At 47.3% G+C, this 65,657-nt stretch overlaps 2 protein-coding genes across 6 annotated transcripts; one reads left to right on the top strand and one right to left on the bottom strand.

Annotated features, from left to right (window-relative positions):
* The first annotated feature begins 17,658 nt into the window (after positions 1–17,658).
* On the top strand, positions 17,659–40,913 carry ALDH3A2 (aldehyde dehydrogenase 3 family member A2). 2 transcript variants are annotated; one of them, XM_041770139.1, is made up of 12 exons: positions 17,659–17,750; positions 17,854–18,015; positions 21,658–21,889; positions 23,117–23,202; positions 24,778–24,986; positions 26,590–26,707; positions 28,633–28,774; positions 31,010–31,176; positions 32,617–32,716; positions 35,646–35,881; positions 36,984–37,104; positions 39,333–40,913. In XM_041770139.1, exons 2-11 carry the CDS (start codon positions 17,863–17,865, stop codon positions 37,059–37,061), a joined length of 1,521 nt encoding a protein of 506 aa, XP_041626073.1. In that variant the 5' UTR covers positions 17,659–17,750; positions 17,854–17,862; the 3' UTR covers positions 37,062–37,104; positions 39,333–40,913. The 2 variants fall into 2 exon arrangements, with proteins under 2 accessions (XP_041626073.1, XP_041626074.1); XM_041770140.1 differs by lacking the exon at positions 36,984–37,104 and having other exon boundaries at positions 17,722–18,015.
* SLC47A2 (solute carrier family 47 member 2) lies at positions 33,142–64,038 on the bottom strand. 4 transcript variants are annotated; one of them, XM_041770136.1, is made up of 17 exons: positions 63,207–64,036; positions 62,382–62,483; positions 62,037–62,105; positions 60,964–61,112; positions 60,326–60,368; positions 57,260–57,304; positions 56,922–57,019; positions 56,380–56,477; positions 55,241–55,354; positions 54,382–54,449; positions 52,704–52,812; positions 51,839–51,914; positions 51,338–51,407; positions 45,555–45,687; positions 45,383–45,477; positions 44,458–44,560; positions 33,142–33,592 (listed from the first exon to the last, which is right to left on the bottom strand). In XM_041770136.1, exons 1-17 carry the CDS (start codon positions 63,357–63,359, stop codon positions 33,558–33,560), a joined length of 1,560 nt encoding a protein of 519 aa, XP_041626070.1. In that variant the 5' UTR covers positions 63,360–64,036; the 3' UTR covers positions 33,142–33,557. The 4 variants fall into 4 exon arrangements, with proteins under 4 accessions (XP_041626070.1, XP_041626069.1, XP_041626072.1 ...); XM_041770135.1 differs by lacking the exon at positions 33,142–33,592 and adding an exon at positions 41,466–43,026 and having other exon boundaries at positions 63,207–64,030; XM_041770138.1 differs by lacking the exons at positions 33,142–33,592; positions 63,207–64,036 and adding an exon at positions 41,466–43,026 and having other exon boundaries at positions 62,378–62,483.
* Positions 64,039–65,657: the final 1,619 nt, after the last annotated feature.

Below are 65,657 nucleotides of genomic sequence, written 5' to 3'. Positions count from 1 at the left end.
TTTTATTAATTTGCATCTTTTCTCTTTTTTTGTCAGTCTACCTAAAGGTTTGTCAATTTTATTGATCTTTTCAAAGAACCAACTTTGGGTGTGGTTGACTCTCTACTGTTGTTTCTATTCATTGTTTGTCTGTGTTGGCTTCAGGCTTTATTATTTCCTTCCTGCTACTGGCTTTGGATTCAGTTTGCTTTTCATTTCTGATTCCTTAAAATGTAAAGTTAGATTGTTGATTTGAGGTCTTGCGTACTTTATTTATTTACTTATTTGTTTGTTTGTTTGTTTATTTATTTATTTATCTATTTATTTTAAGAGGAGGAGTGACAGGTGGGGGTAGGGGCAGGGGCAGGGACAGAGGGAGAGAGACTCATAAGCAGGCTCCACCCCCAGTGCAGAGCCCAAAGTGAAGGCTGATCTCACAGCCTTGAGATCATGACCTGACCCGAATTCAAGAGTTGGGTGATTAACTGACAGAACTACGCAGGTGCCCCACGTTCTTGCATATTTCTAATATAAATATTTACAGCTACAAAGTTCCTTCTGAGAACTGCTTCCACTGCATACCAGAAGTTTCGGTATGTTGTTTAATCTGTCTTAAGCTAGTTTCTGATTTCCCTTGTGACTCACCTTTTTAAGAGAGTTTTAATTTCTGCATATTGGTGAATTTTCAAATTTTCCTTCTGCTATTGTTTTTCTAGGTTCATTTCATTGAGGTCACAGAATACACATTCTACAATTTCAAATTTATTTATATTTATTAAGGATGGCTTTCTGTCTACGTAGGAGAATAGTTTACCTTAACTTGAAAATATATATTCAGGTGGCATGTTCAGTATGTCTGTCAATATATAAGGCTTATAGCATTTTCAAATTCTCGATTTCCTTATTGATCTTCCATTTAGTTGTGGAGGTAGGGTATTGCAGTCTATCCATTATAGCAAGTGGGGTTTTGCAGTCTCCACCTATTATTGGAGAAATAATTCTGTCTCCGATTTTTTCTATTTTGATTAGTGCATATTGGGTTTTTGTTATTAGATGAGTATATGTTCATAATCACTATATCTTCCTGATTGGCCCTTTTATCAATATATATAATGTCTTTCATTGACTCGTGTAGCAATTTGACTATTTGTCTATTTTGTAGTATATTGTAATATACGGATATCAGTATAGCCACTCCAGTCTCTTTTGTTATAATTTGTATGAAATATCTTTTTTTAAAGATCTATTTATTTATTCATGAGAGACATAGAGACATAGGCAGAAGGAGAAGCAGGCTCCTTGTGGGGGAGCCCAATGCAGGACTGGATCCTGGGACTCTGGGATCATGACCTGAGCCAAAGGCAGATACTCAACCACTGAGCCACCCAAGCATTCCTAGAATACAAGTTTCTAATGATTTTAAGATTATGGCACTGAACTGAATAGGAATTTCTAAAACTCAAATGGAGAAACTGATTGATTTATAAGGCTGCCAACCCAAAATATAGTAAAGCAAAAATTAATACCTGTGACCGAATGAACTAATGAAGATGATTATAATTTGTATACTTTTTGTTTGAAGCATTATTGGTTCTTTAAGTTTTGTTTCCCAGATTTGAGGAAACTTTTCTCTCTTTTTTTTAAAGCTGTCTATAATTTATAGCAATTTAATAAATTATACCTTTTTATTTTTTTAAAATATTTTTTAAATTTTATTCATGAGAGACACAGAGAGAGAAACAGGCAGAGACACAGGCAGAGGGTGAAGCAGGCTCCATGCAGGGAGCCTGATGTGGGACTCGAACCTAGATCCCGGGTCTCCAGGATCACACCTGGAGATCCTGGGCTGGGCTGAAGGCGGTGCTAAACCACTGGGCCACCCGGGCTGCCTATAAATTACACTTTTTTAAACAAAATTTAAAATATATATCTCTACCTAATCCCTCCAGAATTCAGAAGCTCTTAGTGAATATTTTTATTCTTATTTTCATACAATATGGTTATTATGTAGCTTCAATAAGAGTCTATCATTCTTGTAACAGGACACAATTGGAGATGGTTTATTACCAAGGCTTTGACTGGAATGTCCTATTTGACACTGATGGACATCGAATCAGATATGATCAGACAGATTTAAGGAGCTAATGTTGACTTTATGGAACCAATGTTTATAAAGTCCTTGAAATACTGGCCTGATACCTTGCTTACAGAATTCACAGCCTTACAGATGAGTAAGGATGATCACTTCCTGGCAGGCCCAGGAACCTAACGTTATATTGGAGACCTCAAGGAGAGGGGAATCCACCCTCAATGAAACACTATTTCACACCCAGTAGGATGGCTGTAACAAAATATAGTAAACTAATAAATAAATTAAAATTATTAAATAAGCATATAATAAAACAAATTAATGAAACCAAAACTTGGTTTTTTTGAAACTATCAACAAAATTGACAAACTTTTAGTTAGATGTACTAAGAAAAAACAAGACTAAAATAACTAAAATCGGAAATGAAAATGGGGACATTACTACTTATTCTACAGAAATAAAAAAGATCAGGGGTGTATGGGTGGCTCAGCCTATTAAATGCCTGACTCTTGGTCTCAGCTTGGGTTTGTTTTTGTTTTTAAGATCTTATTTATGGGGCACCAGGGTGGCTCAGTGGTTGAGTGTCTGCCTTTGGCTCAGGTCGTGATCCCGGGGTCCTGGGATTGAGTCCTGCATCAGGCTCCTACATAGCCTGCTTCTCCCTCTGCCTATGTTTCTGCCTCTCTCTGTGTCTCTCATGAATAAATAAATAATAATAATAATCTTCTTAAAAAAGATTTTATTTATTTATTTGAAAGAGAGAACATGAGTGGGGGGGAGGGGTAGAGGGAGAGGGCGAAGCAGACTCTCACTGATCAGTGAGCCTGATGCGGGCCTCAATCCCAGACCCTCAGATCGTAACCTGAACCAAAGGCACTTAACCAACTGAGTTTCCCAGGTGCTCCATCAGCTCCGGTGTTGATCTCAGGGTCATGAATTTAAGCCCTACATTGGGCTCTACACTGGTCATGGTTTACTTAAAAAACAAACAAACAAACAAATAAGATCATAAGAGAATATTATAACAGCTGTATGGTAATAAATGGGATAATGTTCATGAAGTGGACAAATTCCTAGAAACACAAAACCTACCAAGACTAAATTATGAGGAAATAGAAATTCTGAATAAATCTACTAGTAAGGAGATTTAATCAGTAATCAAAAGTTGCCTGATAAAATCCCGGACCAAATGTCTTCACTGATGAATTCTACCAAAATATAAGGAACCAATCCTTCACAAATCTTTCTCAAAAACTGAACAGAAAGGAAGACGTCCTATCTCATTCTATGAGACCAGCATTTCCCTAATACCAAAGCTAGACAAGACACCACAAGAAAAGGAAACTATTGGCCAATATCCCCTGTGAACATTGATGCAAAAATCTCCAACAAAATACTAGCAAATCAAATTCAGCAGCATATTGAAAAGATTACACACCATAACCAAGTGGGACTTATTCCTGGAATGGAAGAATGGTTCGACAAATTAAATTTGATCAATGTAATATATCACATTAACAGAATAAAAGGAAAACAATATATGATCATGATCATCTCAATTGATGCAGAAAAGCATTCAACAAAATTCAACACCATTTCATGATAAAAAAAATACAAAAAAAATAGGATAGAAGGAGATTATATCAACATAATAAGAGCCACATAAGAAAAATTCACAGTAAACATCATACTCAATGGTGAAAGATGGAAAGCTTTTCCTCTAAGATCAGGAACAATGTAAGGATGCCTGTTTTGCCACTTCTACTTGACATAGTAATGAAAGTTTTAGCCAGAGTAATTAGGGAATAAAAAGCTATGTGTCATCTAAATTAGAAAGGAAGAGGTATAATTACATCTGTTCAAAGATGATATGATCTTTTATATGCAGAAAACCATAAAGATAAAAAAATCTGTTAGAGCTAATAAATGAATTTAGTACTGTAATAGGATACAAAGTACACACACACAATCAGTTGTACATCTATAGATTAGCAATGAATAATCTGAAAAGAAAATTATGAAAACATTTCCACTTACAATAGCATCAAAAAGAATAAAATACTTAGGAGTTAACTTAGTTAGTTACTTAGTTAGTTACTTAGTTAACTTAGTCAAGGAGGCAAGGAGACTAAGTCAAGGACTAAGTACAAGTCAAGGAGACTTGTACAATGAAAATTACAAAATATTGCTGAAAGAAATTAAAGAAGACATAAAGAAATGGAAGTACATCCCCTTTTGTGGACTGAATGACTTTTTTAAAAAAAGATCTTATTTATTTATTGAGAAAGCACAAGCAGGGGAAAGGGCAGAGGAAGAAGGAAAAGCAGGGAGCCTGATGCAGGTGACCTGAGCCAAAAGCACATGCTTAACTGACTGAGCCACCCAGGCATCCCTACTGAATGACTTTTAATTGTTAAGATGTCAATATTACCCAAAGGGATCTGAGAATTCAATGCAATCTCTATAAAAATCTCAGTGAGGGAATCCCTGGGTGGCTCAGTGGTTTAGCACCTGCCTTTGGCCCACGGCGTGATCCTGGAGTCCCACGATCGAGTCCCACGTCGGGCTCCCTGCATGGAGCCTGCTTCTGCCTTTCTCTCTCTCTCTCTCTCTCTTTCTCTCTCTCTCTCTCTCTTTGTGTCTATCATGAATAAATAAGTTTTTTAAAAATCTCAATGATACTCTTCATAGAAATAGAAACATCCATCTTAAAATTCAAATGGAATCTCCAGGAACCCCAAATGACCAAAACAATCTTGAAAATAGAACACAGCTGCAGAATCATACTTCCTGATTTTAAAACTTACTGCAAAGCTACAGTAAATCAAAACAATGTGGTACTGGCACGAGGACAGACATATAAGACCATTGGAATAGAAGGCCCCAAAATAAGCCCTTGCATCCATGGTCATGTGATCTTTCACAAGAATGCCCAAATTATTCAGTGGGGAAAATGGCAGTCTTCTCAACAAATGGTTCTGGAGAAATTGGATACCTATATGCAAAACAATGAAGTTGGATCCTTACCTCACACAGTATGCAAAAATTAACTCAAAGTGAATCAAAGACCTAAACCTATGAAATGCTTAGAAGAAAATATAAGGTAAAATCTTCATCACATTGGATTTGGCAGTGATTTCTTGGGTATGACACTAAGGCACAAGCAATAAAAGAAAAAGAATAGACAAATTGGACTTCATGAAAATCAAAAACTTTTTGTGTCAAAAGACAGTATCTACAGAGTAAAAAGGCAATTTACAGAATGAAAGAAAATGTTTGCAAATGACATATTTTAGAAAGAACTAATGTGCAGAATATGTACAGAACTCTTAAACTCTACAACAAACCAATCTGATTTTTAAATGGGCAAAGAACTTGAATAGATATATCTCCAAAAATATATACAAATGGCTAATAAGCACCTGAAAAGATGTTTACATCATTGATAATTAAGGAAATGCAATTCAAAACTATATTGAGATGCCACCTCACACCCATTAGAATGGCTACTATTGGGGGGGAAAAAACCTAGAAAATATCAAATATTGGCAAGGATGAGGGAAAAATTGAAACCCATGTGCATTGTTGGTTGGAATGTAAAATGGTACAGCCACTATGGAAAACAAGGTGGTGGCTCCTTGAAAAAATTAAAAATAGATTAGCATATGACCTACAATTGCACTTATGGGTATATGCCAAAAAAATTGAAAGCAGGGACTCAGACAGATATTTGTACACCCATGTTCATAGCAGCATTATTCACAATAGTTAAAATATGGAAGCAACCCAAGTTTCTATCTATGAATAAATAGTTAAGCAAAATGTGGTCTACACAAACAATAGAACATTATTCAGTCTTAAGAGGAAGGATATTCTGACATATGCTACAACATGGATGAAACTTGAGGACATTATGCTGAGTGAAACAATGCAGGAACAAAAAGAAGAGTACTATATGATTGATTCTAATACATGAAGGGCTTAGAGTAGTCAAAATCATAAAGACAGAAAGTGGAATGGTGGTGTCCAGGGGCTGGGAGGAGGGAGGAATGAAGAGTTATTGTTAAGTGGATACAGATTTTCAGATTTACAAGATGGAAAGAATTATGGAGATGGATGGTGGTGATACAACATTATGAACATATTTAATACCACTGAACTAATTATATGCTTAAAAATGACTCAAGTTGGGGTGCCTGGGTGGCTCAGTCAGTTAAGTATCTGCCTTCAGTTCAAGTCATGATCCCAGGTCATGATCAAGTGCCACATCAGGCTCCCTGCTCAGCGGGGAGCCTGCTTCTCCTGCCTCCACAACCCCCACCCCCGGGCTAATGCCCTATCTCTATCTCTCTGTCTCAAATAAATAAATAACATCTTAAAAAAAAAAGAAAGCCCTTTATGTTACGTGTATTTAACCACAAAAAAAAAAAATTGAGAAAAAAAAAGTTGATATGACACTGAGCTAGAGCTTAAAAAGGCACTTAATACACACTCACAGACAAGATTAAGTATATTAACAGAGAAATACAAATAAAACTAGACCAGCAATTGATATTTTATAGGAAAATGAACTGCTTGTATGGAGGAGAATAATATAAGGGTAAGAATACTTATAAAAAGGAAAATCGAATTTATAAATTTTTGCTCCCTGCAGGGAGCCCGATGCGGGACTCGATCCCAAGACCTGGGTTCACGCCCTGAACCAAAGGCAGACTCTCAATAGCTGAGCTACCCAGGCATCCCAAATTTATAGATTTAAAATGCATGATAGAATTAATGTTTGGGAGAAAACTTTACTTAAAATTGTAGCTTCCTTCTTGATCTGCAATAGAATAACCCAGATCCTCTAGATAATCAAAACATCACTGATATCCTGTCCACCCAGAGTGAGAGAAAACCGTAACAAGGTCAGTTCCCATTTTTTTATATAGCACACATTTAAAATATCCAGTTTGTGGGCTGGTGATAATTCTTCTGTTTTAGTTATGGTCCTTGAAAACTCTTCTTAGAATTTCTGCTAGGGGCACCTGAGTGGCCCAGTTGGCTGAGTATACCACTCTTGGTTTCGGCTCGGGTCATGATCTCAGGGTCATGGGATCGAGCCCCGCAAGGGGGTGGAGTATGCCTGGGACTCTCTCTCCCTCTCCCTCTGCACTTTCCCCCTTCCCGTGCTCTCTCTTATATAAATAAATAAATAAATCTTTTAAAAATAATTTATGCTAAAAGAACAGCAAAAACTAAGGAAGACTAGTAGTTGCTATAGTGCAAATTTAACTTTTTTTTAATGCACCGTGCACTTTAGTGTTCCAAAGCACTGATAAAAGGAATAAAGTCTAAGGACAAATGGTGTTATCACATACAGGATGGTTTATGGCTCAGCTGTGTGTCCCATACAATTTACTCCCTCCATCGATCACATGAAGATACAAAGACCTCATACATCACAGTTAAGAAAACCAAGGGCATGTGAAACCTGGTAGTGCAGGGGAGAGGGGGGACAACACTGAAACAGTGAGGCTTTGTGCCCTAAACTCCTCCCCGTCTCTTTATCAGTAACACACCCCCCATCCTCAGTAATGCCAAACTCCCATCCACCTCATCTCCACAGAAAAACAGGGCTCGCCATTCACACAGAAATGCCCACATAGTCAAGATCCCGTTCCCCTCCCTGGAGGTTATGATTCTGCCTCCAAATATTTCCCTTTGATCATAGATACTTGGGATACTGCTTTTTTTTTTTTTATAGATTTTATTTATTTATTGAGAGAGAGAGAGACAGAGAGAGAGAGAGAGAGAGCATGAACAGGGAGGAGAGGGAGAAGCAGGCTCCCTGCTGAGCTAGGAGCTGACCCAGGACTTGATCCCAGGACCCTGAGATGATGACCTGAGCTGAAAGCAGCCACTTAACCGACTGAGCCACCCAGGTGCCCCTAGTATCCTGCTTCTTAGGAAAACATGGACCAAAAATGTTTTTATTTTACTTTATTTTTTTAAAGATTTTATTTATTTATTTATGAGAGACACACAGAGAGAGGCAGAGACATAGACAGAGGGAGAAGCAGGCTCCCTCTGGGGAGCCGGATGCAGGACTTGATCGCAGGACCCCAGGATCACACAACCTGAGTCAAAGGCAGATGCTCAACCAGTGAGCCACCCCAGGTGCCCCCCCAAAATGTTTTTTAAAAAGAGGCCTAAAAACAGATAAATCAATAGAATAAGGAACCCCCCCCCCATTTTTATACTAAAACAGCAAAATATTTTCTAAGCTCACGCCTGCTGTGATTGAGCTCAAGTGCATAGACTCTGAACAAACTCTGTGCTAAGTAAATGTGCTGACATATGATGTCCTTCTGCCCCTAGCTCTCAAATCAGACACTTTGCATGAACCCAAGCAGGTCATGCTGCCAATGGCATCCTTAGCATTTCGACCCTCGCAGATTCCTTCCAGTGTCATGGGACCAAGGAAGAGCCAGGCTTCCAGAGGGACACGTGGTTACCTGCTCGGCAACTCTCTCCCAGTTTGTCCTCCAGATGAGCACCAAATAGAAAAGGGCTTGAGGGACATTTGGGTGGCTCAGAGGTTGAGTGGCTGTCTTCGGCTCAGGGTGTGATCCCGGAGTCCTGGGATCGAGTCCCGCATTGGGCTGCCTTGTGAGGGGTCTTCTTCTCCCTCTGCCTGTGTCTCTGCCTCTCTCTACATCTTTCATGAATAAATAAATAAATAATCTTAAAAAAGAAAGAAAGAAAGAAAGAAAAGGGCTTGAAAGAACACAGAGTATCAATCCAGACCAGAGACCTAGGGATGCAGAACGAGAATCACGGCTTAGATGTTCTTCAATGCTGTTCCTCTCATGGTTAATATTCTTCCAAAATTACTGTATCCATATAGTTAAATTAACTTCAGTTAAAATAAAATAACTTCAGTTAAAAATGTACATAGTAAAAAAAAAAAAAATGTACATAGTTATGGATCAGAATTAGACCCCAGTTTACCATTGATCGATCAGCAACAATTAACCTGCCAGTGAACAGTAAAAACACCATTAAACTCTCTGCTGCTTATATGTTGATTTCACAATTATGTATCGGCTTTGTTTGCACTAGGCATTGCTGTAAGTGCTAGAACACAGAACCGGACAGGCGGCAAAATCAGTCCCATCATGGAGCTTACATGCTCCTAGGGGAACAGACACCAAACAAGGCAGCCAACGTTTTAGCTGGAAGGGCGCCAAGGGTCACGAAAGTCACTGAACACTGTGATGGTGACCTACAGCCCAGAGTCAGCAAGAAGGGCAGGTGGCTCTCCCTAGTGGAGGAGGGGAGGAACCAGCTGTGACCGCTCCAGGACAGGGGCTGGAGGAGAGGGAAGGGTGGGTCCCTGCCAACGGGAAACAACCGCTGTGTGGGAAAGGTTACTGAGATTATAAAGGGATCTGTCAAAAAAAAAAAAAAAAAAATATATATATATATATATATATATATATATAAACAATGCCTATCTACTGAGAAGAAACTATTTTTTTTTAAGATTTTATTTATTTATTGAGAGAGAGAGAGAGACAGAGACAGAGAGAGAGAGAGAGAGAGAGCATGAACAGGGAGGAGAGGGAGAAGCAGGCTCCCTGCTGAGCTAGGAGCTGACCCAGGACTTGATCCCAGGACCCTGAGATCATGACCTGAGCTGAAAGCAGCCACTTTCATTAAATATCCATTATAGGCCAAAGTGGATATAAAATATCCACTGGCATATCAACAATTTCACCACAAAGCAGGCTGCTTTGGTTAGAGATGGAATGTGGCATAAAGTGAGAATTAGTCCATCCATTCATTCATCCCATGTGTGGGGCCCCCCACTGACAAGGTACCTGAGGCTGGTCCTCTGTGGACTCCAGGTAATGAAACAAAACTCACGATATTTAAACAAAGCTTCTTTTCAGTTGGGAAGTAGGTAGACTGACTGTTTACACCCTTTGATGGGGTGACTCTATGCCTAGGAATCCATCCTGGGGAAAGATTCAGGGATGTTAGTAATTCATACACCTAGGATGCTCATCAAATCTGATTTATAAAGAGAAGCAATTTAAATGTCCCAGTTTGGTGGAATTCTTTTATGAAACTATTATGAACAGGGGTCCCTGGGTGGCTCAGTCGATTAAGCATCTGCCTTCGGCTGTTGAAATGATCCCAGGATCCTGAGATCGAGCGCCACATTGGGCACCCTGCTCAGCAAGGGTCCTACTCCTTCTCCCTCTGCCCTGTACCCTGCTTGTGCTCTCTCTCTCAAACAAATAAATAAAAATCTTAAAAAAAAAAAACCAAAAAACTCCATCAATCCTTTATAAAACACACCACTCCTAATCTATGCAAATTGTACTAGGGCATACAAAAAGGAAAAAACATAGAATACAAGTAGCAAAAATTGAGATTTCATCTTGTTCCTGATCTTAGGGGGAAAGCTTTGTTTTTCACGGTTGAATACAATGTTAGCTGTCAGGTTTTTTTGTTTTTTGTTTTTTAGATTTATTTATTCTGAGAGAGCAAGAGAGGCAGAGACACAGGCAGAGGGAGAAGCAGACTCCTTGCAGGAATCCGAACATGGGACTCGATCCCGGGTCCCCAGGATCATACCCCAGGCTGCAGGCAGCACTAAACCATTGCACCACCGGGGCTGCCCTGTATTGTTTTGTTTTTTAAGATTTACTTGTTTACTTTAGAGAGGGAGAGCAAGCAGGGGGAGGAGCAGAGAAGGACTCCCTGCCAAGTGCAGAGCCTGATGCAGGGCTCTATCCCAGGGCCTTGAGATCACGACCTGAGCCAAAGCCAGGAGTCAGATATTCAACCTATGGAGCCATCCAGGAGCCCCTGTCAGCTTTTCATAAATGACCTTTATCATGTTGAAGAATTTTTCATCTTCTTTTAAGAACTTTTACAACCTTTCCTCTCTCATTTAATTTTTTAAATTGTGGCAAAGTGTACATAACTTAGATTCTCCATTTTAACCATTTTAAAGTGGTATTATAATTATTATATATATTATTATATATATTATATTATATTATATTATTGTAATTCAGTGTTATCAAGTGTGTTCACCACCATCCATCTCTAGAACTCTATCGTCATTCCAAGTGGAAATAGTGTACCTATTAAACAGTAACTCCGCATCACCAACCACTCTCCAGCCCTTGGTAACACTACTCTATTTCTGCTTCTGTGAATTTGACTACCCTAGATAGCTGGTGTTAAGTGCAATCATACAATATTTGTCTCTATTTCATTTTATGTAATTTGATCAAACTTCCCTTTTAATCTCTTGCTTATTCTACCTTCTATTGTTTTTTTTTTTTTTTATGATAGAGAGAGAGAGAGAGAGAGAGAGAGAGAGAGAGAGGCAGAGACACAGGCAGAGGGAGAAGCAGGCTCCATGCACTGGGAGCCCGATGTGGGATTCGATCCCGGGTCTCCAGGATCGCGCCCTGGGCCAAAGGCAGGCGCCAAACCGCTGCGCCACCCAGGGATCCCCCTTCTATTGTTTTGAATTAAAAAGCATTCTTTTTCTCTTCCATTTCTTTCCTGAGTTTTAATTACCTGTTAGTCCTCTCCTATTGTCTTATCTATTTATTTCTATTTAATCTATTTCTAACCTATTTCTTTTTTAAGGTTTTCATTCATTCATGAGAGAGAGAGAGAGGGAGAGAGAGGCAGAGACATAGGCACAGGGAGAAACTGGCTCCCTGTGGGGAGCCAGATGTAGGACTCGATCCCAGGACCACAGGATCATGACCTAAGCTGAAGGGAGACACTCAATCACTGAGCCACCCAGGTGTCTCTCTAATCTAATTCTTGAACTATTTCTTCTGGCTCTTTTTTCTTTTCAAAGATTGTTTCTATTTCTCAAGAGATTCTGAGAACTATACATCTGGATACTTCTTTTGTATAAGGTTTTTATCCCCCCTTCTTAGAGGTGGGTGTGTGTGCATGGGAGCGCGTGTGTGTCATGTCTATGTGTGAGTCCTATGTTCATTCTTTCCTATGACTGACCTGTGGGCATAGATTGTATCTAGGCAAGCATTAGCAGAAAAAGTGTGTGGTGTTAGGACAGGTAGGATAGTGAAGCTTCAGTTCAGATTTGTTGGCTTAAATACCTCTCAGAAAATCTGTTATTCCCTCCCATGGAAAAATATGAAAATATCCAATAACCATAGGAAAAGGTGCCCAGCATCATTAGCCAGCAGAAAAATGCAAGGTAATATCACAATGAGACACCACTACACACCTACCAGAAGAGGTTATTTTTCAAAATTGACATTATGAGGCACTGGAGCGGCTGTAAAGCTACTAGGCTGTCATATGTTACTGGTTGGCAATATAAACTGTTGTAAGCACGTTGGAAAATTATTGAAAGTTAACCATCTTAGACACTTGTTTGCTTTCACCTAGAAATTCTGTAGCAGAGATAGGGTAGGGGCGTAACAGGGACGCTGGTAATGTTCTGGGTGGTGGACATATAGGTGGGTTGATGCTGTAAGAATTCATTGTATACATTTCTAATTGATTCACTGTTTTTCACGTATGTCATAGCAAATAAAAATGTATTGTTTATGGGGCACCTGTGTGGCTCAGTGGTTGAGCATCTGCTTTTGGCTGAGGTCGTGATCCCGGGGTCCTGGGATCGAGTCCCGCGATGGGCTCCCCGCAGGGAGCCTGCTTCTCCCTCTGCCTGTGTTTCTGCTTCTCTCTCTGTGTCTCTCATGAACAAATAAATGAAATCTTTCTTAAAAAAAATGTAATGTTTATTATTTTATAAAATTGTAGCCTGTATGCAAAGTTTAGAGAAATATTTGATCTCCTCCATTATCAGCAGGGAGAGTTTTCCTAAGGCAAAGATGAAATAGACACCCTGAACTCTCTCTACCTCAGAGGACCAAGGTTGTGAGTGTATGCCCAGGACTACTTTCTTCCTTCTGGCCCTAATTTGGATTCCTAGGAAGTTGGATGATTTGGTCATACCTTATGCTACCGTGTAAGGAGTATATTGACTTTTTATGGATATTCTCACACTTTTAAGATCTTTTAACTCTTTTTACCCCACTGTGGAATTTATTGAATGACAGGGACAACAGAATTAAGTGAAGTGTAGCAAGTATGTCTATAATTATCAAGTCTCTTTGGGTAGCAAGTGGCAACAATTCAATTCAAATTTCAGGCCCCTAACATTTGGAAATTTAGTGGCTTATGAACCGGAAGATATACTTCACAGATACACCTTTAGCTTCAAGCCTTGCTAGATACAACTTATCTCATTAAGACACCATCTCTGGGGCACCTGGGTGGCTCAGTCAGTTGACCATCTGCCTTCAGCGCAGATCACGATCTCAGGGTCCTGGATCGAGCCCCACATCGGGCTCCCTGCTCAGCGAGGAGCCTGCTTCTGCCCCTCCCTTGGCTTGTGGTCTCTCTCTCTTTCAAATTAATTTTTTAAAAAATCTTTTAAAAAAAGACACTGTCTCTGAGCTCTGCCTTCCTCTGTATCAGCATTCTTCTCAGCAAGTCATTTCTCTCCAACAAATTAGCTGGTGATCCCATAGGGAAAAGTATGCTCCTGGGGTGGTTGGCAGGAAGGAGTGGGTACCTGGCTGGCTCAGTAGAGCATGTGGCTTTTGATCTCAAGGTTGTGAATTAGAACCCCACATTGGGTGTAGAGGGTACTTAGGTAAATAAATAAATAAAAACAAAATAATAAAAGCATGTCTCTTTCATATTGTTCCAGCAAAAGTCCGTGGGTCATCTGGATATTCCTGAATCAATCACTGTAGCTAGGAAGATTTGATACTCCGACCAGACAGGCATGAGTCATATGGAAACCCTGAGGTGATGAGGAAGGGTCATGGAGTGGATCACCCACAACTTTCATCCCCAACAAAAAGGGAGGGAGGGAGGAAAAGTATGGTGAGCAGGCATACTAAAATCACCGGTCTACTACATTTCTTGGAAGAAATAGCTTGTAAGCCCTCACCTCTTAGTCCTGGATCCTGCAGGGGTGATTTCATTGGCCCACAGCTACTTGAACCAATGAGTTTATCATACTCAAAGGCTGAAAGGGAGAATATTTCACTTTGGGAGTGTGGTAAAGGAATTCCCAGTCTCTCATTGGCTCCATACATCTATCACTTTGTTCTGTGAAAGTATTTGGATGTGATTTTAAATTGTGCCCAACAAAATGCCATCAATTTCTCCAACTAATAAATGGTTCAGAATTGGTAAAGAGTCAGTCTTGGTGACTGTGCCATTAGAATCACAATAGATTCTTTTAAAGAAATCCTCACACTTTATCCTCAGCAGAAGCAGCAGTTTGCCACTTAGAGACTTGCCTTGGCTGATACTGATTCCTGTTCTATTTCACTGCGGAATTATGTTCATCACTTACTTCTTTTTTAAATTGTGCCAAGATTTAAATTGTGCTCAATTTACCTAGTCTTTTACATAATGATTACTAGCTAAGAGTTTAAAAATGGACACTCAGATCAGATCATAAAGATAATTGGGTATACTCTGCAATGAACTTTGAGCTAATTCAAACATTGCTCTACAATTCTAAATATTGACATTAGATGGCTGGCCTGCTGCTGTTCACAGGCAACTCTGCTAGTTAGGGAGTTGGCTTAAAGACTTAGTATGTGTTAGAGACTATACCTTTTCCCTAAATGTAAGAAGCCTGCTCACCTGCAATCTCTCCCCTTTAACCATGGTATCTCCAGGTGGGCTGGCTCCTCCCCCCCCCCCCTTTCTTTTTGCCAAAAGAAGGCAAGGGAGAGGTAGAAGAGTTTGATGATCATGCCAACTTTTCCCCTAAGAATCTCTTTAAATAAACCTCAATTTTTACAAGCTTTCAAGAAAGTCACAAGTGTGGATGTTGCCAAGACATTGAAACTAGAGTATTTGGCAGCATATCATTTGTTCCTTCAATAAATCTTTATTGAATACCAACTAATGGCCATGTTCTACACTAAATGCTAATCTTAGAGCGAACATGAAAGTGAAAGTCCTTGACTTTATAAGGCTGACTGACCTCCCGGTGGGGAAGACAAGACATAAACAAAATCAGGGTAAGGAACAAAATCTGCTGTTTTAGACACGGTGGCCAGTGAGGGCTATTTTTTTTTTTTTTTTTAAGATTTTACTTATTTATTTATGAGAGACAGAGAAAGAGACGCAGAGACTGAGAGGGAGAAGCTCCCCACAGGGAGCCCGATGCAGAACTCGATCCCAGGATCACGACCTGGGCCAAAGGCAGATGTTCAACCACGGAGCCACCCAGGTGCCCCTTAGTGAAGGCTACTTTAAGGAGGTAACATTTAATCAGAGATTACATTAAGGAAGAAAGTTAGCTCACCACACCAAGTAAAGAAAACAGCAGACTACAAAAGCCCTGGGGTGGGAATGTGCTTAGTGTTCAGAGAAGCCTAAGGAAACCACTCCCATGAAGTGGGAGAATGACACAAAATGAGGTTGGAGAGGAAGCCAGAGACCAGAACGTACAGAGATGATGGAATATAATGGGTTTGGATTTTATTCTAAATAGCACAGGAAGCTGGTGTGTCCATCAGAGTCTAGCCATGGAAAGAGAAACTATTCTAGTTATTTCAGGCAGAGGGAATTTTAGGAGTCATAGATATCAAAAGGAAGAATGGAGTGACAGCAAAGATGAGAGGCTGCTAAAAACAGCCTTGGCGAAACCCATGGGTGCTGCACCAACTCTGGTGCCATTCAGAAAGATGCTGTCACTGTCATCCTGTTTGCTGAAGTGTTGCCGGGACTGAGGAAGTAACTGCTGGGGAGTCAGGAATGATCCTACCTCACTGTAGGTAGTGTACCTACTTTCACTGTAGAAGTGGCCAGCAACGATTACACTACTGAATCTAGAGGTTAGTTTCATCCTCCTACCTTATTTCCTGCTCATGCCTCCCAATGGAAGAAGTTCATTGGAAGCCTCTGGCATGAGAACCTGGGGGCAGTAGCTTACATACTCCGGGCCCCTGCCGCACAGTTGCATACAAGGGCAGGTGCAGAAATGCATATATATGTGTGTGTATACATATATATACATATATATGTAATATCCTCCACAGAATCCAGAGTAGAAGCAGGGAAACCAGTGGGATCCTAGTGTTATTTATAGAAGGTGCAGGTGAAATGATTTGGCTTGAACTAGGGTAAAAGTAGTTGGAATTCAATGTATTTTTTTAAGATAGGATCAAAGAGTCAAGGGTGATTTCAAGGATTTTGGCCTGTGTAAACAGGACAAAGGGCATACCGTTTACCGGTAAACAGGGAACACTGGAGGCGTGTATTTGTCTGGTGGATGAGGGTAAATCAAAAGTTCTAAAGTTAAGAAGCTCATTACACATTCAGGGGCTCCTGGGTGGCTCAGAGGCTGAGCGTCTGCCTTCAGCCCGGGGCATGATCCTGGAGTCTCGGGATCCAGTCCGACGTCGGGCTCCCTGCATGGAGCCCTCTGCCTGGAGCCTGCTTCTCCCTCTGCCTGTGTCTCTGCCTCTCTCTCTCTCTGGATCTCTCATGAATAGATAAATAAAATCTTAAAAAAAAAAAAAAAGAAGAAGAAGCCTATTATACATTCAAACAGATGAACAGGATGTAGTTGAACACAGCCCTTGGAGTCTGGAGAAAAGGGAGGGGGGTCTAGAAACGAAATTTAAAGCCCTCTCTGGCCACCATCCACGGGGGAACCTGTGAAAAGAGAAGAGGTCCCAGGGCTGGTTCAGCAAAGAAGCCAGGGGCCTCAGCCAGGGGGGCAAAAAGGAACCCGAAGCGTGCGGGGGTATGGAAGACAAGCCAAGACCAGGGCTCCAGAAGGTGGCAATGCTCAGCTGTGCCAACCGTCGGGGAGCGGAGCCAGACGGGAACCGAGGCGGACCCGGGGGGTCTGGGCCGCAGCAGCGGAGGGAGCTCTGAGCGGCGTGGGTCCCCTCTCTGCAGGGCTCGTGCTGCAAAGAGGAACAGAAAACACGGGAGGTGGCCAGCGGGGGGCAGGCAGCGCGGGGAGAGCGCCGCTCAGGACGTGCGCGCCCGCAGGCCGCGGGGATGGCCCGCGGCAGCACAGCCGAGGAGGGCCTGGCGCGCTGCCCTCCGGGGGCTAACCTCGGCGGCCGTGGGAAGCCGTGGAAGCCGTGCCCGCTGCGAGCAGTCAGGGCGGGCGGGCGGGCGGCGGCCTCGGGCCCCCGGGAGCTACGGACGCGGCGCTGGGCGACGCCGGGCCTCCCGCCTCGCAGAGCCACAAGATGGAGGGACGGGAACCCCTGCGCGCGGCCCCGTTCCGCCGGCGCTCGGCGCGCTTCCCGCCCCGCGCTCGGCCCACTACCCCCGCGCTTCCCGCCCCGCACTCGGCCCACTACCCCCGCGCTTCTCGCCCCGCGCTCGGCCCACTGCCCCCGCGCTCCCCGCGCCACCTCCGGGCCCCCCGCCCCGCCACGTGCGCGCAGCCCCAGCGCCCCGCCCTCCCCCCCGCGGCCAGGTCGCGGGGGCGGAGTCCGCCGACGTCACGTGGCCCGCGCCTGCCAATCAGTGCGCGGCTGAGGGTCACACCCAGCGCCGCCGGGCCGCGCGAGCCGGACGGGCGCCGAGGACGCCGCGCAGCGAGCGAGGGAGCGGGCGGGTGAGGCAGGTGCGGCTCCGGGGCCCGCGCGGGGAGGGGACGTGAGGGAAGGGGCGGCGGCATCCCTCGGACCCGCCACCGCGGCGCTCCCCGAGCTCCCCTCTCTCCTTAGAACCAGGCCATGGAGAGCCGAATCCAGCGGGTTCGCGCCGCGTTCGCGTCCGGCCGCTCGCGCCCCGTTAGGTTCCGTCTCCAGCAGCTCGAAGCCCTGCGCAGGATGGTGCAGGAGCGCGAGAAGGACATCCTGGAGGCCATCGCCGGCGACCTGTGCAAGGTACGCGCGCTTCCGCCGTCCCACTTGGGGGCCGCATTCCGCCCGGGCTTTTCCTTTTTTTTTTTTTTTGCTTTGTTTTGGATTACTCAAGGCCCGTGGGCGTGTTTTCTCCAGCCGTCCTGATACAAAGCAAGTTTCCTTTGCCTTTCCCGATCCTCTTACCTTGCTGAGTGCCTCTGACGCGGGATTGCAAGACCACAGAGAAATAGACCCAAGTGTCTTCTGGCCTCTCTTCCTCTTTTGAGAATTCACAAAATTCTTTTTGTGACTGTGTGCCTTGTATAGCCTGCCTGTTTTCCTGTTGCATTTGTGGTCCTTTTCTTTATTTTTTGTGGGGATTGTTTCCGTAGTTTGTCAGCTCTGTATTTTTCTCCGAATCTGTTTCTTGCTTTTCTTGTGGTTTCTCTTTTTCCTTTTTTTAAAGATTTTGTTTACTCATGAGAGATACACATTGAGTGAGAGAGGCAGAGACACAGGAGGAGGGAGAAGCAGGCTCCACGCAGGGAGCCCGACGTGGGACTCGATCCTGGATCCCCAGGATCACGCCCTGGGCCGAAGGCGGCGCCAAACCGCTGAGCCCCCCGGGCTTTCCTTTTTTTTTTTTTTTTTTTGTGGTTTTCTTTGTAGACTGAGGTTTTTTTTGGTTGTCATTATTGCACTGAAGTTTTCCTCCTTGACTCTGTGTTTTAGGCCGGTGCTCCACAAACTCAAGAGTGTCTTGGTGAATCACCTGGGGATCTTGTTAAAATGCCAGTTATGGTTCAGTAGGTCTTGGAGGGCATCTGAGATTGGAAGTTTCTAACAAGCTCCCAGGTGATCCCATGCTGTTTTGGAACCACACCTGTTAAAAATTATTACTCCATTTTTTTTTAATTGAAGTATAGTTGAGACATACGTTTCAGATGTAAAACGTAGGTCTGCAGTATGGTTTATTTCACTATTTCACCCTCTTTAGGTCCCCCTCTTGTCCTATATGGCAAGATTTCATGCCTTTTTAGGGCGGAGGAATATTTCATTATATACGTCTATAGGTACATAGATGTATGTGTATGTACTACATTTTTGTTATCTGTTCATCTATCACTTAGGTTGCATCCATATTTTGGCAATTGTAAATAATGCAGTGAATGTAGGGATACATACATCTTTTTGAAATAGTGTTTTTCTTTTAAGATTTTATTTTATTTTTTAAAATATTTATTCATGAGAGACACACAGAGACAGAGACATAGGCAGAGGGAGAAGCAGGCTCCCTGCAGGGAGCCCGATGTGGGACTTGATTCCAGGACCTGGGATCACGCCCTGAGCTATAGGCAGACGCTCAACCACTGAGCCACCCAGGTGCCCCAAGATTTTATTTTTTATTTTATTTTATTTTATTTATTTTATTTTTTATTTATTTATTTTTATTTATTTATGATAGTCACACACAGAGAGAGAGAGAGAGAGAGAGAGAGACACATAGGCAGAGGGAAAAGCAGGCTCCATGCACCAGGAGCCCAATGTGGGATTCGATCACAGGTCTCCAGGATCGCGCCCTGGGCCAAAGGCAGGCGCCAAACCGCTGCGCCACCCAGGGATCCCTGTTTATTTTATTTTTAAAGATTTTATTTATTTACACAGAGAGAGAGAGGCAGAGACACAGGCAGAGGGAGAAGCAGGCTCCATGCAGGGAGCCCAATGTGGGACTTGATCCCGGGTCTCCAGGATCACACCCCAGGCTGCAGGCGGCACCAAACCGCTGCGCCACCAGGGCTGCCCCAAGATTTTATTTTTTAAAGTAATCTCTATACCCAACGTGGGGCTTGAGCTCACACTCCCGAGATCAAGAGTTTTGTGCTCCACCGACTGAGCAAGCCAGGTTCCTCTTAATTAGTGTTTTCATTTTCTTTGGATAAATATTCAGAAGTGAAATTGCCAGATTGTGTGGTATTTCTATTTTTAATACGGCATACACCCTAAAACTAATCAGTAAATCTCCTTCACTTATGGCCCAGGCACTTTAAAAAAATTTTTTTTAAGTAAAAAAAATTTTTTTGAAGGATTTGTTAAAGAGAGACGACAAGCAGGACAAGAGGATCAGAGGGAGAGGGAGAAGCAAGTTTCTTGCTGAGCAGGGATCCAGACTCGGGACTTGATCCCAGGACCCCAGGATCATGACCTGAGCTGAAGGCAGATGCTTAACTTACTGAGCCGCCCAGGCACTTTTCAAACTGCTACTTCTGTGCTGGGTCTTTGAGTGTGTGAGTTTGCATATAAGCAGTTTAAGAGCAGAGTCTTGGTTTCCTAAAGCCCTCCGGTTCTTAATTAACCCAATCTGCATCCCGGTTAAGCCTGCTGATTTTCAAAGGCAGAGTTATCAAGGCTCCTTGGTGGAGGTCCCCAGGGCTGGGACACCTGATGGTGGGGCTTGAACCCCTCCCTGTCCGGGGAGAATCTCCATGCAGGATATCACTGCTGTTTGTGGGTCCCCATGCCAGAGGTGTGTGTTTGGACTAGACCGGGTCTCTGCCCCTCCCACCGTTCTCCAAGTAGCCTTTTATGTCTTTAGCTGTGGAAGAGGTTTCTGTGGGTCTTTAGGTCTTTCTCCGAGAGAGTCACTCCGTGCAGTTGTACCCTTGGAGTGTCCATGGGAGGAGGTGAGTTCAGAATCCTCCTCCTCCACCATCGTCCCAAAAAATCCTGGAACCACTTTTTGAGTAGCAGAGTTTGGGGTAGTATTTAGGGAATATTACTCTCTATTTTCTAATAATATTGTTGTCTTGTTTTTACATTTTATTCCAGTGGTAACAAGGCGTTGCTCTGTGAGTCTGTTCTGTGAGTCTGTCTCACTTCCCCCTTTCAAAGATTATTTTGAAGGGTAGTAATGCCAGTAGTAGTAGGAACAAAAGTAACTATAAACCTTCTTTTCTAGTACATTTGGTAGAGAGAAGCTGTGATACCAAATAAGGTGACGTAATTAAGGTTTCAGAAAGGACAAATCAGTCATTCTACAGGTATTTGTGTAAGTACATCTGTGATTACTAAAGAAAAACAGTAAGTTCCTTGCCCTTGAGGGATTTAAATTTGGGAAACAAAACATCCACAGATAGAATGTGAGTACAGTTATAAATCTGTGTAAGGGTGAAATGTTAAGGTACACATCAGAAGCAGAATTGCTATGGTTTATAAAGTGTGATCAAAACAGACTAATATTAATCAGGGAAATCTTCCTTTCTGAAAGAGGTAATGTTTAGTCCTGACTTTATTATTATTTTTAAAGATTTTATTTATTCATTCATGAGAGACAGTGAAAGGAAGAGGCAGAGGCAGAAGCAGGCTCCCTGAGGGGAGCCTGATGCAGGACTCAATCCCAGGACCCCGGGATCACAACCTGAACCAAAGGCAGACACACCCAGGTGCCCCTAGTCCTGACTTGAAAAGGCTTGGGTCAGTAAAGAAGGATTGAGGGGTTGACAATGTTAAGAGTGGAAGGTAGCAAGCTGCTATTGAGGGCAAGAAGGGTGCAAAAGGAATCTGCATGGCAAACCAGCTCGTCTCATAATGCCACTTGTCACTGCAGGTGTACCTGACCTAGTTTTTGGCATTCAGGGCTGAGTGTCCCAGACTCATGCAAGGTTAACTATGATTCTCTTATAACAGAGTGAACTCAATGCATACAGTCAGGAAGTCATTACCGTTCTTGGGGAACTTGATCTTGTGCTGGAGAATCTTCCCGAATGGGTTGCTGCTAAACCAGCTAAGAAGAACCTGTTCACCATGCTGGATGAGGCCTATGTTCAGCCGGAGCCCCTGGGAGTCGTACTGATTATTGGAGCTTGGAACTACCCCTTTGTTCTCACCATTCAGCCTCTGATTGGAGCCATTGCTGCAGGTCTGGTGTCAGCTTCTGTCTTTGTAACTCTTTGGAGGGGCTTATTCTCTCACTTTGGCTGTAAATTTAGGACAGTGGCTAATTAAATGCATTTGCTTTGGTGGCTTACCTTGGTTTACACCAGCAGTGTACTGAGAATGCAAAAGTATTGTCATCATACCTATATATTTTTAACAAGTACAAAGTATATTAAAGTGAAAGTACACTCTCAAGATGGGTGAGAGAGAAAGTTCCACGAGGTGGAACTGGTCAAAGCTGGTTTTGGGGTTGGATATTATTGGGTCTCTCTGGACTGGGAGGAGCTATGATGTACAAAGGGATTTTTTTTTTTTTAAGTAATCTCTACATCCAGTGTGGGGTTCAAACTCATAATCCCGAGATTAAGAGTCACATGCTCTACTGACTGAGCCAGGCAGGTACCCCTTTATTATTAATTTTTAAAATGGGCTCCAGAGACTTACACAGTAATTGTTTTTTGAGATAACCCAGAAAATGAACCTATGAGGGTCTAAAAGCATGAGTTGACAGGTCCAGGCATTTGGAGTCAGCCATCCATGTTCTAGTGTGGTTTTAGTTGCCAGCTGTGGTCCTGGATGAAGCATTTGGTTTTGTCTGACCAGTTTCTTCCTTTAGCTGTGGGCGGTGGGAGTTATGGTAGCTTATGTGTACAGCAAATGCCAGATTAATTCCACACTTCTGCTGGATCCTGATCAACAACTTTATGTTGACAAGGCTTGTTTGTCCAATAATTCCAAGGCAAACAGGAAAGTCCAGTGGTGGAAATGAGAGGAGTGGAGGAGGATTTTAGAGCCAATTGTCAGAGATGTGAAGCTAATGAGAACCAAGGAGTTGGAATTTGAGGGCATAAGACTAGCTCTTGGGGTGCCTGGGTGGCTCAGTCAGTTAAGTTTCTGCCTTCTACTCAGGTCATGATTTGGGGATTCTGGAATTGAGCCCCACTTTGGGCTCGCACGTTAGACTGCTCAGTGGGGAGTCTGCCTCACCCCCTCCCTCTGCCCCTCCCCCCAGTTGCGTGGGCATGCATGTGCACGTGCTCTCTCTCAAAATCTTAAAAAGATAAGCTCTTACGCTTGTTGAGGAAGAGCAGAATTCAAAGCTGCAAAAGTAATGGGAGAACCTAGGCTATATTCCCACCATGAACATCATTTTGGTAGGTATTAAAGTTACTCAAGTATTAAAAGATGCTGTTCTGTTGTCTTTGTTTAGGAAATGCTGTCATCATCAAGCCTTCTGAACTAAGTGAAAAAACAGCTAAGATCTTGGCTGAACTCCTCCCACGGTATTTAGACCAGGTAATCGTCTTCACTCATGTTCACCATGGGTGTTTATAGTCGGGGGATACACATCTGATACTCTACTAGTGTGTGCCATGGATGGCTGTCTACAGGGAATTGCTGTAGGAGGAGTCCTAATTTTGTTCTCATTGAAAGGCAACTTTAAAATGTCATAGCTGGAGTTGTACAAATTACTCTAACGCTGGAGGCTAACCGTGGGTTCTCGTTGCTATCTTATCACTGCTACAGCAGCCGCAGAACTAATTTTCCTAATAGCTATGGTTACCCAGTTCAAAAGGGTGATGAAGACTGGGAAATGTCATGGGTTGAGCGGGATTTGGAACCAGAAGATAGAGTTTGAGGGTTCCTGCTTTGCCTCTCACTGGGGGCAAAGTCTTCACTGTCTGACTCCATGGGGAGTCAGATCGGGGGCCCGATCACATACGTTCTGTAGATTAACCTATGCAAGTTAAAACTTGAAACATATGCTGGACAGTTGAGCTGTGGAGTGAGAGAGAACTGATGAGCAACCCCCCCCCCCCCCCATTAGTAGATCAGATGGAAGCATGAGGCCCACAAGCCTGCTTTTATCTCATGCCGCTGTCTCCGAGTCTTTTTTTTTTTTTTTGCTGTCTCTGAGTCTTATGAACACCTGGCTCTGTCCCTTCCTTTCTTCTGTTCCCTGTCATTGCTTCTCAGGCTGCTGCTACACAAGATGTTTTTCCATGGTAGCTGTTAGTAAGAACGCAGTAGGCTGAGTTCAAAGCTCATAAGGGCTCAGTCCAAAGCTATGTGGCCTCTCCCCAGTCCTACATAAGGAAACTGAGACTTACAGGTGTTCGGTAGGATTGCTGAAGATCCCCTAGCTATCAAATGACGGAGCCCAGATTGAGCCCAGATCTGGCTTCAAAAGTGAGTGGTCTCACCTGTGCTGCTTCAAGTACTAATCGTTCAACATTTATTTGCCTGGTTCCTGGCATGGGCTAAGCCCTGCATTGTCGTGTAGGGTGAGATCCTTCAGCTTGAGACACTCATCTGGGACCTGTCTTGTGGTCACTGACAGCAAACTCTTCATCAAAACCTTCAGCTTAGGGACGTCTGGGTGGCTTAGTGGTTGAGTGTTTGCTTTTGGTTCAGGTCATGATCCCGGAGTCACGGGATCGAGTCCCACATCAGGCTCCCTCTGCCTGTGTCTCTGCCTCTCTCTGTCTCTCATGAATAAATAAATAAAATCTTAAAAACAACAACAAAAAAAAACCCCTTCAGCTCACATGGCCCTATCTCATGCATTTCCCTGGTCAAATCCAACTAGGGAAGAAAAGAAAGCATTTCTTTTCTTCGGTGTCTTCACTGCTGAGCTGATATGGGAACCTGCGGATTTTCTGGTCAGTGCCACTGCAGGTTGAGATGGGTCTCAGACGCCATCAGACTGTGTTGTCTACTTGTCCTCTGTCAGTTCCCTCCAGTGTGCCTACTGGGGCCGGTCCTATATTTTTCTGATATTCCTGAACACTACAGGTTTATGTCTAAGAAATTGCTTGTTAGGTGGTAGGATTAACGGGGCAATGTCCATGCTTCTGTTTCTTCTTGAAGGACTTGTATGTTGTTATCAACGGTGGCGTCAAAGAAACCACAGAGCTCCTGAAGCAGCGATTCGACCACATTCTCTATACAGGGAACACAGCAGTTGGAAAAATTGTCATGGAAGCTGCTGCCAAGCATCTGACCCCTGTGACTCTAGAACTAGGAGGGAAGAGCCCATGTTACGTCGACAAAGATTGTGACCTGGACATTGCCTGCAGGTGAGACTGGTTACCTGAGGGTTTCTTGACTGACATGTTGGTGGATCCTCTTGGCACCAGGGTGCTGGGCCTCCTGGCTGTGAGAGACGTCATAAGGCTTAGATGGTTGCCGTCCCTAGGGGTGTTAGAAGTCTTTCGTAAACCGTCTCTTTGTGCCACTGCCAGAAGAAATTAGCAGTGGGTCTTGACATTGCATGGTTGCCCTTAGGAGCTATAAAAAGTTTTCTTTTTCTGGGATTATAGACCTGGCAAGAAATTTAACTGTTCTGCTGGTAGACGATCCAGGAAGTAGGTAAAGCATGGCGTGTGCTTAATTAAAATCTTTTGATTTTCCAGGGGGATCCTTGGGTGGCTTGGCGGTTTAGTGCCTGCTGTTGGCCGGGGTGTGATCCTGGAGTCCCAGGATCGAGTCCCACGTCAGGCTCCCGGCATGGAGCCTGCTTCTCCCTCTGGCTGTGTCTCTGCTTCTCTCTCTCTCTCTCTCTCTCTCTCTCTCATGAATAAATGAATAAAATCTTAAAAAATAAAATAAAACCTTTCGATTTCCAACAGAAAGGTTTTATGCTAACCTCTTTTTTTTTTTTAATTTTTTTTAAAATTTTTATTTATTTATGATAGTCAAAGAGAGAGAGAGAGAGAGAGAGAGGCAGAGACACAGGCAGAGGGAGAAGCAGGCTCTATGCACCGGGAGCCCGATGTGGGATTCGATCCCGGGTCTCCAGGATTGCGCCCTGGGCCAAAGGCAGGAGCCAAACCACTGCGCCACCCAGGGATCCCCTATGCTAACCTCTTCTAACGAGTCCCTTTGTTGACAAAATCAGTAGTACTCATATTTTAACTTTGAATAATATCTTGCAGCTGGGAACCAGAAAACAAAAGGTTTCAGGTTCTCTCTGTGAATCAGGTTTAGCTCCTAGGAAGTGCCAAAACCCAGAACTGACTGTGTGCCTGGGGTGGTCTGGCTTTTCTCTCCCCTTCAGAGATGGGCAAAGAGGGTCTGTGGGCATGTAGGCTGTGTCCAGGTTGTCTCTTTGTCAGAACATGAGTCCTGCAGTAAATGTCAGAGCGCAGGCTTTGCTCCATACGTGGCTGTGGCTTTCCAGGGTGGGGAAGAGGTCCATAGGGAAGAGAGTGGACTAGCAGCTGGGCTAGCTGTCTTGCTCTATACCCCTGAACATCTTGTCAGCAGGACCAAGAGCCACAGTCAGGAGAATTGAAGACTGTATGGAGCTCCTGACACCCCAGGTCTCCTCTTGGCTAGAGGGGGAGGAGTAGAGGGGCTGGGGAGCTTGCTGCTTTTCTCAAATCTCAAAGTAGTTAATGGCTTCACTGCTTACAAAGTACTGTTTCCCATAAGCTGGCATGAAAATTTCCCTGCTCCTTAGCATATCCTATGTTGGGAGGAAAATGCGTTCTAAGTTCTAATCAACTGATTTACTAGAGATGAGTTTTTAAAACATTTTTATTCTTTATAAAGATTACAAAGACTCCTAAGTAAAACTATGAATACATGATAGTTGCAAAATATTCCAAGAACACAAAAGTCGGTAGCAGATGAATAGTAGACTGAATTCTGTGGCTGTTTTGGTTTTTCCCACCTCAGGCGTATAACTTGGGGGAAGTACATGAATTGTGGTCAGACCTGCATTGCTCCTGACTATGTTCTCTGTGAACCGTCCCTCCAGAATCAAATTGTGCAGAAGATTAAGGAAACTGTGAAGGTTTGTGCTTAACATATCTGATCTCCACTGGTTTTGTTAAGATATGGGTCTAATTTAGCTGTGTGCAGACAGCATCCTTGTTCTCTCCTCCCGCCTGGGAGAATTCTACTAGCATATATGACTGAAATCATTTATGGCCTTAAAAATGCTCTGGGCACCTTTCACAGAATGTCTAGGAGCAAGATTAGTTTGGTGTTTAACCCACTTCAGCTGCCTAGTTGATGTGTAAAAACAACTGGTTAGCTGTGGCATATGCTTTGGAAAAAAAAAATTATGTTCTGTGGGTTTGAGAGGATGTTGCCAATCCTTTGAAATGCAGTCAGAGGCCCTTTGGCTTGTTGGGCATTGCTTAAGGTGATCTGCTCTTGTGTATGCAGAGGGCTAGGAAGGCCAGTAGTTTGGAGGAGGGAGTTAATCAAATACCTTAGATACTATACTCTTGACCTGCTTATCAGTCTTCCAGGGTGTTCATAGTAAAGATCTCTCTAGAAGGAATTGAGAAATACTGTGGTAGCAGCCTGCACTAAGCCTCAAAGAAATGTAGCATTTAGATTGGAAGAAAGGAAAGAGGTAGACCAGTGTGATTGGCCTCACTGGTTTGGGGGTGGTTCATTAAGCCCCCTGGGTGGGAGAAATTACTGGAACAGTCATGGTTCACTGGACAGATGCTAACCGAGCACTAAAAGGAAGGATCAGGAACATCAAAGAGTCACATTGTGATGAGAGGATGAAGAGTGTGTCCTGGAAGTTGAGAGAAAAGCAGGGACCCAGGCAGGGTCACTCAGACACAAGGGGCTGAGGGTCTCGATCTAGGACTGGAATCTAAGGGACAGGACTGGAGATGGGGCCCGACAAGGAGAACATGAAAAGGGGTATTAGCCAGACTTGAAGAATGTGGGACAGCAGGTCTTAAAGGTGTCTGTGAGATGGAAAACCATTGGGGGTTGGAGAAGGTGTGCTTCACTGAGTATGGGGAGGACTCAGTGTCAAAGGAATAAGATCCTCTCTGCCTTCCTTCGAGGCATTTCTGCCTTAGGATAGCGGTTCTCAGTGGAGTTCCTACCAGGGAGCCATTAATGAAACGTTTCCAGTCCTCACTTTCCAAAGACTGATTCAGTTGGTCTGGGGTCTCCTGGTGATTCTGCGGTGCAAGTAGCATTGAAAAGCACCATTGGTGGCTCTGGAGTTGGGCCCAGGAGCACGCGTCAGCCAGCTGCCTGGGTGATTCTTAGTGCCTAGGCCTGAGGGCCTTAGTGCCTAGGCCTGAGGGCCTTGCTTGGAGGGTGGGTGGGCACCCTTTTGACTTGAGAGTAAATGGAGAGCCCCCATAAGGCTTTGAAGCGATAGGGCAATTTAGGAATTTTGTATTTGTTTCATGTAATAAATTCTGACGAAATGATTTTTGAGATTAATTTACCAAAACTTTGATTCTTGAAAGTGGTCTTCCTGTCACTGCTGGGAAGACCAGTCCAGAGAGGATGCAAAACAGTGAAATAGCGCAAAGCTCAGACTTTTTTCTGGGAAGGGCTGTAGAGTAAAAATACTTGGCTTTACAGGCCACACAGTCTCTGCTACAACACGCAGCTCCTAGCAGGGAAGCAGCCACAGCTGCAGTGTGCATGGAGGGGTGGCCCTGACTCAGAGCCAGACTACCCCCAGCACCCACATTCACCCCAGGATAGTGCCTGGGCAGTCTGCAAGAGATCCACATGAACCCTGGATACTATGAAGAGTCCTCAGTGTGTGCATCTGCTTGAGTTCTTATCCCTCAACTGCCAAAAGGTAGAAATGCTATTCAGTGACTTGAGGAATGTGGGCAGTGATCTAAAACCAGATGGCTTTGGGGGCACGAGTGGGGCTTGTATTTATTCAAGAAACTGAAATATGAGTCTTTTGTGGCAATTAAATACTATTGTTTTAAATAGGAATTTTATGGTGAAAATATAAAAGAATCTCCTGATTATGAAAGGATCATCAATCTTCGTCATTTTAAGAGGATACTAAGTTTGCTTGAAGGACAGAAAATAGCTTTCGGTGGGGAGACCGATGAGGCCACACGCTATATAGGTAATGGAAATTCACCTTTTGCTCTGGGGACACGCAGCATGACAGTTGTCATCAATGCTATTTACTGAATAAACCTTTGGTGCATAATGTTTAATGAACAATTACACACTGCTTTTAGGTATATGGGCTTATAAATCACTCAGATGGTTTTAGGTCTTTATAAATAACAGCACCACACCACCCTTGTTGCACTGGCTTCTTGCCTTTATGTAGATTTTTTTTTTTTTTTCTTCTACAACCTGTAACCTAACCACCCTGAGAAGCAAAATACAAGTGTTGTGTAATCCTTTCTGGTTTCTGGCTGGAAGGACAGGCCGTGGAGGAAGTCGTTTTACCACAAGTAGCCAGTGGCAGTACTGTTCCAGAAATAATGTTTTGTTGTTTCATTTTTATTTTATTTTTTTAGATCTTTCTTTCTTTCTTTCCTTTCTTTCCTTCCTTCCTCTTCTTCTTTCTTCTTTTTTATTTTTATTTATTTATGATAGAGAAAGGCAGAGACACAGGCAGAGGGAGAAGCAGGCTCCATGCACCAGGAGCCCGACGTGGGATTCGATCCCGGGTCTCCAGGATCATGCCCTGGGCCAAAGGCAGGCACTACACCGCTGCGCCACCCAGGGATCCCCCTTTTCTTCCTTTTCTTTCTTTCTTTTGAGGGGGCAGGGCAAGGGGCCAGAGGGGCAAAAGGAGAGGGGGAGAATCTTAAGCAGACTCTGCCCTGGGCATAGAGCCTGAGGTGGGGCTCAGTCTCATGACCCTGAGGTCATGACCTGAGCCGAAACCAAGAGGCACATGCTTAACTGACCATGCCACCCAGGTGCCACCAGAAATAATGTTTTGCTCTGTTGTGCTTGACACTATTTGCTTACTTTTACTTTGTGTTCTTTTATTCTTTGTCAGGAATATGTACTGCAGTTGCATTTTGAACACATTGTTCTAGAGTAACATAGGTGATGGAAGTGACAGAAAATTACTCAGGAAAAGAACTGTTATAAATAGCTTTACTTATTCCCTCTTGTCAGATGGGATGCTGCACATCCCCAAAAAACCCAACTTAAAAAACCCAAATTCTAAAGAGCTTAAAGAGGAAAAATTGTATTCTCTCATAATGAGCTGTCCTGAGGTGCTTCCAACCTGTTCATTCAGAGCTCAGGAATGGCATCCATACCCCCAGTTTTTCATCTTTCTTGTTTTTATATCAGCCTGACTTGGCCCACTCCTTGGCGAATCAATGGCAAGAGAGAGGAAAGGTCTGTTGTGATTCATGCAACCAGTTAGGAACCCTCCCCTGACCTAGAGTCAGGGTTACCTTACTTTAGTGCAGGGCTACGTGGAGAGCATACACCCAAACTGATGGTTTTTTGAGCCCCGATAGCAGCATAGACACCCTTAGAGGGTGCTGGTGAGAGCTGTCTTATGCCACGTGGCCAGGTTGACCGAGTAAGAAATTAGGGGACAAGGAAGAGAGGACACTTGTTATTGACCAGTGTCTTCTCTTCTAATTGATGGCCTGGCTTGTGTATAGGGTCTTTGGAAGCTGATTGGTGACTGACCTGGCATGTTCGCTTCCTTTCTTGTGTGCCTTCCCCATAGTGGATGGAACACTGAACTCAGGGACTCCTGACCATTGATGTATATTTTCTTAACCTAACAAAGTTGAAATAAAGGTCAGAGATCATATGCACAGAAGCTCTTGAATTCAGGAGTAGTGTTGATTTGATCCACAGAAGAGCTGTCTGCGTTCTCAGAAAGACCTGTCCACAGAAAAGTGAAAACAGGGGCACCTCAGTGGTTGAGTGTCTGCCTGTAGCCCAGGGCATTATCCTGGGGTCCTGGAATCGAGTCCCACATTGAACTCCCCACAGGGAGCCTGCTTCTCCCTCTGTCTCTGCCTCTGCCTCTAGGTGTCTCATGAATAAATAAAATCTTGAAAAAAAAAAAAAAAGTGGAAACAACCTTTTGGTACATGTGAATATGGCTGTAAACAGGGTTAAGTGGGAATAGACTCAAGTGTGTCTTTTCCTTGGTTTGCGTGGGGCTTCCCTGATGCACATTCTTAGAGACATATGTGCACATTTCACCCACGTCCAGCCTCAGGACTTTTTTGTTTCCTTAGTAGCTAATCCTTGGGCAGGAGTGGGAAGGGATTGGATCAGTGAGCCAGCCAAACAAACATGGTGAGAGTTTGCCATTCCTGTCTTCTGCTTTAGGATTTCATTTCACGCCTTTGTTTTTCAGCCCCGACAATACTTAGTGATGTTGATCCTGAAAGCAGGGTAATGCAAGAAGAAATTTTTGGACCGATTCTTCCAATAGTTCCTGTAAAGAATGCTGATGAAGCCATTAAATTCATAAACAGCCGTGAAAAGCCCCTGGCTTTCTACATATTTTCTCACAACGATAAGGTAAAACGCTCCAGAGAACGGCTCGGTGGCACAAGCTGTGATCATAGAGCCGTGGTCCTCCTTGGCCACAAAGCCAGTGATGGTCTCTTTTGTACAGTAATGGAGTCTGCCAAGTGAGGCCCTACTCACAGATTGCTCTTCTTGGGTAATGAGGCCCTGGGGTTGTGGCTTTCACCTTTCCCATACTCCCAAGGGTCAGACCGGAGTCTTCAGGGCTGGGTCACAAGGGTTAGCACTCACAAACATCTCCCCTGTAATTGGAAGGTTTTCATATACCAGCATTAGAAGATTCTCTGCCATTACCCCACAGGGCTTTCTCCCTCTTAACCAGTGACATTTGTGGCCATTCAGGTGGGCATGTGGGACAGAGATCTCTGGCACAGTTGTGGACGTGGTAGTGAAATCTCAGACTTCGTTTTCCCCAGTTCCTTTGCTATTAGAGCAATGGAGCCATCCCAGCCAGGGGAGAGTGTCACACAGTATTACGACAGGGTGAGTGGCTCTGCCACTCTGCCACATGGCTCATTCCTTTGCCTCATATGGAGACTGGCTGTTGCCAAGGGTCAGTGGCCTCAAGGTGGGCAAGGAGGCTCAGGAGCCCTCTGGAGAGATGCGAGACCCTGGGGGAGATGGGACCGGTCAAGGGCTGAGGAGTTCACGAACCAGGTGTTTTGTGGAGAGCCTCTTGTGGTAACATGGCAGCTTCTAGAGCCTGCCGTGTTGTGGAGATACAGCTTCATGAGTGATGCCGACTGGATGGGCTTCTAAATAATGGGTTATTAAGAGTGGCGTGACATTTTAAATGACCAGAGGTAATGTGGACAAGAACCTTGAAGCCTCGGGTCACTGGGCAGGGTGGAGGTCCAAGGGGCATGCTTCCCAGCCATGGGGTTACTGTCTGACCACAGTCCACTGTGACACTCATAACTTGGACTCCCGAGGGCTTGTGGCCACTGGGTGCAAAGACATTTACCAGTCAGATGTCCTCATGCCTCTTCTGATCTTAGACCAACCACTTCTTCAAAATAAATAGAATGCCATGTCTGAAAAGTTACATATTCTTTGCAATTCCTAAAAACTAAATGGTGTCTATTCATTACACACTGTAACCTAGATCAGAGAGGGAGAAATTTTAGCGATATTTAAAAACCAGAATATAGCCTGGACTGTCCCGTATAAACAAAGATCTCTGTGGCTGTCTTGGGTAACTCTGGCTCCTGGCAGTGGTGAAACGAACAGGACCGGTTCAGTGCCGCCTCCCTCGGAGGACTAGATGTGTATCTGAGCAGAAGGATTCTAGTCACGTTTGCTAAATTGAACAACGCTTGAAAGCATGTATGTATTTGGCCCAGTGTGCCAGACTTGAGTTAGTCATTGCCAATACATGGAGTCGGCATGCCATGGGCACTGCTGACCTGGAGCTTTTGTCCTGTTCCCCAGCTTGTCAGACAGATGATCGACGGCACGTCCAGCGGTGGTGTCACAGCCAATGATGTCATCATGCACTTCACACTCAGCTCTTTACCCTTTGGAGGTGTGGGTGAGTATTCCTCTCTGCCATTCGGGGCATAGATTGTGAAGGTCCTGCTGCTTGTCAGATCACCTGTCCAGGCAGCCTGCAGATCTGTACCTCCCTGTCTTCTTAGAGGTCTCCCCCCAACCCATGGAAAGGCGCCTTCCCACCGCCCTGCCAGGTGCTCCCACCAAGGGGTGACTCTCCCGTCACTCACTTTCCATCATTAGCACCCAGCACCATCTGTGTGACAGTTCTGTTCCTTACATTGGTTGGCTTATTTATTGGCTATTACTTGGTTACTGTCCTCCTCTTAGAGTTAGGGGATTTGGGAGGTTGAAAGTCAAGTCTCAAATTGATTGATAAGATCCCTGTGGGGGGGGGGGCGGGGGGGGTTGTTTTTTTTAAGATTTTATTTATTCACGAGAGACACACAGAGACTGAGGCAGAGACATAGGCAGAGGGAGAAGCAGGCTCCCTGCGGGGAACCCAATGCTGGACTTGATCCCAGGACCTGAGTCAAAGGCAGACACTCAACCACTGAACCACTGAGCCACCCAGGTGCCCCTCACTCTGTCTTTCTTAAAATGAGGTAGTAAATGATGGGGTGCAGAATTCCCAGAGCAGGCCTCAGTCTGGGGTTTCTGATATCCCTCTCTGCTCAGGTCAGGGTGGGGCGACGTCATCCCCAGTGTCCATCTGCCCTGCCCGCCCCCCCAGCCCTCTGTGTGGGGAGTAGCCTCCCCTCAGATTGTCTGCTGAAAAGAGCAAGAGATGCCCCGTGTTCTAGAGAAGACGAGCAGAAATTTGTGCTCAGCGTAGCTCCACGGACATTGTCTGGTCCCTGCTGTTCCCTTTGGGCCGTGAGTCACATGCCTCTTTTACACTCGAGATGATTAGCTCCTGAAGGAAAAGTAAGAGTAGAGCCAGGTGGTAGGCTTCTCTAATATCTCACAGAAGAATTTCAAGCTAACAAAATGTGTATAAATTCTCATAATAAAAAGCAAACAATAAAAGCCATGGTCTTAAAAGCTGCTGCTTTGTTCTCTTCCTCTGGAATCACATGATTAGTCCATGGGGATGAGGTGGTTCTTTTTATTTATCAAGACTACCTGTTCCCGATCGAGGCCAACTCATCCCATGGCCAATAGACCGTGGCCTGCTTCCCATGCATGTTTCATGTCCCTTCCTGGGATGTAAATGCATCGCCGGCACCCAGCACAGTGCCTGGCACACATGGGAGGCAGGTAGGGAGAGGCTAGGTCAGGGGTCCAGACTAGAGCTGGTGGTGGTTGGGACTCAGATGGTTGCAGGGGAGCTAGTTGGAAAGAGGGTGGGTATTTGGAGGAGTCAAGCAACAGGGTTTACTGATGGAGGGAGAGGTCATGAAAGGAAAGATAGCTTGCAGTTACTCTAGCAGCACTGCCTGGATTCTTCAAGGATTCAGTTGGATTCTAGTCTCTGGTTCCTCAGTAACCACCAGGATCCTGGCTCCAGGTGCCTCCTGAGTGCAAGTCGCATGACTTGCGTTTGGTCCCTATTTTGCTTGTCTATGTAGCATTTAGCATCATTAACAATACCCTCTTCTTTATAACAAAATGAACCTTTCTCCTGCCAAATGCAGAAGGAATACAGCCTTCTTACGAAGACTTGGAAAAGTTAGAAGACCCCACAAAATAGCTTAGATTACCCATGCCCCACTATTGAAAGATAAGCTCTGAGGTATGTCCTTAAAATCCTTTTCCTTGCGCATATTTGTACACATATGTACACATAAAAGCAAGAATATTTTGTTCAAAATTGTGTCCTGTTGTATGTTGTGTTTCATCCTGTACGTGACAGTATAGTGTGATAATTTTCCTACGTCAGGATAGTTGTGTGTCATGATTTTAGTAACCCCCAGGTACTGCCTCATCCTACAAATGGAGCATATTTGCTTTTAACTAATTCCTGGCATTAGGTTTCTGTGATTCCAGATTTTTTGGTATTAGGATTCTAATATGGGTTTGTGCACCTTCTGAATCTTTTCCTTAGCAAAAATGTCTGAGTGTAATTATTGTGTTCAAAAGGCTGAGATTTATTTTTTTCAAAGTGAAGTGCTTTTTCGCCTATCTCTAAAAGTGATTTTTTTGGGGAAAGAGCAAATACAAATAAAGCATTACAGAAGGCTCAAAGAACAGAATGTAATACCCTCCCTGGCATAAGCACAGTTAATGTGTTAACGTATAGTTTCAATTTTTCCTTAAAAACGTGTATCTTTTGATGCATATAGCCACATTGCCCTGTGGCTTCACTTGTCCCCAAAACAATGTGCCAGCAGCCCTGAAAGCACCATTAAGTGCCTTCTTGGCCTCATTTGCCTGTGCCTTATGCCACTGTGCCATATACCCCTGTCTCCGCATCACCCATAATAAAGACTGTTGCAAAGCATGGCTTTTTAAGAGGACAGAGATTTATACTTGCTTACTATCACCCAGCTGGATAACCCTGCCATCCTGTCTCTGTTGCTCTCTAGGAACTTAGAGGAAGCAAAAAGTGTATAGGGATGTGGATTAATAAAGCCACATGGAACAGCAGGAAAAGAACACATGGTACCTAAGAGTGTAGCCGACCTGGATTCGTATTCTGGTTTTGATTCTCCACCTTGGGCAGGTTACCTGACCCTGCCAAACTCCTTCTCTCTGCCTGGAATCCGGGGCGGTGATGCCTTTACACAGGGGGTGAGAATGGATTTAGAGAACACATAGCAGGGTCCTAGCTATAAGTGACAGCCACAAGTCCTCGCTGGACTCTTGGAAAGCATCCTGTTTGGCAAAGAGAGCCACTTGTGCTGAGAAGTTAGGTGGGGGTGTCCCAGGCAGCAAGGAGTCTTGTGGGCTTCCTCCGTTGGGGTTCACACAACAGGTAGCTTGTGTCACCTACAGTAGAGCCTGTTTTTCTATTCCCTCTGTTCCAGGTTCTAGCGGGATGGGAGCTTATCACGGGAAATACAGCTTTGATACTTTTTCTCATCAACGTCCCTGTTTACTAAAAAGTTTAAAGAGGGAAGGTGCTAACAAGCTCAGGTATCCTCCCAACAGCCAGTCAAAAGTGGACTGGGCGAAATTTTTCATCTTGAAACGCTTCAACAAAGGAAAACTCAGTCTGCTGGTACTAACTTTCCTGGGCATTTTGGCGGCTGTGCTTGTCAAGGTGAGTACCGGTCTTTCTGGTCCCACCCAGATGGCTATCGGATGCACCTTTTCTGTTGTGGGAGCTCTCTCATTTTACAAACGAACTCTGTCTGTTAGGTTAACTTGCCAAGTCCAGGACCGGGTTGGTGAACGGCAGCCTGCCCACTGTCTTATGGGGGTGTCAGCCATAACCACCTGCTGACTTTGCATGGCCAAAGTCGAGTATTTGCAATAGTGGCTATGTGACCCACAGAGCCTAGATGATCATAGAAGAAGTGTGTCGATCTCTGGCTGAATAGTTTAAAACCCTGGGGTCCTGGTGGCTAAGCTGGTAAAGGGTCTGATTCTTGGTTTCGGCTCAGGTCATGATCTCAGGGTCGGTCATGAGATTGAGTCCTGCTTGGGGATCTGCACTCAGCAAGGAGTCTGCCTGGGGATTCTCTCTCTCTTCCTCCCGCCCACTGCTGGCACTCTCTTATCTTTCTCAAATAAATCAATAAATCTTTAAAAAAAAAAAAAAGTTTAAAACCTCACAGAACTTGCTTGCAGCATTCTGAGCTGTCCAGTCCTCTGATCCTTGTGGTATTGGTGTCTCGGTTTCAGTGTAGTTCTCCAGTGTGTCTGGAATCTGCATGCTGGGCAGGAGAGGGGGAGAATTCTTTGGCGGGTGATGGCAGTCATGATGCAGCTTTGGCAAGGGAAGCGTGAGCGTTTCTTTTCTACAGTTGACCACCATATAAATTATGTCTTTGGTGATTAGTTATTGTAGAGACATGGGCTCCTGGGCGGCCCACGATACCTGGCTTCCCAAGGCAGGTCGTGTCTCCTCGGGGTGAAGGAGAAGACCCAAGACTGCAGAAGTTAGGACAGAGTGGGCACAAGGCCACCATGTCCTTGGAGTTCTCAGCTAGGTGACTGAGGAGCTGTGTTGCAAACAGTGACAACATGCGTGAACAGTAGCCTTGGAAAAGAGGCAAGTTTCTAGCATTTAATGGAAATACCTGTGTTCACTATGTGGACCTTGTGTTAAGTTTGAAAGGCGGTTAGCTCATCTTGCAGTATCACAGCTTTGGTGGAATTGGAGACACCAGTTGCATTTGAAATCATTTGGGTTTTCTCAGAAATACCAAGCTGTGCTGAGGAGAAAGGCCCTGTTGAGTTTTCTGGGAGTTCAGACTGTATTGTCCAATAAGCAGTGATGGCCAGCAGATTCCAGGACCAGCTCTCTCTGTTAAGAGTGAGGTAGGAGCTGCTTGTTTTCTCTCTGTATGTAAAGCGGGCCACTTTCGGGTCTGATCTGTCTTAGTGGTTAGTTTTCCTCTAGCGGGAGGCTTAAGGGTCATTGAAAAACTCTCCAGACATTTTGGAGCTCGGCCCAGACTATCAGTGTTAAAATGTGACTTAGCCCTACTTTAAGAAGGGCGAGGGTGGCTTGCTGGGATCTTAAAAAATGTGTGGAGGTAATGACTCAGCTGGGTCTAGATGAAGCACTCATCTTTTCTAGAAAAAGGAGAGTCACGTGTGCTCCCCCTCCCACCTCCCCTCCACTCAGCCCTTCTGGAGGTCGCCCCACTGACTGCCTCAGATCTGTAGGTACATGCACACCGAAAGCTCTTTTATAATTGGAGACCACTCTTCTAAAAAATAAAAAATAAAAATTCTGTCCCTTTGAGTTGTTTGGGTGCTTCAAAAGAAGTTTGACTTCAGAATTCCTGGTGGCAAACTGAGTGAATCAGAACCTTGTGCGCAGTATAGAGGCTTTTGATTCCTGCCTCTGCATCGTCCTGAGGTCTGAGATGTGCGTGGGTCTCTGGTTATTATCTTCTCTTGTCCCAAGGCACCAGTCCCCAGCCTGAAACACACCTTCTTTCTGGGGATGGGACTTCTTAGCACCATGGAAAATTCAGAGGCCCAGGCTGTGATCCTCATAGAACCCAGGAAGGCTCCCACGGGTGCAGCATGCAGGGGCAGACAGGCTAGGGCAGGCCAGGTAGTCCACCCACAGCTCCCCAACAGGTTTGGCAGACAAGCTTTCCTCTGTGAACGTCTAGAGAAACTGTATAAAAACATGTAGTTTGGAGACAAGAAAATGTGGCCTTGATTCCTAGCTCTGAGATCAGCTGAATTACAATGGTGAGCAAGGCCTTTGCTCCCATTTGGCCTCAGGTTCCTCATCCATAGGATGAGGGCAGCCAGCAGTGGTCTCCGACCGGGAGACCTCAGCAACCATTCCTGTGAGCTGATGTCCAAGTGGCTCGGACCTTTTTGGATTTCATGTGGGACCAGTTAGTGTTTGGTTTTCTTTTCCTCTTTGCTGCTTCTCTCTTCTCTCTGAGCTCCTGTCCTCTCTTTATCAAGTCTACCTTTTATTTTAAATAAGTGGTTCTGAGCCCACGTTGTACATTTATTTGAGCAGTCTTCATTGCAACTGCAGTAATTTTTCTGAAATGGCTTTTCTGCACTTAGTAGACATCTTGTTATGTGTTCGGTTGTGATTTAATTCACTTCACTAGAATGAGAACGGGCTTGGGACATTTTTAAATGGGAATTTAGGGGATCCCTGGGTGGCTCAGCAGTTTAGCGCCTGCCTTTGGCCCAGGGTGCAATTCTGGAGTCCTGGGATCGAGTCCCATGTCGGGCTTCCGGCATGGAACCTGCTTCTCCCTCCTCCTGTGTCTCTGCCTTTCTCTCTCTCTCTCTCTCTCTCTCTCTCTCTCTCTCTCTCTCTCATAAATAAATAAACAAACAAACAAACAAACAAACAAACGGAATTTGAAAGCAGCAATTATCAGTTGAAAGGGAGCATGTCAAAACCTCAGAGTGGAGAGAAGTTCTCTATGCACTTAAAACGTGTGTGTGTGTGTGTGTGTGTGTGTGTACACATGTACACAAAGTAAAGTTCCAACAGAGTTTAAGCCACAGGAAGATGGTGGGGGCTGTGGGTTTTTAAATGTTGAGAAATATGAAAGGTTACAATTGTTAGGTGTCATGAAGCCTTTGAAAATTCAGGATGTTGTTAGAAATCTGAGGTGGTAGCAAAACTTCTTCGGCCTCAGTAGGTACGGATCCTGTTCAGTACGCTTTGGATTTTAGAAGCACAATTGTTTATGAGTTTTCAGATTTCATGTCGGGACTCCAGTCACCCGTTCACAGCTGGAGGATAGGAGGTGAACATTTTCCATTCCCGGTTCAACTCTGATGTTGTCTCACAACACTAAATAGAACACCGCCTCCACTACCACTCCCTGCCTTGTTATTGTTGTTTTGTACGAGAGGACATAGTCTTTTGTCCTCAGCCCACACCATCTTTCTTTGCGATGCAGGGACCTTTTATATACAGTGTATTTAGCGTCTTTTAAAATGGGAAGCATTTGGTAGAGTCCTGAAATGGAACCGGTTCATGTTCCAGGGTTGGTTGGGCGGGGTTTTACACCAGCAGCGAGACTTGAATCTCTTTCTCCTCTCTCTAGGTTGGATACTACTGAAGAAGGATCCTGTTCAACCTCCTAGATGCCTTTACTGAGTGATTTCTCTATTAAATAGTTAATGAACCAATCGTTTTAAAATCCTACCAAAAATAGTAAGGAAAACTGCAAATGCACCATAATCAAATCTAAAAGTCATTGCTATTCACCATGGATAAAACTTGCCATGTCAGCCAAACTCCAGTCCTCCCCCCACTGTTTGGTGACTCGGAGAAGCAATTTGGCGTTGTGTCACCCAGACCTTAGAGCTTGAGTCTAGGGGAGGAGATGTGTTATGCTAAACCCGGACTCCTTGGGAGATGTAAAAGAGTCTCCGAACCTAAAAGAGTTTCCGAACCTGTTGAGTGACTTCTTCATTCCAGTTCATGGGACACAGGGCACCCTGCCCCCACTGCTGCCTTACGCCATCTCTCTGTGGAGCCATCAGCCCTCGGCTTCCAGAGAAGTGGAGCTAGATCTTCCCAGCTCTGCTTAGGGTTTGATGCACTGGAATTGTATATGGGTTGGTGGTGGGAATTGATCCTGTCCCTCATCCATTGGGACATAAGGATTTGACGTTCGGGAGTCAACCCTCCTGTCAGTGCCATCGGACCAGTGGTCTTCCTACTTTCTCATCCATTCTCCACCCTCTTGTGTTTTGTAGGGGACAGTTGTTTTGTGGCTGTCTACAAATGCCTTTTGTGACTAATACCATGCAAAACATCTTGTATTTCCCAGGGCTTCCAGGGAAGACCGTTGCCAATTTCACAAAAGTATCATCTGTCACTTCCTGTGTAGGCATAGAATTCTGCTACAAAACCTAACTGGTATGATTTTATGCTGTAATAAAATGACTTATAACAATACTTATTCTCTCTCAGGATGTTACAGTTTCAAGTCAGTGGATCTTGAAGGACAAATCTTTACATTTCTTATGTCCCATAGCACAATGCTAATAAATTTCACTTTTCTGAACCTCAGAGGGATCCCCTTCTGAATAAGTTCAGCGTTCAGGACTTAATGTGGAAAGCCACCTCCTGTCAGGGACAAGAGGCCTTGGATATTTAGGACTTTGGAGCTGGAGAGCCTCCGAGGGGCTGATGGTGGATGGTTTGGAGGCAGACTCTGTAAGCCATAGCAGTTGGCCACGCTGAAGGGGACGGAGGACATAGGAAGGAGAGGAACGGGATCTCCTGAGCCTGGCCCAGACCTGAGACCAGGTGCTTCAGCCAGGTGGGAAAGAGCCCTGTGGAATGCAGCCTCCCTGCCAGGCTGTGGTGACTCCTGGTTGCAAGGGCTCCACCCTCCCCGCCTCTGCACGATGAGAGAATATATAATTCCCTTTGGAGAGTGTGTGATTTAATCACAGGGTGAGGTATCAAGAATTCATCATTAGGTGAGATTAAGAAACAGCTGTTTAACACTGTCACTTCATCAGGATAATTGGTCATAAAATATGTCAGAACTTCAATATGGAGTTTTCATGTAGTATATTAAATTGTATTTTCTAATTTCTAGTTAAACTAAATTATTGCCTCGACTATTCACCTATTCTGCTTCAAAATAAATACACTATATTTGCTAAAACTGGTATGAAGTTTAATAACATTCTTAGCATGGAACCTCTTATGCCCTGTCGGAGACAATTCTTTGGCTCTAACTTTTCCCCCAACTACCAATCCATTTTTTGCCTTAATCTATCACAGGTAGTATTTATCAACTTTAAGTCTTGCTTTCTCACTTAAATTCTTTTTTTTTTTTTTAAATTTTTTTTTTTAATTTCTATTTATGATAGTCAGAGAGAGAAAGAGGCAGAGACAGGCAGAGGGAGAAGCAGGCTCCATGCACCGGGAGCCCGACGTGGGATTCGATCCCGGGTCCCCAGGATCGCGCCCTGGGCCAAAGGCAGGCGCCAAACCGCTGCGCCACCCAGGGATCCCTCTCACTTAAATTCTTAGCGAAGATTTCTCTTTCTGTCATTTGTGTTTTTTTTCTAAACAGAGGAAGAGGTGGGGGGAGGGGCAGAGGGAGTAGAAGAAAGATTCTCCAAGCTGACTCCACGTGGAGCACAGAGCCCACACAGGGCTGCATCTCATGACCCTGAGATCATGACCTGAGCCGAAATCAAGAGTCAGATGCTTAACTGAGCCACCCAGGCGCCCCTGTTTTTATTTTTTAAAATGCCTATATAGTAAATAGGTTTTTTTCAACAACACCCTCCTATCTCCATTTGCTCATCTAAAGCAAGCTTTTCTGTAAGCCTGTTCCCAGAACACTAACCCCATAAGGTTTTACACAAAAGTTGATCCCGCTACCCATCCTGTCTACCAGGATTCATAAAGCACTGGAGCATCTTAAAGGATCCAAGGCCATAGAACCTTTGCAATGCTGGTGTGGGTTGTTGCCCAAACTTACTTGGCCGTGAAAGCCTTTTGTCTGAATACCCTTTAACCTTAGAACACATTTGGGGAAATGACATTATTTTCCTGTGCTCTGTTCCCAGTCGTTCTGTTTGGTTGCCAGCAGTTCAGTGAGGTATGTGTATCCCAGACGAGGATACCCGCCTTCCTGGGAGTGGGAGACCTCGAGTATCACCAGGTCCTAAATACCACATGGATTCACGTTGACTCTTTGAAACCGGGATGACATTCTATGGGTCCATTTTTTCTATGGGCTTTGATGCAGAAACTCATTTTGTGAACGTGTTTATAGCTACTGATGCCGAAGGGACTGAGGGGAGGCCAGGTTGCCCTCCATTCTGGATGGTGACACACAGCCTGATGTGGAGAGCCTGAGGATGTTGGGCAGGTCCCAGGCCTCCAGGAAGAGTGTCCTAGAATTTGGGTTAGCGTTGCCTTCCATCCCGAGGCTGTTGTGGCCAGGCCATCTGGGTTTTGCTGTCCTTGTTTATAGCTGATCACTGCTGGAAGAACAAGTGTTTCTCAAGGTCTGTGTTCAGCGCGATGAGGACGGAATGAAGGGTGAGGGGAGAGGCAAAGGAGGGTCCGTGGATCTGCCTCGTCGGGGTTTCACGGCTCCCAGATCTGCAGGGGTTTGTGGGGGCAGGGGCGCCGGGGGTCATGGTGCACTGGGCTTCCCTGGGCAGGGCCCCCCGGCCCCCTTCTCAGAGCCTCACAAAGGCCTTGTGAACAGACCTGGGCATCAGAGTCTCCTAGGAGATACATAATTTTTAATTGGGTAGGGGTGTTTTCGGTCTTCGTGTTTTGATTTGCAAACTCCTAGTTTGAAGCCTCTCTGACTCTCCTTGGTCAGCTGATGGCTGCTTAAAGAGCAGAGGCAAAAAAGCCAATTTGACAGACCTGGTGTGTCACAAGAATTGCCGGCTGTAGACCTTTTTTGTAAGTGTGGTCAAAGTATCCACCCACACTGCATCACGTGGGTGCTGTTGGAGGGGGCCCACTGTGTGCGCAGGTGGGGACGGCCACTCCTGGCCCCCTTTCTGTCTCCCAGCTGCGTGGCTAGTGTCTGGTGGTCAGGAGCCTGATGACCAGGCCCACCGTCAGCATGGCTGATGCCACGACCAGAGCAGCCCCACGGCGGATGACCAGCTGTTTCGCCGACAATATGCTGGCCGGTGCTGAAAGGGCATGGGCTGCTTCTGGGGTCCTGAAGAGGTCCAGGTGGCACTCGGGCCTTGAATACGTCATCAGGGTGATGCCAGGGGAGCTACCCGTAGCCACTGCAAACAGGAGCAAACTTAGCAGGACTGGGGGGTTGGGAGAGGGCTGTGGCCTTAGGATCAGGAAGCCTCGGGCCCCACAGGTGGCTCAGCGGTTGAGTGGCTACCTTCGGCTCAGGGCGTGATCCCGTGTTCCCGGGATTGAGTCCCATGTCAGGCTCCCTGTGGGGAGCCTGCTTCTCTCTCTGCCTGTGTCTCTGCCTCTCTTTCTCTCTGTCTCATGAATAAATAAATAAAATCTTAAAAAAAAAAAAAAAAAGCCCAGCTGCATTCATGATGCTGGGTGACAGTGAATAGACCTCTGTGCCTTACAACAGAAAAGACTGGCCCAGGAGAAAAACACCAACCTCATCTACTCACAGCAGGATCAGAGGAGGCAATTATTTGGCAAGACATCTCAAAACGTGAGTTTGGCACAGAAATAGTTACTGCTAAATTGACATTAATGTGGGATACCTGGGTGGCTCAGTGGTTGATCATCTGCCTTCAGCTCAGGTCCTGATACTGGAGTCCTGGGATCGAGTCCCACATTGGGCTCCCCACAGGGAGCCTGCTTCTCCCTCTGCCTGTGTCTCTGCCTCTCTCTGTGTGTCTCTCATGAATAAATAAAAAATCTTTTTTAAAAAGTTGACATTAATATGTTCCTACCTGAGCCTCTCCTTGTGATGACAAGTGATACATCAAGTGTCACCTTCACACACATCTAACGAGCACACGTTAAATGCTTAGTCGGACCTGGCTGTCATCTCGTGACACTCGAAGCTCCCAGAGTTTTGACCAGCTAGCTCCCTACTGTACTGATGAAGGCAGAGCCCAGGACAGGATGAGGTCACCGAGGTGAGTGTAGTGTCTGGGTGATGTATGTGCAAGCCCAGCACTCCACACCTGCCTGGCCCTAGGAGAGCACCTGTGCCTCGAGCCAAGGCCCTCACTTCATCAGAGAGACCCTGGATAGAAGCCAGAGGTTCCCACCTGTCCTATGGGGTACAGAGAGGTAGGTAGGGCAGGGGAAGGGCCCCCCAGCCAGCAGGCCCAGCCAGGCTGCTATGGACCAGGATGTGGCCTCCTGCCCTGGGCTGGTGTTCAGTGAGGAGAAGGGGCTCCAGGGCCTGACTCTTCTTACCCTTTCTGGTTGTGGGACCACGGGGAAGACACTGAAGCACTCAACCTGCCTTCCTCATCCAAGAATGGGGCTGCAGCTCACTACCTCACAAGGCTAAGGATGTGAAGTACTTCGTGCAGAGCCTGTTAAATCCGAGGTAGTAGCGCCATCCTCCTGATACTTAGGACATTGTATCCGTGCCAAGAGGAAGAACAGCAGCTTGGGCTTGCACTGTTCCCACTTTTGCCCAAGGCCCACATGCAGGGCAGCCAGGGGCGGGGTGTCACCAGCATGGTGTGTGCCTGGCAGAAGTGCCGTGACCACATTACCTGAGGATGTGACAGCCTTCGCAGGCCCGGGTCTGGGGGCCGTGCTCACCGTGCTCACCGCACCATTGGGGCTCTGCGGCAGCAGCCCCGCATGCTTCTGAGCCTGCAAGAGCAAGAGCTCGCCTGGGTCAGCCTGTCAGCCCTCCAGATCACCACCGGCCTCATCAGTGCCCTGCCTTAAAACATCATAAGCTCAGGGCACCTGGGTGGCTCAGTGCTTAAGTGTCTGCCTTCTGCCCAGGTCATGATGCCAGGGTCCTGGGATCAAGTCTTGCATCCAACTCCCTGCTCATTGGGGAGCCTGCTTGTGCTCTCTCACTCTCTTTCAAATAATTAAAAAAAAAATACCATTGTAAGCTAAAGCAGTGCACGTTCATATAGTCTTTGAGAGTGGGGGCTTCAAGGTGGTGGTGTATAAAATCTGTGTATTTATGCACGGTCTTGGATGCCGAGATGATCTGATCCACACGAAGGCAGAGCCATGCCCTGCTGGGATTCGGGATCTTTGCGAGAAACCTTCCCCCACCACCTGCTGCCTCCACCCCCGGCTCTGCCTTAAGACTGAGCTGGGTGCCTTTACTGTGTCTGAGAAGCAAATGCTGGCCTGCCCTATTTTTTTTTTAAGAATTTATTCATTTATTCATAGACACACAGAGAGAGGCAGGCTCCCTGCAGGGAACCTGATGCAGGACTCGATCCCGGGACACTAGATCACGCCCTGAGCCAAGAGCAGACGCTCAACCGCTGAGCCACCCAGGCGTCCCTCTGCTTCTCCTTGTAATCGGAGAGCGTACCTCCAGGGGCCGGTCACCACGGGGCCCCTCCGTGCCCCCCGCAGCTTACCCCACGGACCCCCGCTCCGAGCGCTCCTGGGCAGCAGGCAGTGCCCCCCATCCCCCGCCAGGCCGGCGCCCACCCCGCTCACCTCCTCGGCAGCTAGCTTCCAGTCCATGCGGGCCGTGTAGACAGCGAAGGCGGCGGCTGCCAGGAGGCCGCAAGCCAGCATGCCCAGCCAGAGGCCTGCGGGAGACAAGCCACGGTGGGGACGGGGGCCCAGGGCTCCCGGGACCCTCCCCACCTTCCCTCGCAGCACCTACCCATGATTCTCATTCTGACCACAAAGGTCAGAACGATGCCCAGAGGGAGGCCGATGACGTAGTACATGACTGCGTTCGCAATGGCTCCGAAGGCCTGTTTGCCGGTTCCCCTCAGGACTCCCCCGTAGACGCACTGGGAGGGGAGGCGGAAAGGGGGAGAGGCGGGTGTGCGGCTGGCAGCAGGCCGCCTGCCTCGGGCTCTTTCCCAGGCCACTCGTGTTGCAAGGCCTCTTTTCACTCCGCCCCGGGACAGCCCTCTGTCCCCTTCTGTGGGGAGACCGAGTCAGGGCGAGTCGCCTGGCCACGGTTGCACAGAATAGCTGTGTTGTGAACACAACCCCAGAGGCGCACCCTGCCTCCCCTCTTCACCTCCACGCGTGACTTCCTCTCTAGAAGTCAAGGTAGCACTGGCGACCACCCACCAGCTGGTCTGGGAGACTAGACCGCCGTCACACAGAGTTGTGTTCACAGAGTTGTGTTGCGCTTCTTTCCCACCGCTGCCCTAGCAAGTTACTGTAAATTAGCGACATAGAACAAGACACGCATACTGTGTTCTGGTTCTGGAGATGACAAGTCTTGCATATAATCCAAGATCATCTCCCCAGCTCAAGATCTTTAATTTAATCACGTCTGCAAAATCCCCTCATGCCACATGACATGGACAGGGCCAGGGATTAGGATGTAGCTATCTTTTGGGGCCCGTTATTCTGAGTACAGCACATGACAAGCAGAGGTGTCATCTGTTCCGGGAGAGATGTGCAGCCCTGGCTCACTGCTGTCACCCGAATGCTCACAGACAGGAACTCACTCTGCTTTCTTTTACTGGTCTCTTTCTCCTAACCGGATCTCCGACCTAATGAACTGAAGAACTACAGCCACAGTTCGTGATGAATAGATATTTGATTGTTTTTATCTCCTTAAGATGAAGGATGTGGAGTATGTTGTGGTTTGCTTTCACACATTTGAGCAGAGACGTAATGCATTCGGGATAGAAGACGTGTGCCTCTTGGACTTGGAAATGTGGTGTGTATGTTACTTGTGTTTATGTATCATGACATAAATGATATTTTTCAGTTAGAAAAAGACTTCTCCCAAATTGTGATTGATGAGCTCTGGACAAGTATTTGTCAACTTTGCCCTCCAAGGGACATTTGGCAATGTCTGGAGATAATTTGGGTGGTCACAACTGGGGGTGGGGGGGACAGGGGTGTTGCTATTGGCACCTAGTGGGTTGAGACCAGGGATGCTGCTAAACATCCTGCATGCACAGGGCAGCCTCCCTTATAATAATTATCCATCCTGAAGTGTTATGGTGCCAAGGTTGCAAAGCCCTTTAGAGCATTTTGAATTACAGTGACGATCTCCAGGGGCAAGCACACCAGAAGGGCCGTCACCCCCACCCCACCCCTTTTGGTTGAGAAGATTATGGGCCTGTTTGGATCAGTGCTCTAGACAGGGACTTGACAGGGAGGTGAAACAGCAGGGTTGTAGGGGCGGGGGGCTTGCTAAGTTCTCCACACATTCCAAATTGATTGGAGGCCGTGCATACGTGCGGCAGAGACCAGAGCAGGCCCAAGCTTCCCACACAGTGCCAACAATGGAGCCTGTGCCCATGGATACTCAAGAGAACCCAGGAGAAAGTCAGAACTGGGCAGACTGGGAAACAGCTCACAGTTGGATCCTTCAGCAGAGAATGGCAGCCTTACCAGCTGTCAGAGCTGTTCAAACATAACGTATCCTCTGGCTAATAATTGCCTGCACACCAAGCTAATGCAGACAAAGCAGTGACCCCTAAGCAAGCTAGGTCTAAAAGAGAAAAAAACCCCAAAACCAAAAAACCGGCAACAAAACTGAGGAGAGAGAGCAGCTGCAGGTTTGTAGAGGAGGCAGGATTCACGGAAATAGTCTGGGCAAATTACCAAATAAAACAACAAGCCTTGGGGAAAGTGTGTGTGTGTGTGTGTGTGTGTGTGTGTGTGTGTGTGAATAACATTCTCTGGGATGGGTCTGTGCTAGACCACACAGCAGAATTATTTTTTTAAAGATTTTATTTATTTATTCATGAGAGACACAGAGAGAAGCAGAGACAGAGGCAGAGGAAGAAGCAGGCTCGCTGTGGGAAGCCTGATGCAGGACTCGATCACAAGACCTCGGGATCATGACCTGAGCCAAAGGCAGGTGCTCAACCCTGAGCCACCCAGGTGTCCTCACAGAGCAAAATTAAATTAGAGACACGGACAAGAAAGAAATCTGGGAATACCACCCAATATTTAGAAGTTAACATACTTCTAAACCCATGGGTCAAAGAATCAAGAACAGGAGAAATTAAAATATTTTGAATGAAAAGTAAAATAATATATCACATTTATTAGATGCTGCTAATGCAGTACTTAGAAATGCCTAGCTAGATCCAAAAAGAAGAAAGGCCTCAAATCAATAGCCCAATATTCCACCCTAAGAAACTAGGAAGGGCAAACTATACTGAAATAATGCAGAAGGATGGGAATAAAAATGATGAGAGTGGAAATCACGGAAACAAGAGCCACAGAAAAGCCACAGAAAAGCCACAGAAAATCAACAAAATCCCAAGTTCTAGTTCTTTGATAAGATCCACAAAACTGACGAACACTTGCCAAGGATTTGACTTTGGTAAAAAAGACAAAGAAAATAAGAAAGTGAAGACATGTATTGCCAAAATCAGGAATTAAAGAAGGGACATTACCACTGACCATAAAGGAAAGGACTGTAAGGAAATATTGCGAACAACCTCATGCCAGGGAAATAGGCAAATGCAGCTGAAGTGAGTAAATAACTAGAAAGACACAGATTAGTGAAAGTAACTCAACAAGGGGATCCCTGGGTGGCTCAGCAGTTTAGTGCTGCCTTCAGCCCAAGGCGTGGCCCTGGAGTCCCGGGATCGAGTCCTGAGTCAGGCTCTTTGCATGGAGCCTGCTTCTCCCTCTGCCTCTCTCTGTGTGTCTCTCATGAATAGATAAATAATATCTTTTTAAAAAAAAGTAACTCAAGAAATAGAAAGTGAAGAGACCCATAACAAGTCAGCAAATTGAATTAATTTAGAAATCTTCCAACCAAAGCCCAAGCCCAGATGGCTTCCCTGGCAAATGCTATCAAGTATTTAAAGAAGAAATAATGTTGATACTTCCCAAACCCAGAAAGTCTAGGAGGAGAGGACACTTTCAGAATCATTCTGTGAGGCCAGTGTTACCCCGATACCAAAGGCAGATTAAGATATCACAAAGAAAAGATAAGAATTGGTAGAAGAATATCCTTCATGATTGCAGACGCAAAAACTTGAATGAAATGTTAGCAAACCAAATTCAGTGGTAGATAAATAAGATCTATACCATGGTCAGGAGGGCCTTACCCCAGGAATGCAGAGTATAACATTTGCAAATCAATTAATGTAATTATATCGTATTGATAGAATAAGGGACGAAAGCCACTTGATTATCTCAACAGACACAGAAAAGGCATTCTAGAAAATCCAATGCCATTCATGAGAAAATGTTTTAACAAACTAAAAGGGCTCTTTTTCAACCTGATAAAGGGTGTTTATAAAACCCTTAAACTAACATTTAATGCTGAAACACTGAACACTTTAGCCCTAAAGTTGGGAATAAGGCATAGATTGTGCTCTCACCACGTGTATCCAGCATCGTCTTGGAGTTCTAGCCACATGGAAAGGGGGAAGTAAAACTCTTTATTCACAGATGATCTGATCCTATATGAAAACCTTAAGGGAATCCACACACACACAAAACTACTTGAATGAGTTTAACAAAGTCACAGGATGAAAGATGAATGAACAAAGATCATATTTCCATAAGCTGGCAACAATAACCTAAAAATGAAATGAAGACACCAGTTCCATTCACAATTGCATCCAAAAAAAAAAAATACTTAGAGATACATTTCACAAAAATGGTGCCAGATGTGTCCCCTGGAGACTACAAAACATCATTGGATAAAGAGGACAGAAATAATTGGAGAGACATTCAGTGTCCATGGATTGGAGGCCCCACTATTGTTAAGATGACAGTTCTCCCACAATTGTCCTGTAGATTCAACACAATTCATTTCAAAACTCCCAGCAGGGAGAAGGGGAGGAGTGAGTAGGTGGCACATGGATTTTTAAGGCAGTGAAATCATTCATATGATACTGTAATGGTGGTCACATATCCTTAAACATTTGTCAAAACCCATGGACTCCACAATACCACGAGTGACCCCCTACTATGAGCTCTGGACCTTATTAACATATGGATATTCCCTCACAATTAATAACTACTAATAAGATGTGAATAATAAGGGAAACTGAGGGAATGGAGGAGATTTATGGGAACTCTCCGTTTCCTGCTCAATACTTCTGCAAACCTAAGACTGCTAATTAAAATCTATTAATTTTGTTTCTCAGGACATCTGGGTGGCTCAGTGGTCGAGCACCTGCCTTTGGCTCAGGGTGGATCCTGGGGTCCTGGGACCCAGTCCCTCATCAGGCTCCCTGCATGGAGCCTGCTTCTCCCTCTGCCTGTGTCTCTGCCTCTCTCTCTCTCTCTCTCTCTCTCTCTCTCTCTGTGTCTCTCATGGATAAATAAAATCTTAAAAAAAATTTTTTGTTTGTTTCTCAAAAGACAATATCAAGAATTATCAAGGAAGCAGAAAAACCAGACCCCTCATATATTGCCAGTGGGAATAGAAGATGGTATGGCCACTGCAGAAAACAATCTGGCAGTTTCTTAGGAAGTTAAACATATACTTCCAATAACTGAATACTCAGGACTCTACCAGGAGAAATGAAAACAGTCATCCACACAGAGACTCGTGTGTGAATGTCCCCAGTGGCCTTGGTCAGCACAGCCAAAAAGAGAAACAACCCCAACGTCCATCAACTGGAGAAACAAAATGGGTTCTGTGCGCACAATGGGCTATTATTCAGTCTTTGAAAGAAACGAAGTCCTGAAAAATGCTACAGCCTCAGAAACAGTATGCCAAGTGAGGGTAACCAGTTACAAAAGACGACATGCAGGATTCCCTTTATAGGGAATGTTCCTGAAAGGCCAAGTTCACACAGACAGCAGATCTGTGGATTGCCCACGGCTGGCCCTGGAAGCTTGGATTGACTGCAAAACAGGCTCTAGGAAATGCAGAGGTGGAGGGTGGGCGATGGAAATACTCCAAAACTGGATTGTCATGATGGTTGCACAATTCTACATGCATGCATTTTATGGTATGTAAATTGCAACTCAATAAAGTGAGGTTTTTTTTTTTTAAGCTTTTTTTTTTTAATAGCTTCAAGGAGAACTTAAATTAAGAATAACATAGCCAGAAGGGAGGATGATAGGTTGCAGATAATAGTTTGCAGAAAACTCGGGTGCCTCTGTGCTCTGGGTTTACTCCCTCCCTCTCAAACGGGTCCCTGGGTCCCTTTGTGCACCCACAGGGTGCGGCTGCTGGTGAACCTCTGACCAATAGGGGGCAGGGCTCCATGGCCGTGGCCCTCAGCTCACAAGGAATCAGGAAGGAAGATTTGTGAGTCTGTGCTGGTGTAATTTTTTTCAGTTTTATACTGCTCTCCCTTCATCTTTTGGCTCGTGGGAATTGTAGAAGGGAAGGGGGGTCGTCGTTTCGAATAATGATAGAATGAACGCACGCACGGCTGTGGGCGCTTACTGTGCAGTTCTCACGACTTAAGAGTCAACCCTCCCATCCCATGGAGGGGGCCCTGAACTTGAACTCAGGCTTCACACCAGGGCAGTACTCACACAGATGGCCTCAAACAGCTGAAAGACAATGTAAATCGGCAAGACCTTGTTCACCAGGGCAATGACCTCTCTGCAGAAGAGACAGGAGGAACATTCATGTGCAGCACGCCAGCATGACCGTGACCTCGGGACTCCCGGGGCCCCCCTCTGTTCTAGCACCTCCTAAAAATGATCGGAGTAGAACCTGTTGCCCCTCACAAACCTGACACTCCTAGCACTGAGCTTCTGCGTGTCTGTGGGTCTTCTTAAACTCCAGGAGAGCACCCCCAGTGTCGTCCTGCCTTTTGCTCAGCTTCCTGTCTATGGACAAGCCAGTGACGGAGCCCACGGGCCGGGGAGAGAAGCAGAGATGCTAGCTTCCTCCCGGTGAGAGTGAAGTCGGGGCTAGTCCCGCTTCCTCTGGACCTAGTGCCAAGCCAGCTGTGTGACAAGCCCCTGGGGGACCCGTTGCAAGCCACTCTGACATTTCCCAGAAGTCAGAGAAGAAAACTGATTACCTACTCATCATTTGTAAAAATATGCCCCAGTTTGTTTTTCAGGACGCTCAGCAGCATGCCCACCACCAGCGAGGTGCCCACTGGAAGACAAAGGAAGAGCGTTTGGCCCCCAGCCCATGGAGGAGCCCAGCTTAGGTCAGCGCAAGGCAGGACAGCATAGGAAATGGCTTTCCTCCTCTGGTTCTCAAAGTGGGGTTCCTAGACCAGCAGCATCGGCATCACCTGGTCACTTGTTACAAGTGCGGGTTCTCAGACCCCACCTCAGACCTCCTGAATTGGAAACATGGAGGGAGGCCTGGGGTCTGTGTATTGACATAGCCTCCCAGTGGATTCTAATGCAGTCTACAGGAGCACCTGGGTGGCTCCAGTGGTTGAACATCTGCCTTTGGCTCAGGTCATGATCCCAGGGTCCTGGGATCGAGCCCCAGGTCAGGATCTATACAGGGAGCCTGCTTCTCCCTCTGCGTGTGCCTCTGCCTCTCTCTCTGTGTCTCTCATGAATAAATACATAAAATCTTTTTTAAAAAATGCAGTCTATAGCCTGTGAACCACTGATCTCTACAGATGAGTTGATCTGGATCCATCAGCCTCAGCAAGCAGAGCCACGGAGGAGGACACAAGACTGGTTGATCCTGAGGGGGTGGCATGGGCAGGCCTCAAGCTCCTAGGGATGATGGGAGGACAAATTTGCAAAATCTGGACAGCTAGAGGGAGAACCTGGGGAGGAAGGGACTTCACAAGGTCATACTAACATAAGGGGTGGAAAGGCCGTATCAACTCGGCAGGGGCTGCTCTGGGCCAGGTGTCTCCTGCCCCAGGCTCCAATTTTCCAAGCACCCACCCCCCGACCCCCAAAGGACTCTACCCACCTGCGCAGAGCATGCCTGAGATGGCTGAACGCTTAGCTTGTGCAGTATCTGCAGCTCCCAGGGCGGTCCCCACCCGGACACAGACCGCATTGCTGAGCCCCAGGGGAATCTGGGATCACAGATGACAAGGGGCTGTCAGTGGAACCAACCTCCTGCCCCTGGAATGGGGTGGGTCTTGAGCCAAGAAGAAGCCGGGGCTGGAGGTAGAGCCACCCTCCATCACCCCAACCCCAGGCCAAGAGGGAGAAGAGCAGGAAGACAGGATGGATCCTAAGGAGACAGCATGAGGACATAGAACATTTGCAGCTGTGGCTGGGAGACGGGATGAGGGTACCCTGAGTAATCCGGTCAATGCCACCCCTACCCACTCTATCAGACATCACAGGTGGACTGGCCCTGCCAGCGTGTTGCCAAAACCACAGGAGTAAATGCATTTTTAAGAGGTGAACATGATCTTAGGGCGGCTGGGTGGCTCAGTCGGTATAACCATCTGCCTTCAGTTCAGGTCCTGATCCTGGGGTCCTGGGATTGAGTCCAACATCAGGCTTCCTGCTCAGTGGGGAGCCTGCTTCTCCCTTTCCCTCTGCCCTACTCATGTGCACACTCTCTCTCTTGCTTTCAAATAGATATTTATTTATTTATTTATTTATTTATTTATTTATTTATTTGAAAAAGAGCACAAGCAGGGGGGAGAATCAGAGGGAGAAGCAGGGTCCCTGCAGGGAGCCCGATTTGGGACTAGATCCCAGGACCCCAGGATCATGACCTGAGTCGAAGGCAGACACTTAACTGACTGAGCCACCCAGGCACCCAATAAATAAAGTCTTCAAAAAAGTAAAGATAAATGTGATCTTAAATATGCCAGAAAAGCTCCCTGTTAAGAAAAACAAAATTCTGGGACGCCTAGGTGGCTCAGTGGTTGAGCATCTGCCTTCAGCTCAGGGCGTGATCCTGAGGTCCTAGGATCGAATCCCACATTGGGCTCCCCACATGGAGCCTGCTTCTCCCTCTGCCTATGTCTCTGCTTCTCTGTGTCTCTCATGAATCAATAAATAAAATCTTTTTTAAAAAAAGCCAAAAAACCCCCAAAATTCTGTGGAAGCCATTATAATATTATAATGGCTTAATATTATAATATTAAGCAGCTTATAAATTAGTGTTTTGAGTGTAGACTTTTGCAAGTCATTTCCTTAAGCCCAGGGTCGCAGACTGCATGTTCCCAGAAGGCTGGCAGACACATACCTGAGTGACATGGGACAACTCACATCTCTGTGGGAAGAGGAAGGAGCTACGGGGGCCATGGTGGGGGATGGTGATGTCCCCCACACGAGCAGGGGACACTGTCACCCAGCTCTCGCTGATCCGGGTGTGCAGGAATGTGGGCCCACCACGAAATGGAATGTCCCATTTTTCAAGAAAATGCAAACATTCAGATTATGATGTGGAATCTCCCCATTTTAAAATGGTGCTAATTATTTCAAAAGGTTCTAACAACACGTGAGTTCAGTATTACCCTTGGTGGAGCAGGTGTGGGACATAGGAGGGTCACTCAGGAGATAGAGCTGGCATGCCAGATAGATAGAGTGACAGCATGCCCATCTTCTGTGCCACCCCAGGCCATCGGGAGGGCCAGGCCAGCATGGAGGGTGTGGCGAAGGCACCCCCAGAAGAGACTCACCATGTAGACTATGGTGGCTAGCTCGTAGATGATGGCCTGGCTGGAGAGGTCCAGCACGCTGATCAGGCCTGCAGGGTGGAGGGGGTGAGTGGGAAGGAGGCACATGGTGAGCACACAGCCCTGGGGCCTGCTAACAGGATGCCCCTCTGCGTTGGAGGCCGAGGGGCAAGGGATTTCCAAGGGCAGATTTGCAATAGAAAAGGTTCCTGTGTGGCCTTCAGCCTTCCAGGGAGATCCCACCCAGTTGTGGAATTGACTGCAGACCATTTGTTCCCCATACAGTGTGACTTTCAAGTCCTTGGAGGAGGCTTGATGAGCAAGAGAAAAGAGACCTGGGCCAAGATTAGGAGAGCCGAGTTTGGGTCCCAGCCCTGCCACTGTGCAACTCTGTGCCAGTCTGCACAGTCTTTTGTTCTCGGGGTTCAGTTTACCTATCTGTAAATGGGGGGCAAGTGTTGGACCAGAAGGTCTCCCAGGGCCATTCTCACTCTGGCCTGATTCTCAGGCTGGGTGGACACTGCACTGGGTGCTCCGTGCGCGTCAGGTGAGCATATACATGTCAGGTAAGAGCCCCAAGCCTGCTAGGCCCACACACGCTCACACCCCAGTTGGTTCAGTCCCTTGATCCCTCACTGACTCGACCCCCTGCCCGGGGCACCTGCTCAGTTCCAGGCCTGTGCTGGGCGGTACTGGGGTCCTGACACGAGAGACCCAGGCCTCCCTTCCAGGAGTCCACAGCCTGCTGGGGGAGATGAGAGAGCCCAAGACCCAGCCTGGGCCAGGCTGCTGACCCGCCCGTCCAGGGAGGGGGCTTCTGAGTTGCCCACAAGGTTCCCCTGAGCTGTGCTTGCCCACGTACCCATGAGGAAGCTCCCAATCTCGTAGGCCCACCACTCGATGCATATCATGAGCATGCTGGGAATGGCCAGGGAGAAGAAGGAGCCCCAGTCCTGCAGGCACTGGCTGGACCAGCCTAGGAACAGAAGTCCCGCTTGTGAGCCGAGCAGGGAGCCCACCCCTGCCAGGAGCCCCCACCGGCCTGGCTCTGCCCACTCCCAGGTTCAGCTCAGCACGTGCAGGCATTTGGCATTTTGCACGAGGCGAGCCCTGCTGGTGCAGCGTTGGTGTGGCGCGGGAGCAGGACGTGGGGCAGGGCACCTGCTCACGGGGCCACCCGGGACGGGAGCCTCGGACATGGGGGAGAGTCCCCACCTGCCCACGACACCACAGGATCTGGGGCAACTACTCTGCCCTTTCTGGGTTCCGTTCTCCCCTCTGAAAACCTGAGTTCTTATCTCTGCCCTGCCTCTCCCGAAGGGTTCTTGGGAGGACGGCATGAGGTCGAGTTTGCCGAAAGGATGCTCAGGGTGGATAGGACCGTGCAGACAGGAAGAGCAGAGTTTGCAAGACTCCCCGAGTCATGACTGAGGCCCCGGCCAGAGAGCCGGTCCTGAAATGCCCGCAGGAGGACCCCACGGTCTGCAGAGTTCGGTTTCAGGAGGCAGAAAGGCTCAGACGGGCACAGTTTCAAGTCCACCCCCACCATACACCACCTCTGGCATTTTGGGCAAATTGTTTGACCTCACTCTGTATCCATTTCCTCTGCATAAGTAAAATGGGGATAATAAGGTGTCAAGGGGTTTAATTGAGGTCAGAAATGCTGGGCACTGGACCCACTGCTGACACCTAGGATTTCACCTGTCACCACCCTGAGATCAGGGAGCCAGCCAGAGCGCTCCCCGGGGCTGTCCCAGCAGGGCTCTCCACCATGTCACATTTGATGGGGGGATCTGGGGCATCTGGGGGTGGAGTCCTGAGGGGTGGAGCAAAGGGGAAGGAGGCCCAGAAGGGAAGTAAAGGCAGGCGGGAGACAGGGCTCCTCCAATGGGGCTCCACCCGGTCTCTGTCCACCTGCAGAATGCACACCCTGTGCCCGTGCTGGGGTCCTGCCTGCTGCTGGTCTGCCCAGCCCCCCAAAGGCAGGGCGGCCCCCTGCACCTGCCCATGTCTCCAGGTGAAGCTTCTTCAGCACAATGTAGAGAAAGAGGAAGATGGTCTGCACGAAGTAGGAGATTGTGACGGCATAAGCAGAGCCCCTGGGAAAGGAGAGAGAGCAGGGCTGGGGTAGGAGCCAGACTCCAGCCCTGGGGGTAGGGGGCTCCCCTGCTACAGCTAGTGTGGAGGGGAAGGGAGAACAGGGTGGCCAGCCAGCACCCCATCCCAGGATCGGCCACAGGAGCCTCTAGTGCCATTGGCACATGACCACAGTGTCCCTGGAGTCACCCTGCCAGGTCCCCACTCTCGGCCTTTCCTGGCAGGCTGGGGCAGGGATGAGGAGGGCTCCTGTCCCTGTCTCCTTGGTGGGGAATCCCCTAGAACCCAAGGGACCAGCAGGAACCCCCAATTCCTCGTGACACTGCGCTTCTAGATGGCAAAACCTCACTGTTCTTGTGAGGCAAGGATGGTGACCGACCCGCCCGGTTGGGGACAGAGTGCCCGGTGGGCAGTGCTCCCTGAAGCCCACCAGTCCCGGTGCTCACTTGACCCCCAGGCTCAGCATGGAAACCAGGATGTAGTTGACCAAGCCATTGATGCAGTTGCCCACGATGCCACTGAAGACTTGGGGCCAGACGATGCCCTGAAATAAATGAAGGGGGAGGGGTGCGGGCGGACAGGACCAAGGGATGTGGCCAAGCTCGGCACATCCAGGGGTTGGAAGGAGGCTGGGGACACGTAGCTCCTTGCTGGGCCCTGGTCAGGACATGGCACAGCAGGCTCGCAGATCACGCAGAAAGGAGGAAAACCCAGGCACCCCTTCCCACTGGATCAGGGAAGTGTGCTGGGGCAGGGGGCCGCCCCTCTAGCCAGGGACCTGTACCTGATTTTGCAGATATTTTGCCAGCAGGACATAAAGAAAACATGCCTGTGTAAAAGAAAAAAGAAAAAAAAATCACAAACACAAACAATGACTACCCCAAAAACATGAAGTGAATATCAGAAGATTGTTTCTTGTAATACCTGAGTATGGATCAATTACTTCACCAAAGTATAATGGGACCCCACAGGTAGGCTGAAGCCTGAAGAGCAGTCTATGTGCCCGGGCCCCGCCTAGGAGGGAGAGGCCCCCTCGGGGCTCCTGCTCTGCCACAGGGAGGGCAGACAGGCAGGAAAGGTTGGCTCCAACAGCTGGCACACGTCAGTGGGCTTGTGTAAGAGCAGAGCACCTGGAAGGGCTTCTGGCTGCCAACCCAGACCTTCCACTCAGGGAGGCCACCCAGGGGTCTGTGCACAGAAGGACTCATCAGAGCCCAAAGCCACAATTGTGACCACCATTGAGCCTGGCTCTGGTTGCTGGACCCAAGAACCTGGAGGGAGTGGCCTCAGGCTGGGGTGGGGGGGTAGAGGGGGACTCAGCAGTGTGGCCAGTGGTAGTCTCTGCTCGGTAGGTTCATCGGTAGGTACCCCGTCCCTCCCCTTAGCCCTCTGCTTCTCTCCGGTATAGCACAGCGATTATGAGCATGGAGCTGGAGCTCAACTGCCTTGGGTTCAAGTGCTGGCTCCACTTCTTATGAGCTGTGTGATATTAGGCAAGTTGCTTAACCTCTCTGGGCCTAGTGTCTTCATCTACAATGGAGATAATAATGTGTGTGTATACTTCATATTTATCTCTACATATATATGTAAAGTTCACATTGCCAAATGCTTACAAAACAGCACACTAAAGCATATGTAAGCATTTCAAGTATTGGGTAAGCATTAGGTAAATAATATTCGTCACTTTTAGGATTTATTGGCAAATTTTACAGCAGTATTTTATGGGAGGGACTTGCTTTATTTCAGAAAGGAGGTACCATAGTGATAACTTTATAGATGCCTTCCCCTGACCCAACCCCAGTGGCCTTGTTTGTCAAGACACCATCATCACCTTGGTCTGAAGAGCCAAAGTGTGGTTTCTAGGGCAGACTTGGAGGCGAAAGACTGGCCTTTTCAGGTGGTTTCCATAGTAGGGCAGAAATTTGGACCTGACCAGGCCCTGGAGATGTCACAGCAATGGGTTTTCAGACAGGTGCATGTGGCTGGGGTACCTCCCGCCAGGCCTGGCATGCTTTAAAGTACCTTGCATTCGTTCGCCCTGACTCATCTCTTTCCTGGATCCCTCCTCAAGAGCTTTACATAGTGGTGTCATGGGGGATGGGGTGCTCTGGCTCCAAAGACACCATCCCTGATGCAACACTGTCAGGTAGTACCATGTGTCATTAAGCCTCAACAAATCCCTAAGCCTCAACAAGTCTGTGTAGCAGCAAGTTCCTGAGCAGACATACAGACCACTGATCAGGCTAGGAATCTCAGAAACTGACCCGACTAGATGCACCTGCTTAGCTGGTATTTAATAAATTAATGGAGAAAGGAGAGAATATGCAACAATTATTCCTAGTTAAAGTTTGTTAGATGGATTAGAGTCTTAAAGGTAAAAATAAAAACCATAGGAGGGCTCAAAGAAGACACAGGCTCATGTTTATATAATCTTGCAACGGGATGTTTTTAAGCTCATTAAAGACTTCATAAAGAAGAAGATTTATGAATCTGTTATGTATACATTAAAAATTCTGTAGGTCAAAATTATAAAAAAACTAAAAGGCAAGTGACATATATGACAAAGGGTTTAGATATTAGTTAATAACAGTTATAATAATTAGAAAACGATTAACCCAGGGACGCCTAGGTGGCTCAGTTGGTTAAGTGTTGGACTCTTGATTGCGGCTCAGGTCATGATCTCAGGATCATGAGATCAGGCCCTACTTGGGGCTCCATGAGTTAAAGGACTCTGCTTAAGATTCTCTCTCCCTCTGCCCCTCCCTCGCTCTCTCTCTCTCTCTCTAAAATAAATAAATAAGTCTTTTTAAAAAAGGATTAATCCACTAAAATAAGTGAAGGGTAGGACCATTCACAGAAGAACAAAATGATCAATAAATACACGAAAAAAATGTTCATTAGCAATAAAATGCATGTGAAAACTATTTTGAATTGGAGAAAATGTTAGTAACAATGCTCTGTGCTAACGAGTATTACTAGTGGGGGTAGAATTGGTACAAATTCATATCAAAAGCCATTGAGAGAGCAAGACTGCATTCCAACAATGCACCTGATGAAAACTGCTACAGATGTTCACAAAGATTTTTCTATACCACTGTTTATCATAATCTTCCTTGTAATGGTGAATATTGGAAACAACTGAAAACCTACCAATTAGGGATGGGTTAATACACCGTGGCACTATAGGATACTCTGTAGCCTTTGAAATGGATATTGCAGAAGGCTATTTAAAATCACATCAAGAGGCTAACAACATATTGGAAAGGGGAAAAGCAGGTTATAATACAATATACACACATTGACCCTTTTTCCAACTATATATGTGCATGTGTGTTTGAACACACGCACCCGCAAGCAGAAATAATCCTGGAAAGAGCTATTACCCTGTATTCTCTCTGGGTGGCAGGATTAGAGGTGATTGAAAATGTTTCTTTCCCACTCTTCCCACAAGTTCTCCCATAAGTGGTTTTCTCATCAAAAAAACATGTTAGGGGGCACCTGGGTGGCTCAGTGGTTGAGCATCTGTCTTTGGCTCAGGGTGTGATCCCAGGGTCTCGGGATCAAGACCCACATCAGCTCCCCTGCAGGGAGCCTGCTTCTCCCTCTGCCTGTGTCTCTGCCTCTCTCTGTGTGTCTCTCATGAATAAATAAATAAAATCTTTAAACAAACATGTTAGAGTGCTTCTTAAAAGTTCCATCTGCAGGGAATGAAACAAATTCTCACATCCCCTTCTGCCAGACTCAGAAGGCGGCTGTGGGCTCATGGGCCTCTCCAGCAGAGAGCATGGAAAAGCAAATCTCCAGCACCTAAGGGGGTGTAAGTCCACCCTTAGTCAGCAGAGGCACTTACTGGAAGCGTTGGGATGACAATCAGCACGTACTCCTGGGTTAGCCTACAAGAGAAGCAGGAGCTCCAAGCCTCCCAGGCTGTGCCAGAGGAGCACTCTGGGGGCCCCAGGTTTAAAGAGAGGCTTTGCCAGGCCCTGAAGATCGTTGGCCAAGACGAGTGAAACCCCAGCAGTCACGGAGTGCCGCTACTGCGTGCTAGGAAGGTGGCAGGAGGGGGACCCCTCATGGCTGGGAACTTAAACTCAAGGGTAAAGGTGGTGTGTGCAGGGATGGGGTGGGCAGGGAAGAAGGTTATGTCTTATCAAGAAATAAGCAAATGAAGTGCACGTACTACAGAATGAACAAAGTATTCCCACGAGGGGACAGTGCACACTTCTTTCCTCCAAAAGCATCTGGGAAGCCCCACCTACACGCGCAGATCCCTTCTTTCTCCTCTCCTGCATTAAAGCTGGCGTGTCTGCCCCCTGCTGGTCGCATCCAGAGCAGCATGCCGCTAGGGAGGAACCTGAAACCCAACCCTGGAACCTTCCCCCTAGAAGCTGCGCTTGCCATGGGGCCTAGGGAGTGGTTTTCCTTGGGGGGTGGGGGGACGAGGGAAGGGGCTCCCATCCCCGCTTCTCTGCAGAAGCCAAGCAGTACCTGGACACGGCCGGGTCCTGCCTGAAGAGCAGCAGGATAGTCTCGGTGTTGAGGAAGAGCGCCCAGCAGGGGAAGCAGCAGAGGAGCAGCACCAGGGTACCCCTCTGCAGGATGACCCCCACGTGCTTCTTGTTGGGGCTGCCAAAGCTCTGCAAAACAGCTCGTTCCTGGGTCAGGCTGCCCACACCTTCATTACCTTCCCTCTGTCCCCTGGGTGAGCCTAACCAGGGCATCAGCCTCCTAGCAGAGCCAGTGCTGTAGGGATGGCCCCAGGCACCACAGGTACCGGTCAATGCCTCGGTAGCCAGCATTCGGCACCCCCTGATTACAGCCTGGAGTAGGGGGTGGCGTCATCTGCAGGGGCTCAGCCGACTCATAGAATCATTATAGCAGTGATTTACAGGGCACTACCTCCGCCAGGCCCTGTGCCAGCCTGCCTGCCCATTGTCCTCAGTTCTTTAAAAGCGCCTAACAAGGAGGGGGTTATTTCCCCCATCACAGCTAAAGCAAGGGAAGCTCCCAGAGCATTTGTCAAGTCTCCATGCTGAGAACTGGTGGCCAGGACCAAGCCCGGGTCCCCAGGTCCACTGTGAGTCCAGACCCCCCAGGAAAGCTGAGCCCCACTGGACTGTGGGCCCCCGAGGGCAGGAGGGTCCCCTATGTGCATCCTCAGCATTTGACACATGAGGGCCAGGAACTGCCTCCACCCTGTTCCTTCCATGGCTCTCTTGCCCGTCTGCTCAGTCTCTTAAAACGAAGGATCTGGGGCCTCTGGGTGGCTCAGTGGTGGAGGGTCTGCCTTTGGCTTAGGGCGTGATCCTGGTGTCCTGGGATCAAGTCCCGCATCGGGCTCCCCGAAGGGAGCCTGCTTCATTCCCCTGCCTATGTCTCTGCCTCTCTCTCGCTGTGTCTCATTAATAAATAAACACAATCTTTAAAAAAATAAAAATGAAGGATCCCCAACAACATGAGGTCCTTGCAGGCGGGCCGGGAGCAGGTGTCCCCTGGGCCCATTTGTCCCAGGTCCAGGGTCACTGAGTGGTCTCCTGGCCAGCTGTGGGAGGCCCACCTACCTGAGACATCAAGGTGTCACACGCCGAGGACAAGCCCAAGCCTATGGAAACTCCACAGACGTTGACAAACTGGAGGTGCACATGGGAGACAACACAGGGCTTGTCAGGGAGGACTCAAGAGGGGGAACCCTGTGTCTGGGGGAGGCCATCCAACAGCAGCTCTGATATGCAACTGAGCCGGAGACCCCCATCCCTCTCCAGGCCCTGCCTGCATGTGCTGTGTGCCCCTGGGCGAGCCCCCCAGGTCCCAGCTGTGAATGCAGCTATCAGCCTTCCTGCTGTGCCTCTGGGGATGCTGGGGGGCGGGGGCGGGAAGAATGTCCCCACAGGCCGGGACATACTCACGGCCACCGCGAGGGTCACTGCCGCCAGCTCCAGCTTGCCCAGGTGCCCGCAAAACACGGAACTCACAAAATGGATCATGAAGGTGAGCGCCTGGAACAGGTACTGGAGGACACAGCCAGGGTCAAGCCCCGCCCCGCCCCACACGGGGACTCCTGCAGGAACTCACACCAGGACCCACAAACAACACAGCCCCCTGGGGCCGATGGGCCACAACCAGGAGAGTGAGCATTTTGGGGCTGAGGCAGACAGCAGCCAGGGCTGGGAGTCAGGAGACGGGAGTCTTGCTCCCATTCTGCCCCGAGCAGTTGCCCTTAACCTCTGGGGTCAACCTCTGGGTTCTGATTTCCCTGCCTCAAAGCGCACGAATATGCCAGAAGCACCTAGCACACACAGAGCCCGGAGCGCACACGGCTTAGCTCAAACATCTCATACCAGTGACGCTATTCTAATCATGTGGTCAGACCACACACAGTTTGGGTTGAATCACCTACAAAAGAGTAATAGCTGGGTCACCTGGGTGGCTCAGGGGTTGAGCATCTGCCTTTGGCTCAGGTTGTGATCCTGGGGTCCTGGGATCAAGTCTTGCATCAGGTTCCCCCACAGGGAGCCTGCTTCTCCCTCTGCATGTGTCTCTGCCTCTCTCTGTGTCTCTCATGAATAAATAAGGTGCTGTCCAGGGACAGCTGTCCTCCTGCTGTCACCTGCTCCGGGCAGTGGCCCCTGGTACAGCCTGCACATGGTCAGCATGGACATTTGCTGGGCAAGGGCATGAGCAGCTCTTATTGCCTTACTGCCTCCCACACCCCCACAACTTCACCTCCTTACCAGGGGTCCAGAAAGGGCGATGAGCGTCCACACCTCAGCCCAAAAGCCAACGGGAAGCAGCCTGCGGAGGGCAGGGCAACAGCCCCCTTGGTCTTGGGGGACTGTGTCCTGAATGCTGTCCATTCCGAGACTGGGCCGCTGTCCACCCTGCATGCCTGAGCACTCCTACAGCCCGCCTTGCCCAGCCAAGCCCATGTCACCTTGCAGCCTGGCTAATGAGTAAGGGGCAGGAGGAGGGGCCGCTGCAGCCGCCTATGGGACATGCCCTGCCTCCCGGCACCGTGGCCCTGTTGCCCAGCCCAGGGGAGGACGGGATGGAGCCCTGGGCACCTGGGAGTCACCCGGGCTGATGTCTGTGTCTACTGTCCCAGAGGGGTCAGCTGCAAAGCCCCAGGAGGAGAAGGTTTGGGGTAGCGTGGGGTGTGCTGGTTCTGGGGGCGAGGGCAGGACGGCCTGGCTGGGGTGGGCTGAGATGCAGGGCATTGTATACCCCCGCATGACAGTGCCCGTGATGACAGAGAGGTGGGCAGCCTCCAGAGCCCCAGGAGGGGTACGGTGGGAGGGGGCAGCGGCCTGGAGCCAGGACACCGAGGGAGAGACCCTCTAGCCCCCTCCCTGCTTGCCATCCCTTTCGGCAGCATCCCTGGGAACAGGTGTGACCCCACCTGGGCAAACAGCTCACCCCTCCTCACTGTCCATTTTGCCCAGTGAAGCTGTCATTGGGCATCCCACCAGGCTCCTCTGTGGCCTGCCCAGGCTGCCTTCAACTCTGCCCCACACAGGGGCGGCCTATGACCCACCACGGACGGGCAGGGCAGAGGCCATGGAAGGGCCTTTGCCCATCCACCTAGCTGTTTCCCATACCCACCCCTGCCTGAGGGAGCAGCTGGCAGGACCCCAGGACCCAGCTCCTGTGGGAGCTGTAGTGGAGGGGGGGAAGCGGAGCAGGACCCCCACCAAGGAGAGGAGTCAGGATGAAAGCAATGAACCCGCATTGCCTCCCACATGCACACGCACATCCTTGCTTCATGCGGAATCCCAACTGCTCCGCTGCTCCAGGCATCAGAGGCTGACCTGGGTGACAACCACTCCTGCCCTCATTCTGCACAGCTCCTACTGCAAATTTCTACCACCTGTACTCTCCACAGTAAAATTAACTGCCACTGACAAAGAGGAAAGAAAAGACATTTAATACCATTGTAATTATTACCGTAGGACCCCAAAAAAGGCAGGGCTACGGATAAAAGCTACAGCGCTCTGGTTACAAGCGCTGGTACCTATCATGTGGCTCTTCTAATGCCTTTTCCAGGGCTCCTCACCTTTGGCTGGTTTGGCTTCCTCTCCTGAAAGGTTGGCCAAAACCTGTCCTTCGCTCCCGGACACCTAGACCTCAGGGGGTCTCTGTTACCTGACACCCGTTGTCCCCAGTCGTGGGGCCCCTGCAACAGGCATGGTGTCCAGCCAGCCCAGGCCCACTGTCCCACTCCTGCGGCAGTGGAGTGACTTCCGTGGTCAGAAGTCATGCTCTGTGGGAGTCCCCAGTGATGAGGAGGTTTGGGAGGCGTGCTGGGCAGATGAATAAAACTAAACCCAAGGTCCGTTTTAATGAAGGCCAACCTGTCCCCACCAGGATGGAAGGTATATGAGGCAAACGGCCTGCTTCCAGCTACACACACTGGGGTCTGCTTCCAGTGAGGGTTTATCCAAGCTGCCCAAGGGCATGCTGAGCAGCAGCCGGTCAAGATCAGCTCATCCTCGGGAGGGCAAGCCCTTGCCTGAACATCCTCAAAACCATTCCCGCAAATATTCCCCAGGATTTTTGCATAAGCTAATAATTTCTACATTTGCCTCTGGATACAGCTATTCTTTCAGGCCCCAGGTGAGTTCTGGGATCCAGGCCTGGGGATCAGGAACAAAGGATTAGTTAGGGTCCAGTGGCCATGTGAGTGCTGCTGCAGGCATGGGGCGTGCTGGGAGCTGCCCCCCCCCCCCAACCCAGGTGAGGAGTTTCTAGATCTCAAGTCCTCCGAGGGCTCCCAGGTGACTGTACTTTGCAGTTAGGCCTGCGCTGTAGGCCGTGGTTCCAAAGCTTGCCCGTCCAGCCCCAGGTCTGGTGTTCTGGGACAATGTGGAGTCGGGTAGCACAGCAGAGGCCTGGTACTGTCCCTGGGGAGGTGAGAGCTTGGGGGTCGGCCCAGTGCTACTGGGAGCGTGGCCACCCTCCTGTTCCGCATTCCCTGCGGCCTCAGACAGCACATACCACGTTGATCAGTTCAGCTCCTGGTAACAGGACCATGGATCCCCATGACTTCTGGAGCCTCTCACTTCTCGGGTGACCTTCCCCTTGGGATCCTGTGAGCTACAATGTCCTTCCTCCCCTTGTGCCAGTTTCGTGTCCATCACTGTTCTTTGGTGGAAACAGTAGAAACTATCTTGAGATTAATGCCTGAA

Source organism: Vulpes lagopus, chromosome 10 (assembly GCF_018345385.1).
Source record: "Vulpes lagopus strain Blue_001 chromosome 10, ASM1834538v1, whole genome shotgun sequence".
NCBI lineage: Eukaryota > Metazoa > Chordata > Mammalia > Carnivora > Canidae > Vulpes > Vulpes lagopus.
This window is presented reverse-complemented; position numbering and strand designations above follow the sequence as displayed.

What these genes read in the sequence shown, in the direction of transcription:
- ALDH3A2 (XM_041770139.1), top strand. Translation starts at nt 17,863, where the DNA reads ATGGAGAGCCGAATCCAGCGGGTTCGCGCCGCGTTCGCGTCCGGCCGC. An exon ending in TGAGGCCACACGCTATATAG is followed by an intron (nt 28,775 to 31,009) that starts GTAATGGAAATT and finishes TTTGTTTTTCAG; the next exon opens with CCCCGACAATACTTAGTGAT. An exon ending in TATTTTCTCACAACGATAAG is followed by an intron (nt 31,177 to 32,616) that starts GTAAAACGCTCC and finishes CCTGTTCCCCAG; the next exon opens with CTTGTCAGACAGATGATCGA.
- SLC47A2 (XM_041770135.1), bottom strand. Translation starts at nt 63,359, where the DNA reads ATGCAGGGTGGACAGCGGCCCAGTCTCGGAATGGACAGCATTCAGGAC. An exon ending in TTGTCATCCCAACGCTTCCA is followed by an intron (nt 57,305 to 60,325) that starts GTAAGTGCCTCT and finishes TCTTTTACACAG; the next exon opens with GCATGTTTTCTTTATGTCCT. An exon ending in TAGCCACCATAGTCTACATG is followed by an intron (nt 52,813 to 54,381) that starts GTGAGTCTCTTC and finishes CTGTGATCCCAG; the next exon opens with ATTCCCCTGGGGCTCAGCAA.